Source organism: Quercus lobata, chromosome 5, assembly GCF_001633185.2.
Source record: "Quercus lobata isolate SW786 chromosome 5, ValleyOak3.0 Primary Assembly, whole genome shotgun sequence".
NCBI classification, from domain to species: Eukaryota; Viridiplantae; Streptophyta; class Magnoliopsida; order Fagales; family Fagaceae; genus Quercus; species Quercus lobata.
The window spans coordinates 82527564-82588511 of NC_044908.1; the positions used below are offsets into that span (position 1 = coordinate 82527564).

The 60948-nt window shown below is 32.4% G+C and overlaps 1 protein-coding gene and 1 pseudogene across 2 annotated transcripts; one reads left to right on the forward strand and one right to left on the reverse strand.

Moving 5' to 3' along the window:
• The window catches only part of LOC115989264, a 3538-nt pseudogene extending 2832 nt beyond the window's left edge, over nt 1-706 (reverse strand).
• A 32456-nt stretch (nt 707-33162) lies between these two features.
• Nucleotides 33163-60084, forward strand: LOC115991777 (calcium-transporting ATPase 9, plasma membrane-type-like). 2 transcript variants are annotated; one of them, XM_031115686.1, is made up of 34 exons: nt 33163-33368; nt 33727-34006; nt 39857-39973; nt 40058-40097; nt 40875-40990; nt 41080-41211; nt 41311-41400; nt 42278-42347; nt 42851-42921; nt 43003-43086; nt 43169-43246; nt 43328-43399; nt 43687-43770; nt 43894-43976; nt 44063-44171; nt 44259-44314; nt 44439-44481; nt 44618-44701; nt 45720-45857; nt 46017-46082; nt 46202-46300; nt 47373-47483; nt 48161-48328; nt 50132-50191; nt 51611-51775; nt 51940-52056; nt 52269-52367; nt 54448-54585; nt 55399-55499; nt 57726-57771; nt 57878-58012; nt 58794-58901; nt 58995-59086; nt 59639-60084. In XM_031115686.1, exons 2-34 carry the CDS (start codon nt 33782-33784, stop codon nt 59754-59756), a joined length of 3315 nt encoding a protein of 1104 aa, XP_030971546.1. In that variant the 5' UTR covers nt 33163-33368; nt 33727-33781; the 3' UTR covers nt 59757-60084. The 2 variants fall into 2 exon arrangements, with proteins under 2 accessions (XP_030971546.1, XP_030971545.1); XM_031115685.1 differs by having other exon boundaries at nt 33163-34006.
• The last annotated feature ends 864 nt before the right edge of the window (nt 60085-60948 follow it).

The window sequence follows — 60948 nt, forward strand, 5'->3', positions numbered from 1 at the left end:
GCTTAAAAACAAGAGTACTGCTAGTCTATATACAAATACACAGTACAACAAGCATATAGTCTGAGCCTGCCTAACCCTTTCAAAAGGATGTATTTACCTTCATGACCAAGACAAAAATAAAAACCATAATAACCAGATACCGTTATATAATACCATAAGGGATGAGTTTCATGTAATACCTGTCTCAAACGCAAAAGCTGCATGATCTTTCTTGTCTTTGGGTGCATGGCATTGATATTGTAAGTTCCAAATTCCAAAATATAAGAACCTGGTGATCTACCATAAAGATTCACGTAACGGAGTAATCAAACATGGAAACTTACCCACGAATGCGAATGATAAACAAAAGTTTGGCCTCCGGGAAAACATACAATTAAAGCCTCCTTTCATCTTTGCCTCACGCTTCAGCCTAATCAGCTCCTTCTCCTGAATAGCCCAAATAATAAATAATAATTAAGGAATCATCAAAACATAATCCTCCAGTATTCACTAAATATAATTACAGATGACTAATAATACATACCGCTGTTCATACTCCTTTTGAGTACTGCTTGGCCCTATTGAAATCCAACTTCCGGTTTTCTGCATTAATCTTCTTTTTTGTAGCCTCAAGATCTTGCATTTTTGCCAATGCCCATTCTTCCTCCCTCTTCCTCTTCTTCAACACTGACTCTAGAATCACTGTCTTGACTGCCTCTTCACCCATCTCTGCAGAAACAAGATTAATCAAGAAATAAACATCGTAAGTTCTAAGCAAAAATCAATGATTATATCGGCACATTCGATTTTGAACATCAATCATAAGTCTACTACATGATATATGATCATTATCACTTCCAAGCATATATTAAATGAGATATCCTGTGTCATTGCTTCCAAAATCAGACTGTAAACAATTTCAGACAAATAAAAATTCAAACCATTAATCCTTTTCGCTGCACTAAGCGCTATTCTTCTCAACGGGTAGTATAGGAATAGGCTTAATAGGAATTAGAGAGTCCTATTTGATAGAAGTTGTGTATTTGGGAACTGTACATCATAGAGATAATTGACACAGTCGAACTGATAATTATTTCCATTTTTTGATACCAAAAAACACAATAAAAATGTGAAATTATATCATTATCTCCTTTGAATAATCAAAAATTAAATGATAAATAGAATAAACAACAATTAGACTCATTCTTCATTCACCATGGGCAAGAAATTACAAGAAAAAGAATACTGAATAACCATATTAAAATTTTCATTAGAAAAATGACAGTAAAAATGACTAAACGAAAATTAAACAAACAAATTGAACCCAATACAAACTATAATAAGCATTCACAGAGAAATAATAGACCAAAAAATGAACTTATTTAAACCAGCTTCATACTAATAACTTGCCATGAACAAATAAATATCTGGAAAGAAATAATACTATCAATTCACAATTCTTGGATTTTACGAGCAACAAAGCAAGGTTCAAATTATAATTTTGCTAGGTTTAGGTCTAATCCTAGCACATTTAATTAACTTAATCAAAAATTATTTTTGTTGCCAATGATATAAAACCCTCACTAAATATAATGCTTACAAAGGATAAAGTTATTCAAAATTCCGGTTTCACTTAGTCCTCCTCACAAGAAAACGAGGAAACACTCATCAAAACATCAACTCTATAATAGGTTTATAGGAATGTATTATTCCCAACAAAGAATTATATATGCCAAATAATATAAAGAACATAAACAAGTACAACACTATAGTTTAATCAATGTGATATTCAAACAAACTACACAAAATTTTCAATTTCCATGCTTTACCATTATTTTCCCACCTCCCAAACATAAAACAAAACAAAAAAAAAAATATCCAAGATCCAATAAGCATACAACAAAAATGAATACTGAGAAAGCTTGATACAGCTACAAACTCCACAAAATCTTAAATTTCCACACTATTCCACAATTTTCCAAACACCCAAACATAAAAGAAAAAAAAAAAAAAATCAAAACCCCAGTAGCATACAACAAAATGTGAACACCCACAAAGCTTTAAAAGTTTTGAATAGGGGCGCCACACACTCCTTAGGGGGTTCAAATGCCTTTATTATTTTTAACATATATTTATATATATAATTTTTTTACTAGCTCAACTTACCCTTAAAAATAATTTGGTCATATTCGATCCATTCGGTCCTTTTCGATCCACTCAGTCCACTTTGGTTCTATTCGGTTCATTCATTCGTATTCGATTCACTTTGGTCCCATTCAATCCATACGGTACACTTTGCCCCCATTTGGTCCATATTGGTCCTATTCGGTCAACTTTGGTTCAATTTGGTCCTATTTGGTCCTATTCAGTCCTATGCAATCCACATTGGTTTATTTGGTCAAATTAAGTCCATTCTATCCACTTTGGTTCTATTCGGTCTATGTTGGTCTTATGAGGTCCATTCGGGCTACATTGGTCTTCTTCAGTCCAATTTGGTCCATTCTCTGCACTTCGGTCCTATTCAGTCCAATTTGGTGATATTAGGTCCTTTTCGGTCCACTTTGGTTCTATTTAGTCCAATTTGATCCAATTCGATCCATTCTGTAAACTTTAGTCTACTTCAGTCTAATTTGGTCCTAATCAATTCAAATTGGTTCTATTCAGTCCACATTGGCATTATTTGGGCCAATTTGGTCCATTTTGACCACTTAAGTACTATTCGGTCCAATTTGGTTATATTTGGTCCTCTTCAGTTCAATGGTTTGATTAAAATAGAAAAAAGAATAATTCATCCTTTAGGCCCCCAGAGGAAAACAAATAAAATTTTTAAAGCTAATGGATTTGTGGACTTAAAATAATAATAATAATGCTCAGATTAAAATCAAAATAATATTAGCAATAATAAACTTGACCTTTAGCTATAGTCGATCTCATAAAGTTAGAGATATGCATTGAACCCATCAACCCATGATCCAATTTGACTTGATGTCTTAGGTTGGTGGGTTATGTTGGTTTCTAGATTTTTTTTTTTTTTTTTTTTTTTTTAAATCTTGGATTAGGTCAAGTTTGTGTTGATAAAATTTTCAAACAAAGTATCCCGACCTAACTCACACTATTAATATTTTAAAATATATATGTATTTTAAATTTGTTAGTTTGGATTTTGGGGTTTGGTTTAAATTTACCAATTTGATTTTTCTTTTTGTTGGTATTTTGAGGCTTAATTTTGATGAAATTGAAATATTATACCAATCATGTAATTTGCAATAAATTGTCTAATAATGAACTTAAATAGTTGAATGAAACCCATTTTTTTAACGATTTTAGGAACATAAAAAAATTTCACAACTTCTGAGATGGTAGGTTGTGATTGGTACAACAACTTTCACATTAGCCCATTAGTGACACTGCTTTTATTAAACACCAGTCACATGAAAATATGAAATCTCAACAGTTCTAAAATCTTTCATGTCACTAGACTTATTGCTATTTTTTTTTTGATAGGTCTAACAAAATAATCTCAACCAAATCCCAACATGTTGGGTTGGGTTGGGTTGAGTTGATACATAGAGCTATCATAGTTTAAGGTTTTAACTTAAAGAATTTTGATTCCAACCAAATTGATCCATGACTTTTGTCCAATGCTCTAATGTACTAAACGAGACACGAGAATGACACCTAATAAGTTTTAGACACATATCTATATTGTGTCCAATGTGCTAAAATACTGGATACAAGCCAAACTACCCCAAATAGATGTATATAAATATTTATATTTCCAAAAACGTTCATTTACCAATCCTTTTCATTGCAATGATAAAGCCCAACTCATCTGCCCATTTAGGTAAAAAATAATAATAAGGCCAAACTTTGTCGTAACTTATCCACGTGGCGCCAGTTGCGTCGAATATTGTGGTCCTAGCTAGTATTTTTGTTTGAGTAAATAATGGTCCAACTTTACCCGGATAAAGGGAGCCTATTGATTTTAACCGTTGCGGTGCAATGAAGCAAGCGCGTTGGGACCGTTGGGCTGCTTTGCGTTCTTAATCGGCAACCGCGTTAGGAATAAAGGCTTGTGTCGTGGTACCCGCTGGATGGCGGGGTTAAAGTAAAGCTTTGCGGTTCTAAAGAGGGAAGCGCGTAAGAATAAAGGGTGGAAGACTTTATTTTATTTTATTTTAGACTTCATGTACAAGAGAATATGATCACTACTTTCTTTGCAGGTTTTCTTTTTTTATTTTATTTTATTAAATTAAAGTTTGTTCGCTTTAAAAATGTTGTTGTCAATTGGGTGTTTAAAATAAACATAAATGGAAAGAAAAGTTTAGATATTTATTATGTAAATAATTGTATATGAGAGCTTTATATAGTCTAAAGGCCAATGTTTTAAAAATCGGATGGTTAGAAGAATTGGGAAAAAAAAAATGAGAGGTTAAAAGGTTTTAACTTTTAAGATCGGATCAAAGTTCAATTAGAAGTTGAACCATGACACCTTAATAATTAATAATATGATCGAATAAAATAAATATATATAAATTTATCATTTTTACTAAAAAAATGTTTTAAGAGGTTCGAGCATATGAAGGTTAAGGATAAGATGAGATATTGTGAAGATGTTATGCAATGTATGTGTTGAGTTCCACATAAGGTGTTTACTAGGTTCCACGTAAGATGAAATCTTGTGACGATATTGTAATACCTTGAATTTTTTGGATTTTGGTGTGGATTTGGATTGTGAAGATGTTATGTAAGGTATGTGTTGAGTTTTCAATTGGGTATTTACTAGGATAATCTGGGATATATAAGATTTTATTAGGAGCCCTATTTGCAACTTGACAAGACATTTTGGGATAATATAGACTCTTATAACGTAGGTGTGATTAGCGTATCCATGATTCTTTAGAAATGATATTAGAGTCAATCTAGTAAGTAGTAATGTCATGTGGCTCAGAGCCACTATAACAAGATGTGAATCCTATGAAGACATTTGGGATTTAAGTGGGGGATGGTCCAAACAGAGGACAATTAATTCTCCTTGTTTGAAATTACAATGCATTCATTGTAATTTCAAACAAGGATAATTAATGGTCATATGTTCCGAAGAGGGAAATTTATTAGACTTAAGAGTCACACTCTAAAATAGGGGTCGGCGCAACCCAGCCAATGGTGCAAAAAAGTTGATAACAAGTAGTATGGCCAGTGAGGATGTTTGATATATGTCGACACGAGTAATGTTATAACCACAAACTTTTTTACAAACTATTGAGGTGACAAATTTTTTCTAATTTTTACATGAGCTCATTACTTATATCATTTTTTTACTTACCAATAACTGCTCACCACATCGGTAGATTTTTAAAAAATTATAAAAAAAAGTTTTTAACTTTAGCATTTTTTATGTTGACACCCCGTTATGCCCCCTGATAGCTATTTTTGAACGGTACACGAATAACTTTAAAAATATCGTTTTATCTTTATTAGTGCTTAGTCTTCTGGGGAAAAATAAGTATACCAAGTTCATATATGTCAATCGGATGTAAAATCACAAATTTTAAGAAAATATTGAAAAATAATACCGTTCAATCTAAGTAAATGCTTCTCCATCATGAAGAGTGAAATTTCCTTCAATTTTCTTCTTCGTTTATTTCTCCTCCTCCAATACCTATTTTAATAGATTCTTAAATGAGGAGCTTACACTTTTCACATTAATTAGTAATAACTTAAAGAGATACCAAACCGGTATTAATTAATATTTGTTTAAAAAGCAATAATGTAACAAAATATATTCAAGCATATATTTTGTTACATTATTGATATTTAAACAATATATTATTGATCTCTAAATTCCTATAAATGATTCTAATTTATAAGCTTCATTTGGTTGGGAGAGTAAAAAAGTAGAGGGATAGAAATTAGGGAGAGATGGAAAAGTGAAATGATAGAAGATATTTTAGTTTTCCTTCATGGTATTTGGTTGGTGGTGAAAAGTGGAGGGATGAAAAACTCTTTTATTTGATTGAGAAGATGGCAAAACAAAGTTTATATAAATTTACCCTCATGCCCCTATTAGATTTAAAAAAAAAAAAAAAACACATTATTTTTTTATTAAAAAATTGTGTATGGATGAACATTTCATTAAAAAAAAAAAAAAATCAAACAAAGGAAAAAACTAAAAGAGAAGTAATAGAAGAAGAAAAAACAACAAAAGAAACTACAAAAGCCAAAAAAAAAAAAATTGCTTAGGGGGAAAATTTTGTCCAAAATGGTTGGACTTATTGTCCCTCGTTTTCTCCCCAATTTTCTCCCCATTTTGGAGAGATTGCATTTTGGTGGGTCTAGAGAGAAAGTATTCAAACCCCGCCAATTTTCTCTCACATTTTCTCCTCAAACCAAACACTTCAAAATATGATTTTCTTTCCACGTTTCTCTCCTCCTTTTCCATCCCTCCCAAAACCACCCTAACCAAACGGGGCCTTAATGTTTAAAGTGATTGATTTTAGTTCTTTAGATAAACTGAACAATTTTAAAAGTGACATGTCATCACCTCATAGAAACTAAAAACAATCACTTTAAGTTTAGAGTAATGTTATGTCGACAATATTTTTACAACAAATATTTACTAATAAGTTGTTACTACAGCTTCTAATTTAAGTCTATCACTGAAATTATTTTTTTGCCCATCAATAACAAATATTAATAACTTACCTCCTAATATTAATTGTGAAATTGTTGTGGATATATCATTTCTCTTAAGTTTCATAGGGACATTTATTATTATTATTATTGATTAATTAAAAACGGTCACTTTAAGTTTGTTAGGGACTAAATTAAAATCAATCACTTTAAAAGTTAGGAACTAAAATTACTCATGAGCTAAACTTCAGGAACCAACGATATGTTTTAGCCTAAAATATAAAACTTTAATTTAATAATAAAATCAATAAGATTTTAAGGATTTTGCTGAGAGTCAATGGAGACATGTAGGGTTCAAATCTCCAACCTCATTGTAACTATCGAATAATTTAAATAAAAAAGATTTAAAGAATTTTATGATGATGTTATTTCAATCCTTTCATGATGGGCTCCATAAGGATATATTGTTTCAAAAGAAGCTACAAAAGTTTAAATCAATTGGTTTTCACTCGTATCATTTGACTATGTTAATCAAATTATTGCATTATATTCCATAAAAAATGTATATGGACTTCCTTTTAATGTTCTAGAAAAGACTTTTTGAAAATGTGTGAAGCATATTTGAAGAGATTAATTATACATGTGATAATATTGTGTGGTCAGAGGAAGATTACATGTATTCAATATATAAGATAATTATCATTCTATTAAAGGGGTCCTATTTTTCAAATGAGAAGAAAGCAAATCTGAATAGGTGGACGATTGTCATCATTTCAATGTTGTTCTCAAAAAGACCTTTCAAAAGTATGTGAAGTGTATATGAGGAGACGAATAATATTTGATATAACTGCATGGTGAGAGAGAAAAGACATACATCCAATACATAAGATAAATTATAATTAGAGGGATCATATTTTTCAAATGTGAAGAAAGAAAATTTGAAGAGGTTGACGATTTCTATCCTTTCAATGTTGTTCTATAAAAGACTTTTTTAAAAACGTGTGAAGTGTATATGAAGAGACTAATAATATTTGATATATTCGTATGGTGATAGAGAAAAGATATGCATATCCAATACATAAGACAATTATTATTCTACTATTATTAGAAATTTCATATCATATATAGTTATCAATGACAAGAAAGCAAATTTGAAGTGTTGGATTGAGATTGCAGTGGTGGGGAGGAGAGATGGAAATATTGATGGCACGATTGGTGGCAACGAGTGGCCACGCTGCTAGTGCTGATAGTGTGTCTCAGTAGTGGGCTGGTGGCATCACATGATATGGCCACGGTGATGGGATGAATTTTCAAAGTGATAGTGGAAATTGAAATGAATCATAAACAACTACTTCCATATTGCTGTTGACAATGTGAGTGAAATGAAATCTATATGTAATATTTTTTCACTGATTTATTGAGTTTCCGTTAGCTCAACTGAATTTTTTTTTTTTTTTTTTTTTCGAATAAGAGATTTAGAGTCTAAACCTCAGTCTAATGATAAAGAATAATTATCAAAAATGAACACATTCGATCATATCTATAAAATAAACAAATAAATCAGTAACATAATCTTATAAAATCTTTATAAAATAATTTTATGGTGCTCCACTTCATTCGTGCCACTTTTTTTTTTGTTAGTGCTGCTGTTTCCTCCTCTATAGCAAGTTCTGCGCAATTTCTTCAAACGGGATATATTCATGTTCATCCTCCTTTTCTGACACATTCAACTGGTTTACATTATCTTTGTGGAATCTGAATAAAGTTTATATTCTAGATCCGGGAATGTTTTTACTTCTACGTACGTGTTCATATTTTCCACACTGTATTCAGCTTTTCCTTGGTCAATTACTTTTGAAGTGGATTTGAGGTGTATCCTTGTAAGCTTTATCAAGCACCAACACACACTCAAAATAAAATTTCAACCTATAGTATCCTTTCCATGATAACATGATGATCTGTTGCTAATTGCTCTTTATCATTAGAGCAAAAACACTAATTAGTTTTTGGTGTAAAAATAATTTGAACGAGATTTAGATCTTCTATTCAGCAACAAAAGGATTTTTCAATTGAACTAACTAGAACCTACTCTTTCATTTATTTTCTGATCAAACAATTTAATCAAGAAAAGGAAAAAATACAAAGGAAAAAATGGGCCACATCACACGTTCTTGACAACCAATAAAAGTTGTAAAAAGCTTTATAATTCTATTGACATTTCCTAACGTTTCCAACAAAAACATTCAATGTTCAATTACGTTTCCCCTCTCCTATATTGTATTTATCGAATTAAAAAAAAGGAGAAAAAAAAAAGCATTAATAGTCTATTAGATATTGCAATAGAAAAAAATTTAACTTTAGTTGTAGAACTTTAACATAAAGCTCTTTTTGGTGGATTATCAACACTAGCATTTATTCTTAAAAGAGCTTTTTAGCTCTAAAAGCTCTTTAGTTATAGAACTTTTGCATAAAGCTCTTTTTAGCTCTTGGTCTGAAAAGCTTTGCTCAATTGATACACATAAATTTATATTTTATAAATTATTATTAATTATAGGGTATACAACCTAATTAATTTTATTAAATTAATATTTTATAAATTTCTTGGATTACCTATTTTGTATGTTTTAACATACACCAAACTTCTTGTCAATTGGGTTTTATTTACTTTCTAAAACATAAGTCATATTTTTGAATATATAATTTTAAAGCTCAAAAAACTCAAAACTTAAACATTTTATAATTATAATAACACATTTATTAATATCGGATTGTCTTAATATTTTGCATGCATCTAAAGTATAAGATGATTATATAATTTAATGGTGGATTTCTTAAAAAATCAAAATCCTATAGAAAGTTGTTAAATGTTGTAATATTGATAAAAGTGACTTGAAGCTAATATTATTAATGTGTGTGTATATATATATAATACTTTAATTAATGGTGTTTTGAGAAATTTTATTAATATTCACTATCAGAATTAAAAATTACTAATATTTTCTGCATGTTAAAGAATATTTTTACACTTTTAGTCTAGCATCTAGCATTAGGAGTGACAAAAATAAGAATATGTTTTTTTTAGTCTTACCCTAACATGTATTCAACAATAGTCCTACCAAAAATAAAAAATGAGGACAAATAATAAAAATAAAAGTAAGGATAATGAAGTTTATAAAAACACAGGCAATTATGATTTCATAAAATGAAGCCACACCTTATTTCCCTTAAAATCAGTATATTATCTCTCTAGAGTGTAATTGATTGGAGTTACAGACAGTTTTATTTTCGGAATGATTTGATTTTTTCTTATGTTTGAATATTTATATACTTTTTGTTTTGTAATATTTAATCTAAATTATCAAATGTTTTTTTTTTAAAAAATCTAAATTATCAAATGGATTTATTTTAAATGAAAAGGATTCTAATACCACAAAAGAAATCCTAATCACTCACTTTTGTGGAATCTGAATAAATTATATTCTAGATCCGGGAATGTTTTTACTTCTACGTACGTGTTCATATTTTCAAAATTGTATTCAGCTTTTCCTTGGTCAATTACTTTCGAAGTGGATTTGAGGTGTATCCTTGTAAGCTTTATCAAGCACCAACACACCTTCAAAATAAAATTTCAACCTATAGTATCATTTTCATGATGATACGATGATTTACTAATTGCTCTTGATTTACTGATTGCTCTTTATCATTAGAGTAAAGACATTAATTAGTTTTTGGTATAAAAGTAGTTCGAACGAACTTTAGATTTTTTATTCAACAACAAAAGACTTTTCTAATTGAACTAACTAGAACCTACTCTTTCATTTAGTTTCTGAATAAACAATTTAGTCAAGAAAAGGAAAAAATGGGCCACATTACACTTTTTCTATTTAGTTGAGGAGTGGAAAAGTAGGAAGATAGAAAATGGTGGGAGGGTGGAAAAGGGAGAGAATATAAAAGATTTTAATTTCTCTCATTTTTGTTTAGTTGAGAGTCAAAAAAGTGGAAGGATAGAAAAAGTGTGTTTGTATAAATTTACTCATATACCATTGTTAAAAATGATGCCCAATTAAAACAAACAAAAAAGCAATCACCCAAATTTATTAAAAAATAAAAATCATGTCTAGAAAAAAAAAAATCACCTCTAAACAAAAACAAAAACAAAAAAGCACCCAAAAAAAAAAAAAAAAAAAAACTAGACAAGCCCATGTGCAAGTGCACATGGGCATTTTCGTCATTTACCTATCAAACTCTCCCACTCAGTTTTCTCCCCATTTTGGAGAGAACTTTTTGGTGGTCCCAGGGAGAAAATACCTAAGCCCCACTATCATTTTCCTTTCTCATCCTCCCAACCAAACACTTTCCAAAGATTTTTCTCTCCTCCCTAAAATCCACTCTACCAAACAAACCCTTAGAAGTGGTAAAAAGCTTTATTATTCTATTGACATCTCCTAACATTTCCAATAAAAACATTCAATGTTCAATTAAGTTTCCCCTCTCCTCCATTGTATTTATCAAATTAAATAAATAAATAAATAAGCATTAATGTGTCTATTAGATATTGCAACAGAAAAAAGTTTAACTTTAGTTGTAGAACTTTTGCATAAAGCTCTTTTCTGTGGATTATCAACACTGCCATTTATTCTTAAAAGAGCTTTTTAGCTCTTAAAGCTCTTTAGTTATAGAGCTTTTGCATAAAGCTCTTTTTAGCTCTTGGTCAAAAACTTTGCTCAATTGATACACATAAATTTATATTTTATAAATTATTATTTATTATAGGGTATACAACCTAATAATTTTTATTAAATTAATATTTTATAAATTTCATCGTTGAATTACTTGTTTGTATGTTTTTAACATATACCAAACTTCATGTCAATTGAGTTTTACTTACTTTCAGAACCATAAGTCATATTTTTGAATATATAATTTTAAAGCTCAAAAAACTTAAAACTTAAACATTTTATAATTACAGTAACATATTTATTAATATCAGATTATCTTATTATTTTGCATGCATCTAAAGTATAAGATGACTATATAACCTAACAGTAGATTTGTTAAGAAACAAAATCCCATAGAAAGTTGTTGAATGGTGTAATATTGATAAAAGGGACTTGAAGCTAATATTATTAGTGTGTGTGTATAAAATACTTTAATTAATGGTGTTTAGAGAAATTTTATTAATATTCACTATAAGAATTAAAAATTACTAATTTTTTCTGCATCTTAAAGAATTTTTTTACACTTTTACGTTAGCATTTAGCATTAAGAGTGACAAAAATAAGAATATGTTTTTTTTTTAGTCTTACCCTAACATGTATTCAACAATAGTCCTATCAAAAATAAAAAATGGGGACAAATAATAAAAATAAAAGTAAGGATAATAAAGTTTAAAACAACACAGGCAAGTATGATTTCATAAAATGAAGCCACACCTTATTTCCCTTAAAATCAGTATATTATCTCTCTAGAGTGTAATTGGTTGGAGTTACAGAAATTTTTTTTTTCCTAGTCTGATTTAATTTTTTCTTATGTTTGAATTATTATATTCTTTTTGATTTGTAATATTGAATATAAATCATCAAAAATGGATCTATTTTGAATGAAAGGATTCTAATACCACAAAAGAAATCCTAGTCACTCACTTTTCTCACTCATCCTTAACCTCTCTTTTGTTCTAGGGTCCCATCACTAAGAAACCCTGGTATTGGTATTTGTATTTGATTTAATTTCTGGACTACTAGGCTCTCATAACACGAAGTTTTTACGTGCAACCAAATCCCCAAGAGTTCAAATTGGATCAACACCTTAATTAACACAGGAATATACAGTACCCTAAGCTAGCGAAAACTAAGAAATACAATAAATAAATAGTAATAATAATCAGCCAGAGTATATGTTCTTTGCTTAGAAAGTGAGTTTCTATTTATATTGAAAAGTTGATACGGTTTTTGACTGTTATTATGTTATTCTCTATTAACACCTTTAATAAGATTGCCACTTCATCATCATGTGTTAATCATGTGCTATTTTGTCATCTTTATAGTCTTTCGTTGCACTTGTTGCATCCACAGGTGCCATTTGTCAGTAGTTTTTATTTTATTTTTAATTATAGAACTAACAAAATGATACTATGCCATACTGGTCTCCATGTTTATCGATTCGATCCACCAAAGAAGACAAGAAAATGACAGAGCAGGGCTAATTATTATAATAATGGTGTTCTCTCATCTATCTTATCTAGAGCTTTACTTATTATGAGTATGGCCCTATCTCAAACTTTATAAAACTCATCGTCCCCTACACGCATTTGCTTCTTCTTCTCGCTAAAGAACATGCTACCCATAAAGTCTCTTTACTACCAACTCGTAGCTTCTTTATATCTTTGTTTAACTTTAGGCTTCGATGGCAGTTGGCAAACTATACGTCGCCCATCACTAACATTGAGTAGGCTTAGGGGAGGAATAAAAAGAGAAAGGTGAAAATTCATTTAATGCGATCAATTTACTCTAACCTAATTTAGTAATTACTAATCAAATAAAAGGAAAAATAATTAATAATTAATAAAAGGAAAAACGTAGAAAGATCCCTTGATGTTTTAGGTCAACAATTGTGGATGGAAAGTTGTCTTATACACTGATTTTCCTCAAAATGCATTGAAGAATAAGAATTGACTAGACATTTAAGGATAAAATATTATTTAGGTGCATGCACTTGGAGAAGTACAAATTCTAACATGACCTCATCAAAATAACAAGGGTTAGTGAGGGTTAGTGAGATGATGAATGATAAGTATCATCATTGAAGGGAAGCAACCTGAATTGCCATGGTAAGTCTCCTTATGATGTAGAACAAACCGCTATGACCTTCATGGAACATAAACGGTGCCTAAAATCGTGCAAGGTAAAAAAAATACTAGTAGAAATTATTTGAGCGACAGAGTTAGAATTGCATGAAATTTGGTAGGTTGAAGGGAAATGGTCTTCTGATCAATAGTCGTTCCTCTGTCACTATGTGCACCCTGATTTGGGCGAATTTCTTCATTTAGGCTTTGAAAACAGTAATTTTGCATTTTTTAGTAATTTTTGTTTTCTTAATAATTTTTTGCTCAAAAGTTAGAATAAATGCCCACTTGTTTTGAGATAACCCTTAAGATCAATAATTTATGATTTTATGAATTAGGATTTCAGACGGTTCCCTAATTGTCCAAGAGTTTTACTTCTTTAAGTATTTATATATTTTGTAGCCTTCAAAGACAAACAAATTATTATTAATAAAAATTCAAACATTTGTTTATTGTTTTCTCAAGTAGATTCCAGACCTATTGCATTTTGTATTAAAGGAACCCCTCATGGATTTGATATTTATAACCAGAACAAACAGTTTAATTTCTATTCCATCAAATAGGGCATCACTTGTGCTTTCTTCAAGCTTTCGCAATAGCACCTTATTTGATTGCTTAGCGATAAAGAGGATAGGACTGTCGAGATAGCTATTAGGTTTATCATTGTCTTTTTGTCCATGAAGTAAACAGATTCATTTGACATATCATTGTCTTCTTTGCTGCAATAGTACTTGTCAAATGTGGAAAATTTGGGATGACAATGAGACAAGGTAGGGTTTGTGCACTAATTTTCCTCTAAATGCACTGAGGTATAACAATTGACTAGAAATTTGAGGACAAAATATTATTTATTTAGTGCACGCAATCAGAGGTTCAAAATTGAGGCAAATCTTGAATCCTAGATATTTAAAATAATAAGAATTAAGATGGGCCAATGAGATGGTAAAAGATAAGCTTTCATCATTGAACGACAAGCAACCTGGATCACCAGGGTAAGGTCCCATAGGATTCATCATTGAACGACAAGCAACCTGGATCACCAGGGTAAGGTCCCATAAGATTCATCATTTAATGGGAAGCAACCATACTTGATCGCTTATTGATAAATGTGGTAAAGGTGTCGAAATAGCTAGAAGGTTTATTATTATCTTAATTGTCCTATTGAGAGCAATCGTATTAGTACTTGTATATAATAGAAAAATAATCAAATTTTAGCCAATCAAGTACAAACTTTACGCACATCAGGCCATGCAAAATTGTGTGAAAAAAGATAAACAATTTTAAAAATTAAGAAAAATTGATAATTTAATTAAATATAATGTAAAAATAAATAATCTAAAATGTGAATATATATATATATAAATAGAAAAATTAGGTTTTTAATTATGCTAAAATAGACAGAAAGTTTTGCACAGTTGATGCGAAAGAGATTAATTTAATATATCGCTGTCTTTTTTGTTGTAGTACTTGTCAGATGTGGAAATTTGTGTCTACATATTGATAAAACTTAAATTCATTCATAACTTTTGTAAAAGATTTTATTTTGGGTCTTTGTGTTCTTTTTTTCTTCTTCAAATAATTAAAACTAAAAACTAAAATCTAAATAATCATTTCAAAATATATAGTTACCTCCACCACATTAACCAATAAAGGAATTTGCAAAGTAAGGGAGAAAGTGAAAAGAGAGTCCATTGTACATCTTAAACAATATAGTTGACTTTGTTAAAGGAAGAAGAGGGAGCAATGCTCTCAGAGAATGTAATAAATTTCCTTTATGGAATGCATGAAGCCACTCACTCATGACAAAATATATTAAAGCTGTGGATTCCATTTATGTAAAAGTCAAAAGGAGGGAGCAATGCTCCTGGAGAATGTAATAATTTTCCTTCATGGAATGCATGAAGCCACTCACTCATGACATAATATATTGAAGTCGTGGATTCCATATATGTAAAAGTGGTTTCATAATATAATCTTTTTCACTAATTCAAAGAAAGTTAACTTGTATATTCCAATCATGAGAGAAAGTATAATCCATATATATAAAAGTGGTTCCATAACATAATCTTTTTCACTAATTCAATGAAAGTTAACTTGTATATTCTAATCACAAGAGAAAGTATCTTATAAACCAAATATGAAACAACTGTTTCATAATATATAAGGTTTACATTTATGCAATAATGTAAGTCTCACATTATTTTTTTGTTGGTGTATATCATTGTTGGCATCAATTTGTTAAATTACTCATGCACCCATGCTAGCATTTGCATGCACCCATGCAGCAGCAGGGCAACTTCTTAGAAATTTCCTGTACCTAATTTCTTGTTTTTCGCAGTTGAAAGCCTAACTTCTTGTCTTCGCACTGTAAAACTCTGTTTGCAAATCAGGGCTTCTTTTTCCCTTATCTTTGCATATTCTTCCTAGCTTTTCTGTCTTTTGACTCTTTTCTTCTCTCTCTCTATCAGATTCGGTAAATGATATTACAAAACTGCTTTCACTTTTGACTCAGGAGCTTAGTTTGGTTCATTTCCATGGTCATAGAATTATAATCCTTCTCCTTCTGCTTCACAAGATGCAAACCCCACAAAAGCTTTTCCTTTTCCTTTTTTCTTTCTTGCTCTGTGCTCTCTAGTCCCACCTATCTTCAAAAACAGAAGCAACCCATTATTTTCATAGCCAGAAGAAAACGAAACGCACCGACACTTGTTTTATTTTCTTAAAGCAACATTTGTGTTTTTCTCGTTATTGTACTTTCCGTCTCTGTCGACTACTGCTTCCGTTGTTTTCAAAGAGAGAGGTGGATCCACCAATCAACCTTATATGACTTTTTTTTTTTTTTTTTTTTAACCCTAAATTTTGTACTTTCCTTCTTTTTTCACATGATCACGTGTTTATTTTTCTTTAGATAATAAGAGGCTATTTGGTTAGTTGAAAAAAGTGCAATATTTTGTATTCAGTTTTTTGTGGGATCCAGTATTAAAAGACTGGTTTGGTTTTAATATTTGTACTTAGTTTTCATTTTTAGTATCTTAAAAGTTGGATTTGAATGCAAAAAATGAAAACAACTTTTCAGCGTTTTCGTTTTCTATGAATACTAATATAGTGGCATATTTGTAAATATTGTAAAAACACAAATATACTTTTTTGTGAGTAATGTGAGTGTGTATAAGTGAGGAAAATTATTATTATTTTAAATAGAAAACAATGACCAAACCCGAGTATAATGTATTTTATACTCAAATTATGTATTCAAAACTACTTACCAAACACTATTAAATATGAAAATAAGTTTTTTTTTTTCTATATTTAGATTTAAGATTTGAATATAAAATATTGGAAATGAAAAGTGGATACACACTTTTTGAAACCAAAAAGGCGAAACATTTCAAAAGTTTTGTTTTGATTTTTGTTTTTAATTTGGATGAAATATAAAAACTACTCTCTAGAGGTTTGAGCAATTAGGTTGTACCTAGACTTTCCAAAAATATCTAACTTTGCTCTCTAAGCACAAATTAATACCATTTGAAAATTTAGTTGTTCCTCCGAATTCCTTCTCCATTTCTAGCTGTTACTTATTTACAATTGGCTACCAAACCTTTCTTCATGCGTATAATTGCCATAATATAATCAAGACAAGTTATTGGAAAGAAGTAGAAAATTTAGAGGAACAAGGAACTTTCAAATTGTATTGAGTGATATTCGTGCCTAGGGAGAAAATTTAATATTTTTGAAAATTCTTGGTATAACTTAAACCTTATGAGTGATTTTTGTATTTTACTTATTTATTTTTATTATTCAATAATTATAATAGGGAATGATGATTTGAGCTCAAGACATATTCGTTGAAGATATAAAAAAAATGTTAATTCGACTACAAAACTCTTGCATCAATTAAAGTTAAATATGATGATAATTAGGAGAGTTTTAATAGCAAAAATATTTTCATTAATTACATACAAAAAAAGAAGCAGATTAGATTGTACTTTTGACTCCTAAAGTTTGATGTTATTTTTAATTTAATTCATCAAAATTGATTTTGTTTCCAAAGTAATTATTCCATTCATCTCTACGATTGATCTGACCATTAAGTACCAACAAAACAACCTTACTTATTTATTTATTTTTGTTTTCTATAAAATTCATCTTGACAAGGTTGAAAGGATCATCTTGAAAAAATAAATCAAACCTAGTGAATCAAAACGAAAAATACCAATTTCAAGGTTCAAACTAAAAACACTCCAAAAACTTTAATGATTAAACAACTACAACAATCATTAATAACAAATTTTTGGGGTCAACTATGGGTACATTTTGATACTGCTTATTTTGTTGAAAACTTAAAACTGAAAATAATAAAAAGGTTACTATTTACGCGTGGGTTACTATTCATATATCTTAATGCATTGTTCATGTCTCATGAACAAAATACCAAGTACTGGTCAATTAAAAAAAAAGGGGGGGGGGGTTGAAATGCAAAACGTCCAAACGTGGACGTGATCCAAACACTCACTATGAATGATCGATAAATTAGTTGAAGTCTGTCACAGGTATTCTTTACCTCGTTTATATTTTACTTGAAGTCGCATTCTCTTTACTCTCTTTAGTCATTTGAGTCTTTTTTTACCTTTCTTTATTCTTTCAACTAGTATCACCTCACCTATTCTGACTCATACTTCAATAGTTCTTCTTTAAATATGATTAAACAATCTGGAATAACTCACCATCATCTCTTAATCAACAGTAATTACCTCAATCTTTAAGCATATTTAATTCAATAAAATAAAGCATATAAACAAACTTTCTAGAAATGAATATGAAAAGAACATAGTGGTTCCCTATCAGAAGGGAAGCTTCTGCGAAATTTCACTAGGGCATATACTTAAAAATGCACTTTCATTTTCAATAATAATATCACTAATAATTCACTCTTGGAGTACGATAAATGCGTACTCCCTCCTCTCACATGAATGATGGATCCCACTAATTAAATTCATGGTGGAACCCACCATTTATGTGAGATAAGGGAGTACGCATTTATGGTACTCCGAGAGTACCTAATAATTTTCCACTTTAAAAAACAATCACCATGATCGGCAGTACAACTCTTGGCAAATCGTTTGCTTCATTTCTATACACATAGATTCTCATTCTCTCCTTCTGCTTCGCAATATCCACACCGGCCCCCACAAAACCACTGGTTCTCTTTTCTCCTTTCGTTCTTTTCTCTGTGTTCTCCTCCTTAACCCATTGCTTTCACAGCCAAATGGAAACGAAACGCACCGCTATCCAGTTGTTTTGTTTTCTCCTCTCGTTCTTTCTCTGTGTTTTTTGTTTTGTTTTGTTGTAGCGTTCCGTTTTCGTTTTTCTCTCTTATGTTGACTGTAGTGCTTCCGCTGTTTTTCTGATAGATTGGTGTAAGGTTGAATTTAATCAACCATTTTGTTAGCTTTATTCCGTATCAAATTTGCTTGTATTTCAGCATTTAGTAACCCTGTATTTAGATGGGTTTGTTGTAAGGGTAGTGAGTAAGATAGAGTATTGAATGCTCAAAAGTGTGCAAGAAAACAGAGATTCACAGCTGGATCTCGCGGGTGACTCGGTCATTCGGTTATCTCGTGACTGGATCTTACGACTCAGTCAAATCACGAGGCCAAGTCATGAGCCAATCCTGTTTTGAAAAACCTGACGTTTCACATTCCTCTCTCATCCTAGTATATATACCCCTTATATCTACAAAAGAAAGAGAGCTTCCAGAGAGAATTTTGAGAGAAAAACTCTAGAGTAAAACAAGATTGATTCATTTACAATCTTTACATAAGAGTCTCTTCATATTCCTCAACTCTCTTCCTCTCCATTGTCAAATCCTTGAGAGGCATTTTACCAAAACCTTGTTCTCACCATATTCATTACTGTGAGAGGGCTGTTTGGTGTTCTGGGAAGCAGTTAGGAAGGAACCAATCTACATTGGTTGATACTATGGTCAAGTAACGGAATCCGGAAACTAGAAAAGAAAAAGGTTCGGCGCAACCTCGTTGGAGCAAGAAGTTTGGAGGGCTTAGGTACACTAGGTAGATTAGGCTTGAAGGGTCTATTACTGTCCATGTATCCCAACTACATTTTCTAATAGATTTTTTACCACTTGGAGGGCGGCAAAGAGGTTTTACGCTGAGGGCTTTGGTTTCCTCTTCGATAATACATCGCGTGTTGTCCTTGTGTTTGCATCTTTCTTCCCTTTTATCTTTACTTTTTATTATCTGCTGTGGGTTGTGATTTTAATTTGGCTTAGATAGTTTTCCAATTCTGTTTTATAGTTTTTGTTCATTTTCCGCACACTAGTTGTTTGACATAAATCTTGAATTGGTTAATTTGTAAATTGGGGGTCTAAACGTTCAAGGGTGTTTTTACACTATTTGAACTTTCAATTGGTTCCAACAAGGCACCAACTATTTTTGTTTTTGGAGAATACCAAGCCACCAACAATGAGTTTTCTTAATGTTATTTTATTATTTTATTATTTTTTAATTTTATTTTTAGGGTGGTATTTCTATATTTCTTTCCAACCGACGGTGTAAAAGATTTTTTCCCCAAAATTTTAAATTTACTTTTTTCACTTTATCACGTGTTTATTTTTCTTTACCTAATAAGCATGTTATTTTTTTTTTAATTTTTTTTAAAAGGTTAATGTTAGTTGCATACATCTTATTACACACATTCATACATTAATACAACCTTGAAAATCACGTGTTTAGGACACTATTTATGTTATAATTTTGAAAAAAAGGGAAATCGTGTCTCGAAAACACAATTTTATAATTTAACTAAAAACCATGTCTTGAACACACGATTTCAATTAACATGGGGAAATTAGCCCACATCACAACACTTGTGCATAATTTAACTTTACAATTTATATAATTCGATAGTTACGATAAGAGAAAAGAACATGAACATTTTATGTCTTGTTGAAAACATAAAGAAGTGTTCGTTTTATTACAAGACTCCCACATTAAATCAAAGTTAAATATATCAAGAATCAGAAAATTTTAACAATATAAATTAAGCCATTAATTATATATATATATATATATATTAAAAAAACAAAAGATTAGATAGTACTCTTGATCTAAAGTTTGGGATCATTTTCATTTTAATCTATCAAGTTTAATTCTATTATCGGAGTGATCCCTAAAACAACCCTATAATTGTTTTTTTTTTTTTTTAATACAAGATAGAAATTCTAATCTAGAATAATTTAAATGTATAATTGTGTGAAGCTTATTTCTAAAAACTTGAACTTAGGCCTTTATCCCCCACACCCTATACTCCACAAGCACTTATACTTGTAAAACGACTATCGTACTAAGAGTGTGCAATAGTTAATTGTTCTCTATTAAACTAATACAATATACTTTTCTAAAATAAAACAAATAAGAATAAAAATTTTAATAAAATAAAGCTTGTAACAACTTACTAAAAATGAAAATGAAAAGAAAAGAATATATGTGGTCCTCATAAAAGATACATTAGGCGGGAGGAAGTTTCTGCGAAATTTCGCAGAAAAGACTTTATTGTTGAGAGGAGACTTCGTCTTAATTTCCCACACCACTTCTTGTCCTCTTATCCTCTCCCTCTACAAATAATCTCCATGATCGTACTGTTCGGCTTTTTTAGCAAATCGTTCTCTCCATCTCTAATGTCCCTTATCTTTTTCCCTTATCTTTGCATATTCTTCCTAGCTTTTTCTGTCTTTTGACTCTTTTCTTCTCTTTCTCTATCAGATTCGGTAAATGATATTACAAAACTGCTTTCACTTTTGACTCAGGAGCTTAGTTTGGTTCATTTCCATGGTCATAGAATTATAATCCTTCTCCTTCTGCTTCACAAGATGCAAACCCCACAAAAGCTTTTCCTTTTCCTTTTTTCTTTCTTTCTCTGTGCTCTCTAGTCCCACCTATCTTCAAAAACAGAAGCAACCCATTATTTTCATAGACAGATGAAAACGAAACGCACCGACACTTGTTTTATTTTCTTAAAGCAACATTTGTGTTTTTCTCGTTGTTGTACTTTCCGTCTCTGCCGACTACTGCTTCTGCTGTTTTCGAATTTATTGGTGGATCCACCGACCAACCATGTATGACTTTTGTGTGTGTGTGTGTGTGTGGATCCACCGACCAACCATGTGTTGTTGTTGTTGTTTTTTTTTTTTTTTTAAACCCCTAAATTTTGTACTTTCCTTCCAAGGCCAGCTCAAGGTATTGAGGGCCTAAAGCAACTACTTTTAAGTCAGTTTTATTCTTATACTTTAAATATTAATAATATTTATTTAGCTTTTAGTTTTTTTTTTTTTCCATTTAAAATCTATCTTTTTTAGAAAAAAAATTACAAATAAAAATGAACTCATCGCATTACTCAATGACTATACAACTAAAATAAACACTTGTCACGTCTCGAACCCAACTATATAGATAGGCATATGACAATTGCTGCATGCTTATAAAGTAAGCACCCTACAAGTATGCAAGACCTTCTTAGCAACTAAAATTTATCCTAAAAAACTAAATCAATTAAATCCAAAATACCTCAACAATTTATTTATGAATAGATCTCTAATAATTTAATAGAAATAAAATCCAAACCTTACGTACGTAATGCCAATTAGCCAATAAATATAAAACTATTAGAAGACCATCCAATTCCAAAATCACTAAACTTCTTTTCCCGCTCACAACACAATCATCAAAACTCCCAACTTGTTATTCTTCATAATCTGAAATTGGAGGGGAAAAAGGGGGGTGAGCTGACAACTCAATAAGTAACCAAAATTTTAATAAGTTCTATCAAGTAATAGATTTGTAAAGTAATAAGATGTAATATGAGCCTTCAAAAGTTATAATATGCTATGGGTTTTCAAAAATAACTAAATAAATTTCATAATCTTAAAATAATAAGTTGCAAATAGATCACATATTTTAACCTTATAAATATATCATAGATGGTTTAGAAAGTAGTCAATTTTTTCAAATATCAAAAACTATAACTTACAATAGGTTCTAAAAATACATAAGCAGTTTTAATGACTCAAAATAGTTCAAATACTCAAACATTTTCAAAATCACATATGTAGTTTTAAGGACTCAAAATAGTTCAAATGTTCAAACAAAATTCATATTCTTAACAATCTTATGACTATGGTCATGCTATATTTGAATAACTCCTATTGACTGGATATTAGAGTACCAATGAATAACACCCAATTGGCTGGGTATCAGAGTACCAATAAATAATCCCCATTGGTTTGGATATCAGAATACCAATGAATAACCCCCATTGGTTTGGGTATCAAAATCAATTCATAGTCAGGTTGTCCATAATCATATATATGAAATCATAGTTTCTAACAAAAATATATCTTATTCAAATACATATATATATATATATAATTAGATATTCAATATTCAAATATATTTGCGACATTTCTATATTCTTTACTTTAAATCAATATAGCTAAAAAAAAAAAAACAATTAACTAAAATAAATCTTATATTCAATGCTCATATATACTTGTGAAAATTCTTTATTCTATACTTTGAATCAATATAGCTAAAAACAATTAAATAAAATACATCATATATTCAAAAATCAGATATATCTGTGATAATTCTTTACTTGAAATCAATAATACAATAGAAATAAAATTGTAACAACTGTGAACAATTTTCAATAATTAAAATTACGCAAAATAAAACCAATTAGGATAAGGTTACTTACCTCAATCCAAAACCTATTCAAAAATCCTTGTAGTTTCCCAAGACCAATCCAATGTAAACCTTTTAGCAAACTAAATAAAGAATTTACTTCAAACAAGTTTGTCACTTAGATCCTTGGACCTAAAATCTCAATGCCACCTAACACCACAGAGACAACAAGGCAAATATGCTTTACACATGAAAAGACTAAATCCTTGGAAACCTTCAAATAATTGGTATTAGCTTCATCTTTTATCTATTAATAAGGAACCTTAATGACAAGTCAGTATTGCCCATAGTGGCCAACACACATCTAGTTACATTACCCTCAATAAGAATCATGGAATAAAAGTGACGTGCTTTTAGTGGTGAAATTTTGCTTAACTGGACATATGCTGGTTGGCTTCTTAGATAGGAGAAAAGATAAGGAGGGGGGGGGGGACGGCAACTCCTCTTAGAAAATCTTTAGGCGTAAAAAGAAAAATCCTTAGGGTGGCTAGGGTTTACATGATACAATTAGGGTATAAATATTGCTAACTTCAATATTTGAAATTACTAAATTACCCCTAAAAATAAATCTCCTTTTTATTTATTTATTTATTTTTTGGAACCGGGTATTATGATCTCCCCCACTTATAAGAATTCAGTCCTCTGAATTCATCACAAACTGAACCAATTTATCACGCTTCTACTGTGCTACTCTAAAGCCACAATTGTATCGATCTATACAAATTTATCACTCATCACCATAGTTCAAAATTATTTCACAACATATGCGTAGACTTTTCCTTACCAAGAATTGTAAAATAAAAAAAGAAAAAAAGAAAAAAAAATTCAAAGCAAATGGAGCCATGATGCTTCCACTGCATAATACAATACCACTATAAAATCTCTTACTCAATTACCCATAGTTTAAGAACAACCATATTACGAACAATATAAGATTCTTTGAAAATATACATATCTCTAGTCTAAATAGCTCTCTAAGTTCCTTTCAATATGAATAAAAGTTCCAAGGCCCATTCGTTTAGATTAACCCGAATAACTGATTTTCCATCAATTATTAATTTCAACAAAATTCCAAGGCCTAATTAGTCTCCAAAAATTACAACAAGGGAAATCCACAATTTTGAGATTCACCATAGACCATTGAATGCTAGCATCCATTTAATTCTATACCTCAAAATTAAGTAGTGCATCCAAAGTTGCAATCCTTCCTAAGTTCAAAACTAATTTACAACAAATGCGTATATCACTACATCTTTTCTTCCTCAAGTTTTGTACGAATAAGAAATTTTAAAATCTCCATAAATAATCAATTGAGCATTGATATAAGGTCTTTCATAGAACCTCTATCTTAACCATAATTTATCTTCTCAAATAAGCAACATTTATTCACCTTTAATCTCCAAATGATACTTGGGCTGGAACTCATTGAAGAGCTGGGTTTCTTATAATTACATTGCCTATTATGATAACAAATCTATAGGTAAAAATCAGCTAGAAGGGCATAGTCCATGAAGTATCTCAACCCTTCTTCTTTTTTTTTTTTTTTTTTTTTTTTTTTTTTTTTTTTTTTTTAACCTTGCAAATAATAGTCCTAGCAGTCTAAAACTTAAGAGTACACTGCAATTTATAATCACTAACCATTTGCCAATATAAAACAAAAGGTACAACAATTGACTATAATTCAAATTGTAATAGTCTTTCAAAACAAACTCTCTTGCCATCCCAACTCCTTCAATATCGAACCAAAAATATGGTTCGCTAGTCCAATTCAGTACTACCATCTACTTGTGTTCTATCCACTTCATTTTCTATTGAGCCAATCCATTAACTCTTATCAGTTAAGTTCAAAGAATTACATTTCTGGCATCAAAACTTATTTCCCCAGGATATTAAACAATCCTCTAAGTCCATAAAAAGAAATTGAGGACCTCAAACTTCTAAGTAACAAAACATGTCTCAAAAACATTTAGGGACTACCTCACACATAAATTAGGCTACGGTAATCTAGGTAGGTCAACCCTAACAAGAACAATGATCCAAAAGAAGGTCGATCCTTAACAATAGAATTCAAGGAAGTCCACCGATATATTACTGAATTCTTAAAACACCCTCAGAATTTATGTAATAACATATAATATAATGTGAACTACAATAACCACAAATTAATTTTTCCTTCACATTATGAACTTTCTGTTAATTTCCTTACTCCATATAAACTAAAATCAAGGAATCATAGCTCTAACATCAAACCTTAACCCCTAAATAAAGTTCTGCAATTTCCAATTTGCTAAAAAGCACTCCAAATTTTGAATAGGGCATATAGTAAACTATCATTCAATAATTAAACCTACGAGAATCTCCTACAGATCAAACTAACCTTAGGTAGGTCGACTATATAGGCAAAACTATCAAATGAGTTTTCAAAAGATCAGTCACAAAACAATAGGAAGATTTCCTTTGCTTGTTCTTTTCTCACTCTCTTCTCCTTTTAATAATAATAAGAAGAAGTTTTAATAACCAATTTGATCAATTACAAAATTTTCAAGAATAAAATACACTTGCTTAATACTAGTATAAGATCATAGTAGTATATCAATTAAAATCCTCTCTTTCGTGTTTATAAGTCACGTATGCATAACTACATATACATAAATATCAAATCCTTCAAATATGACCTAACAAATCATCATATGATGGAACCACATTTACACTTCTCATCAAGTCATCAAAAGAACACTATCTATGACCTAATAACCCTCATAAACAATAACTAGAATTGTAGTGCCTAGGGCGCAGATTTCATTCTAAATCAAAACCTAGCATAAAGTCTACAAGATCATAACCTAAGCTCTGATACCATTAAATTGTCACGCCCCGAACCCAACTATAAAGATAGGCATGTGACAATTGCCGCACGCTTATAAAGTAAGCACCCTACAAGTGTGCAAGGCCTTCTTAACAACTAAAATTTATCCTAAAAAACTAAATCAATTAAATCCAAAATACCTCAACAATTTCTTTATGAATAGATCTTCAATAATTTAATAAGAATAAAATCCAAACCTTACGTACATAATGCCAATTGGCCAATAAATATAAAACTATTAGAAGACCATCCAATTCCAAAATCACTAAACTTCTTTCCCTGCTCACAACACAATCATCAAAACTCCCAACTTGTTATTCTTCATAATCTGAAATTGGAGGGGAAAAAGGGGGGTGAGCTGACAACTCAGTAAGTAACCAAAATCCTAATAAGTTCTACCAAGCAATAGATCTGTAAAGTAATAAGATGTAATATGAGCCTTCAAAAGTTATAATATGCTATGGGTTTTCAAAATAACTAAATAAATTTCATAATCTTAAAATAATAAGTTGCAAATAGATCACATACTTTAATCTTATAAATATATCATAGATGGTTTAGAAAGTAGTCAGTTTTTTCAAATATCAAAAACAATAACTTACAATAGGTTCTAAAAATACATAAGCAGTTTTAATGACTCAAAATTGTTTAAATACTCAAACATTTTCAAAATCACATATGTAGTTTTAAGGACTCAAAATAGTTCAAATGTTCAAACAAAATTCACATTCTTAACAATTTTATGACTATGGTCACGCTATATCCCCGTGACTGGGTATCAGAATACCAACGAATAACCCCCATTGGTTTGGGTATCAGAGTACCAATGAAAAACCCCCATTGGCTAGGTATCAGAGTACCAATGAATAACCCCCATTGGTTGGTTATCAGAGTACCAATGAATAATCCCCATTGATTTGGGTATCAGAATACCAATGAATAACCCCCATTGGTTTGGGTATCACAATCATATATATGAAATCATAGTTTCTAACAAAAATATATCTTATTCAAATACACACACACATATATATATACAATCATATATTCAATATTCAAATATATTTGCGATATTTCTATATTCTTTACTTTAAATCAATATAGCTAAAAAAGAAAAAACAGTTAACTAAAATAAATCTTATATTCAATGCTCATATATATATTTGTGAAAATTCTTGATTCTTTACTTTGAATTAGTATAACTAAAAACAATTAAATAAAATACATCATATATTCAGAAATCAGATATATTTGTGATAATTCTTTACTTGAAATTAATAATACAATAGAAATAAAATTGTAACTACTGTAAACAATTTTCAGTAGTTAAAATTACGCAAAATAAAACCAATTAAGATAAGGTTACTTACCTCAATCCAAAACCTATTCAAAAATCCTTGTAGTTTCCCAAGACCAATCCAATGTAAACCTTTTAGCAAACTAAATAAAGAATTTACTCCAAACAAGTTTGTCACTTAGATCCTTGGGCCTCAAATCTCAATGCCACCCAACACTACAGAGACAACAAGGCAAAGATGCTTTACACATGAAAAGACTAAATCCTTGGAAACTTTCAAATAATTGGTATTAGCTTCATCTTTTATCTATCAATAAGGAACCTTAATGACAAGTTAGTATTGCCCATAGTGGCCAACACACATCTAGTTACATTACCCTCAATAAGAATCATGGAATAAAAGCGACGTGCTTTTAGTGGTGAAATTTTGCTTAACTAGACATATACTGGTTGGCTTCTTAGATAGGAGAAAAGATGGGGGGGGGGGGGGGTGGATGGCAACTCCTCTTAGAAAATCTTTAGGCGTAAAAAGAAAAATCCTTAGAGTGGCTAGGGTTTACATGATACAATTAGGGTATAAATATTGCTAACTTCAATATTGGAAATTACTAAATTACCCCTAAAAATAAATCTCCTTTTTATTTATTTATTTATTTTTTTGGAACTGGGTATTGCAACACTATTTATTGAATGAAGTAACCAAATACTAAAAAATTATGATTGAAAATTTTAATAAAATTATATATTTGATATGTCTAAATAAAATTTGAGTATAAATTTATTTACTAGTGTAAGATTGATGAGTTCTTTTAACATTTATGTGTGAGAGATTAAATAATTGACTCATCCAATGAAAACATTTTTTTTAAACTGGTTTTTCTTTGATAAAAAAACAACAACTTTTTATTTATTGATGAATATTTAGGGCTTAATTAATACTTCTATCAGTACAAGAATACCTCTATTGGTAAAAATTTAAGGGCCTTTTTGGCTCATCCATTGAGCCGGCTCTGTTTCCTTCTTTTTTCACATGATCACGTGTTTATTTTTCTTTAGATAATAAGAGGCTATTTGCTTAGTCGAAAAAAGTGCAATATTTTGTATTCATTTTCAGTTTTCTGTGGGATCCAGTATTAAAAGATTGGTTTGGTCTTAATATTTGTATTCGGTTTTTATTTTCAGTATCCTAAAAGTTAGATTTGAATACAAAAAATGAAAACAACTTTTCAATATTTTCGTTTTCTATGAATACGACTATAGTGGCATATTTATAAATATTGTGAAAGCACAAATCTACCTTTTCTGAGTGATGTGAGTGTGTGTAAGTGAGGAAAATTATTATTATTTTAAATAGAAAACAATTACCAAATTCGGGTATGATGTATTCTATATTCAAATTATGTATTCAAACTACTTATCAAACACTATCAAATATGAAAAATAAGTTTTTTTTTCTTTCTATATTTAGATTTAAGATTTGAATATAAAATACTGGAAATGAAAAGTGGATACACCACTTTTTGAAACCAAACTAGCGAAGCATTTCAAAAGTTTTGTTTCGATTTTTGTTTTTAATTTGGATAAAATATAAAAACTACTCTCCAGAGGTTTGAGCAATTAGGTCGTATCAAAACTTTTCAAAAATATCTAATTTTGCTCTTTAAGCACAAATTAATACCATTTGAAAATTCACTTGTTCCTTTGAATTCCTTCTCCATTTCTAGTTGTTACTTATTTACAATAGGCTACCAAACCTTTCTTCATGCATATAATTGCCATAATATAATCAAGACAAGTTATTGGAAAGAAGTAGAAAATTTAGAGGAACAAGGAACTTTCAAATTGTATTAAGTGATATTCGCGCCTAGGGAGAAAATTTAATATTTTTGAAATTTCTTGTTATTAACTTAAACCTTATGAGTGATTTTTGTATTTTACTTATTTATTTTTATAATTCAATAATTATAATAGGGAATGATGATTTGAGCTCAAGACATATTTGTTGAAAATATAAAAAAAATGTTAATTCAATTACAAAACTCTTGCATCAATTAAAGTTAAATATGATGATAATTAGGAGAGTTTTAATAGAAAAAATATTTTCATTAATTACATACAAAAAATGAAGCAGATTGGATTGTACTTTTGACTCCTAAAATTTGGGATTATTTTTATTTTAATTCATCAAGATTGATTCTATTTCCAAAGTAATCATTCCATTCATCTCTGTGATTGATCTGACCGTTTAGTACCAACAAAACAACCTTATTTAATTATTTTTGTTTTCTATAAAATTCATCCTGAAAACAAAATCAAACCTAGTGAATCAAAACGAAAAACACCAATTTCAAGGTTCAAAATAAAAACACTCCAAAAACTTTAATGATTAAATTTTTGAGGTCAACTATAAATGATCGATAAATTAGTTAAAGTCCGTCATAAGTATTCTTTACCCCTTTATATTTTACTTGAAGTCACATTCTCTTTACTCTCTTTAGTCATTTGAGTCTTTTTTTTTCTTTTTTTTTTACCTTTTTTTATTCTTTCAACTTGGATCACCTCTCCTATTCTGACTCGTACGTCAATAGTTATTCTTTAAATATGATTGAACAATCTGGAATAACTCACCATCATCTCTCAATCAACAGTAGTTACCTCAATCACTAAGCATATTTAATTCAATAAAATAAAGCATATAAACAAACTTTCTAATAATGAATATGAAAAGAACATAATATCTATCCTGTTAACCAAAAAAAAAAAAAAAAAAAAGAATATCAAAAGAACACCTCTTAGAAGGGAAGCTTCAGCGAAATTTCACTAGGGCATATACCAAAAAATGCTCTTCATTTTCAATAATAATATCACTAATAATTCTTGTTGTCTTATCTTCCTCTCACTTTACAAAACAATCGCCATGATCGGCAGTACAACTCTTGCCAAATCGTTGGCTTCATCATTTCTATACACATAGATTCTCATTCTCTCCTTCTGCTTCGCAATATCCACACCGGCCCCACCAAGCCACTGGTTGTCTTTTCTCCTTTCGTTCTTTTCTGTGTTCTCCTCCTTAAGGACCTTAACCCATTGTTTTCACAGCCAAATGGAAACGAAACGCACCGCTATCCTGTTGTTTTGTTTTCTCCTCTCGTTCTTTCTGTGTCTTTCTTTGTTTTGTTGTAGGTTCCGTTTCCGTTTCTCTTTTACGTTGACTGTAGTGCTTCCGCTGTTTTTCTGATAGATTGGTTCCACCAAGGCACCAACTATGAGTTTTCTTAGGGTTATTTTATTTTTATTGTTCATTATTTTAATTTTTAGGGTGGTATATCTTTCCAACCGACGGTGGGAAAGAGTTTTTTCCCAACATTTTAAATTTACTTTTTTCACTTTATCACGTGTTTGTTTTTCTTTAACTAATAAGCATGTTAAATTAATTTGTTTTTTTCTTTTTGTTTTAATTTGTAAAAGGTTAATATTTGTTGTACACATCTTATTACACACATTCGTACATTGATACAACCTTAAAAATCATGTGTTCAAGATGCAATTGCAGTTATAATTTTGAGAAAAAGTAAAATTGTGTCTTCAAAACACAATTTTATAATTTAACTGAAAATCATGTAATTTCAATTGATATGGCACAAATCGACAGTACAACACTTGTGTATAATTTAACATCACAATTTATATAATTTAATAGTTACAATAAAAGAGAAGGACGTGAACATTTTATATCTCATTGAAAATATCAAAAAATGTTCGTTTAATTACAAGACTCTTGGGTTATATCAAAGTTAAATATATCAAGAATCAGACAATTATAACAATATAAATACAGCCATATTATATATATATATATATATATATATATATAAACAAAAGATTAGATAGTACTCCTGATCTCTAAAGTTGGGATCGTTTTCATTTTAATCCGTCAAATTTAATTATATTATTGGAGTGATCTTTCCATCCATTTTCCGTGATAGATCAAACCCTTAAGTACCAACAAAACAATCTATAATTGTTTTCTATTAAATTAATATAATAATTAAAAAAATAAATTTTTTTAATAAAATAAAGCTTATATCAACTTACTACTAAAAATGAATGTGAAAAGAAAACAGTATGTGGTCCCCATATAGGATACAATGTGCGTAATAAGGCGGGAAGAGGAAGTTTCTGCGAAATTTCGCGGGGTAAGGCTGTAATGACTTTATTGTTGAGAGGAAACTTCCTCTTAATTTCCCATACCACTAACTTCTTGTCCTCTTATCCTCTCCCTCTCTCTACAAATAATCTCCATGATCCTACTGTTCAAGTTTTTTAGCAAATCGTTCTCTCCACCTTTAATGTCCACAGAATCAATTTTTTTCTCCATCGGGCTGATTAGTTAGTCAACTAAGCCATCTTTTTTTTGTTTTTTTTTTTTTTTTTTGTCAACCAAGTATCTAATGGTAACCAAAGGCAGAGCAACGCTTTCATTTCGCCAAAATAACAGCTGTGTATTTTTCATCGTCGTTATTGTTTCCGTTTTCCGTTCTTATTTTGGATCCCTCAGCTTCCGCTGCATTCAAATCTCTCAACTGAATACCTTTCTCTTCGGCCGGGGCAGTGGGGCCCCGTTTCCAAAGACCTCTTTTCTCTTTTTTTTTTTTTTTTTTTTTTTTTTTTCATTTTTTTCTCGGGGATTCTCATTCTCTCCTTCTGCTTCGCAATATCCATACCGGCCCCCACTGGTTCTCTTTTCTCTGTGTTCTCCTCTTTAACCCATTGCTTTCATAGCCAAATGGAAACGAAACGCACCGCTATCCTGTTGTTTTGTTTTCTCCTCCCGTTCTTTCTCTGTGTTTTTCTTTGTTTTGTTGTAGGTTCCGTTTCCGTTTCTCTCTCTTATGTTGACTGTAGTGCTTCCGCTGTTTTTCTGATAGATTGGTTCCACCAAGGCACCAACTATGAGTTTTCTTAATGTTATTTTATTATTATTTACTATTTATTTTTTAATTTTATTTTTAGGGTGGTATTTCTATATTTCATTCCAACCGACGGTGTAAAAGATTTTTTCCCCAAAATTTTAAATTTACTTTTTTCAATTTATCACGTCTTTATTTTTCTTTACCTAACAAGCATGTTAATTTTTTTTTTTTTGTTTTAATTTTTAAAAGGCTAATGTTTGTTGCACACATTCGTACATTAATACAACCTTAAAAGTCATGTGTTCAGGACACTATTTATGTTATAATTTTGAAAAAAAATGAAATCGTGTATTGAAAACACAATTTTATAATTTAACTAAAAACCATGTTTTGAATACACAATCGATATGGGGAAATTAACCCACATAACAACACTTTTGCATAATTTAACATTACAATTTATATAATTCGATAGTTACCCTAAGAGAGAAGAATGTGAACATTTTATATTATGTTAAAAATATTAAAAGAAAAATTAGATAGTACTCATGATATAAAAATTCTACTCTAAAATAATTTAAATGTATATGTATATGAAATTTATTTCTAAAAACTTGAATTTAAACCCTTATCCCTCACACCCCATATTTTATGAGCACTTATAAAATGATCATCGCATTAGAGATGTGTGGTGGTTAATTATTCTCTATTAAACTAAAACAATAGACTTTTCTAAAATAAAACAAATAAGAATAAAATTTTTAATAAAATAAAGCTTATAACACTTACAAAAAATGAAAATGAAAAGAAAAGAATATATGTGGTCCCCATAAAAGATATGCGCATAATAAGGCGGGAAGGAAGCTTCTGCGAAATTTCGCAAAAGAGACTATAATCTTATGTTGAGAGGAAACTTCGTCTTAATTTCCCACACCACTTCTTTGTCCTCTTATCCTCTCCCTCTCTCTACAAATAATCTCCATGATTGTACTGTTTGGCTTTTTTAGCAAATCGTTCTCTCCATCTCTAATGTCCACAGAATCAATTTTTTCTCCCGTCGGTTTCGGCTGATTAGTTAGTTAGTAAGCCTCTTTCTTTTTTTTTGTTTTTTTTTTTTGGTTTTTTTTGTTTTTTTGTTTTTTTGTTTTTTTGTTTTTGTCTAATTTTATCAACCTGGTATCTAATGGTAACCAAATGCACAGCAACGCTCTCATTTCGCCAAAATAACAGCTTTGTATTTTTCATCGTCGTTATTGTTTCCGTTTTCCGTTCTTATTTTGGATCTCTCAGCTTCCGCTGCATTCAAATCTCTCAACAGAATACCTTTCTCTTCGGTCGGGGCAGTGGGGCCCCGTTTCCAAGAACCTATTAATTTATCTTTTCTCTTTTTTTTCATTTTTTTTCTCGTGGATCTCGCTGCTACGAGAAAATTTTCCGTAGCGGTGTGCCATCTCTCTTGCGACAGGAAAAAAAAAAACACTTTTTATTTACCATTATGGCCTCAAGTGATTCAAATGGCATGTTTCAACATCAACAACCATCGGGAAATACCAACAATCATTCTCCCAACAACCACCGCCACCACCACCACCACTATCACGATGAGGAGGCCGGCGGCGGCCCTGGCTCCGCCAAGTTTGGGGACTATGAATCGTCAGGCGATCCCTTTGACATTCCGCAAACCAAGAATGCCTCTCTCCAGACTCTCAAGCGATGGAGGGTAATTACATTACAATGCCATTGTTGCCTTTTTATGGTTTTTATATTTATTTATTTATTTATCTATCTATCTATATATGCACTTAGCAATGTAACATTCTTTTAGTGTGAGACTTTTAGGGATTTATTAATGCACTTGATTAAAACCGCGTTCCCACGGTCTTTTTGACCTGATGATTAAAGAGAAACCATAGGTTACCTCGACTTTTTTCTATGTATGTTTTGACTTGATGATAAAGAGTAATTATTTGGGAGTGAAGCTATAGGTTCAAATCTTACCTTTTATCCATCAAAAAAGGGAATGTGGAAATTGAGTTGGGATTCGTGTATCTTAAATCATAGGTCAATTGTGGGCTCGACTTCTGTCTACGCTTGTTTTGATTTGATGATAAAGAGGAATTATCAGGGAGTGAAGTTATGGGTTCAAATACCTACTGTATCTATCAAAAAAAGGGAATGTGGAAATTGAGTTGGTAGATTGCATGGGCTTCGAATCAAATGAAATTTGTGCATTTGGATTAGATTTTTTTGATGAAAGTTAGGCATGAGTATGGTTGTACTTAGAAAAATTAAGGCGTTAAAAAGCAGTATGTAAGGTCTTATCCATATTTTTTCAATTGGAAATGATGGAGAATAAGGTTGTGAGTTCGAAATCCACTTGTGTGTATGTAACTTATGAATAATAAAAATGACCGCTTGCATTTAATAAATCAAACAAGTACTTGGTGAGAGATATGCAAGCAATGAGAGTAAGGATTATAAATGTCACATACATTTCATCATTAAATTGTTGATATGTATGCATGTAATATTTTTTTTTTGATAAGTAATAAGATATATTGATAAAAAGGAACACCCAAGTGCACCGGAAGTGAACAAGGGAAAGGAAATCAAATACAAAAATTGCAAGAGTCTAGGAAAACAATAAAAGAAGGGAAAGGTTTATTTTGCAAAGCAAACAACCAATCCCTTAAAGTTCTAAAAAAGAGAAGCTTGAGGTCCGGAATAGATCTCTCAGAATCTTCAAAACATCTACTAGTCCTCTCCCTCCAAAGGCACCACAATAAGCAATGAGGAATGATAGACCAAATGAAACCATTTCGATGACGACCAAAGCTGCCTTGCCAATATCGCAGCAGCCCCAAAACAGAGTGTGGCATAATCCAAGAAACTCCAAAAAGACCCAAAACCATTGACCATAGATCCGAAGCAAAAGGACAATGAAGGAATAGATGGTCAATCGATTCACCATTTCTCTTACACATGTAGCACCAATCCAAAATCCATACCTTCCTTTTACATGTATGCATGTAATATTTTATGTTAATATGCAAGTATGCATGCATTTTTATATTAATCACTTAAAGATGAACTTGGTTTTCTTCAAATTTAATGTGCAAGGTCTCTGAATTTGTGATTTGTACTTGTGGCTAAAAAATTTGGCTTGCTGCCTGTACTTGGGTTCATTGACAAAAATATTCATGTAGCGCTGGTGTACCTTGAGGTGTTGCTAAGGATTGCCTTTATGGAGTTGTAAAAAGGATTACCTGTATTGACAGAGCCACATTTTTTTATTTTCTCTTACATTCACAGAGCCACATGTGTTATTTTTATATATATTCTTCAAGTGTTTGAGTTGCGAAGATTTTTTTTTTCATGTTGATAACAGTTGTCAATAGTCATCTTTATGGAGACTAAGTTTGCTCAGTAAATATGTGGGAGTTAGTACCTCTAAATGACAAGCATCATAGCGGTTTTCATATGAAGATCATAGGTGATTTTTTGAGGTTGATGAAAACTTTCATTGGTGATTTTCTAAGCCCTTTTTTAAAGATAGACAAGTGGAAATATAAGGACAAATAAATACAAAATGAAAAAATTTGTTTAAACATAGGGTTGGAGCACTGGTGAGAGACTGATTTGATTCAAGTCTAGGGAATGAGTGAAAGAGGTAGAGGAAGACTTAAAACAACACTAGTTGGATTATTAAATAAGGACATGTAAATTAAGTAATATAGAGTATAATTTTGGATAGGATATAAATAGCTGAGAAGAATACATGTGGCTGATTTAGATTAGTTTGTTGGAGATCCATAGCAAATCCCAAAGTTTTGGGACTAAGGTGCACATTTGCTTGTCAATTGGTCTTCTATCTTGGTTCTTCACATAAAGTAGATTTTCCTTTGGATGTCAGCCTATAGCTTAAACTCCTTGGAAAATGACTAATATTTGTATTGAGTTGTAAATTAAAGGGTTTCTGTGAAGTTTGATGTGATAATGGCATAAGGAGGCGCAGATATTTCTAGGTGATGATGGGTTAAACAATATCATAATGATGAAGTAAATGTTACGCTAAGATGTCTTTGAACCTATGTCTAGATTAAGACAAATTAAAAAGTAATAGAATTTAACTTGAGGGAGAATCTATTAGAATTATGGTTAAGTATTAAATTCACCTTTTCCTAATAGGTTAAGCTTTTGGGACAAATGGTAATTTAACATGGTATTAGAGTAGGAGATTCTAAGTTTGATCCCTGGCTTTACCCTTACCTTCCACTTAAAATATTAAGAATCTCACATGTTGGGCCCTACTTATTAAAGGGGGAGTTTGGGTTCACACGTGAGGGAGCGTACTAGAATTAAGGTCAAGTGAGTATTAGAATTATGGCTAAGGGATTAAATTCACATTTCTTAATAATTTAAACTTTTGGGACAATTAGTAATTTCACAGCATGATGGACAACATTTTTGATGTTCCTCTCTCTCTCACACATCTATATATATATATATATATATCAACTTACATGCTCACGGAAATAAAAGGGTGTTTGATAGAGAGCATTATAACATGTCTTTTATGTTGAAGAAAGATTTGTCCCTCTAGACTAGTCTTTCTTAGATAAGAGTATTGTGTTACTCCTATCAAGGTGTTTCCATCTATTTTCCAGCTATAGAAATATTTCTTGACTCTTAGATCAGTGATGTATGATCCTTGAGCCTTGATTGAAATGTTTGAGTGCTGCCCATATCCTGCGGAGTATTTTAATCTCTGCCTAACCTGGGCTAGGCTAGCATCCACATTTAATTCTTGATTTTATGGGATGGGAATAACAAGGCTTTAAAGGAGGCTGAGGAGTGGGGTTGAATGAGGTTCCCTTTGATTTCATACTTTATATTTGTGACAGAGCTATTTGCATGGGCATTCTGGAAGAGAGATGATTAAATTTCTCAAATTGTGTTGGTTGAGGCTACCTACCAATCATTTCTCCCAAACTCTGTAGAAGTGGGAGTTTTGTGCATTGGGAACAACCTTGATGTATAAATTAAAATATCAGAAAAAGTGGTAGATTTGAAATATGGAAGTGGCTGGTGTGGTTGGTGCTTAGATGTTGGGAGGGTCTCTAATGGTGTGAGCCTGTTGAAGCATATTTGGCATGGGGACTACCTTATATTCTGATTCGAGGTGGGGGATGGCATAAGGGTCTATTTTTGGCATGATTGTTATTGTGGGGATGATACTTTTAAGAGCAGATACTTGGAGCTCTTCATGATCACTGGAAATAAAGATGCTACAGTTGTGGATTACATAGATGTTTCAAATGGCACTGTGTATTGGGTTCTATTTTTTCCTACACGCAGTTCATTACTTGGAATCAGAATCTGTTAATCTTTTCTTTGAACGTATTTTTTCAATGAAGGTTTACCAGGGTTTTGCAGACAAGGAAATTTAGGCATTTTCTAAAAATCGTGGATTTAAAGTCAAATTTTATTATAAGATTTTAAGAAGAGGGGATGAAACATATTTTCCCTGGAAATCAGTTTGGCATGTTCACTGTGCTCCTCATGTTTCATTCTTTGCTTGGTCAGCAGAAAATGGTGAAAACCTAACAACTGGTAACTTGAGGAAATGAAGTATCATTATTATAGATTGGTATTGTATATGTAAATATGATGGGAGTCGGTTATCCTCTAGAAAGCACGGACGCGGCTGGGAGGGTGCCGCACCCGAGTCCAACACGGCCCGACGCGGTTGCCAGCGCATCGGTGCTGCATTTGAGCTTTTTTTTTTTTTTTTTTTTTTTCTCGGATTTGTGCCGACTCGGCTTTGATTCGCGCCGAACCGGACTGATTCGGCCAGAATCGGGCCGTATCGGGTCATATCGGCTGGCGACCGAAACGGCCGAAACAGGCCGAAATCGATCTTGAATCTAGCCGGAAAAGCCGAGATTCCCACCTCAGAGGCATAGTAATGTGTTTCTTGCCTTCTTCTTTCTTTGTTTTGTGAATCAAGGCATGGTAATATGTTTTTTAAGAATATTTTAATAGTAAAAATATATAGAAAATATAAATAAAAATATTTTTAATAATTTTTTAATTACCGAATCCCGCCGCACTCGCACCTGCACCTGCACCCGCACCCGCACCCACACCCGAGTCCCAAAACGCACCCGTGCTTCATAGGTTATTCTCTTCATTGGGAAATTGCAAGAGAATTTTGTTGTCTTATGTTGTGCTTGTTCGGGGTGTGTTGGGTAACGCTGATGACTGTTCTTGAAGTTATGGCTTGCTGGAAAGGTGTGTTTGCCTGTTTGGTAAAAAAGAAAGATTTGAGGGATCATTCTGCAGGTGAAGGTTTACAAAGAATTAATGCCTTTTTACTGGAATATTTGCTCCACCCTGACATCATGTCTTAGAATTTTATTTCTGCACTATCTTGTTTTCCAATACGTTCATATATTGCACAAACACTGACGTTTGTTTTGTATTCTAGTTCTCATTATCTTTGGGCATTGGTGTAGCTTGTGGTACTTGGTCTTTTTTTTTTTTGGGATAGGTAATAAGACTTTTACTGAGAAAAAATTGAACATCATGTTCACGATGGTGAACACTTTGAACAAAAAAACAAATACAAAAAGATCAAGAGCTAAAGGAAATAGAAACTAAAAAATCAGATGCAGCAGTACAGTTCATACACCCCCAAACACTAGCCCAAAGAAACAGAGTACGAAAAAGGAGACATTTTAGATGTTCTAATGTTCTCGCCTTGTCTTCAAAAATGCGGGTATTACATTCCTGCCAAACTAACCACATTAAACATGCCGGGACCATATTCCAAATGGTTGAAAGATGCTTTCCAAATTAGTTTCTCCAAATAAAGAAAAAAGAGCTTACTAACCTTGGCATTACCCACTGGATCTCAAACACTGCAAAAACTTCACACCATAAGGCGTGAGTGAACTTACAATGAAGAAGAAGGTGGTCCACTGATTCTCCATCGCAGCAACATAAGCAACACCTATTAGCCATAGACTGACCTTTCTTAATAAGATTATCAATGATGAGTATCCCATCATTAGTTGTTGTGCATAAGAAGAAAGACACCCATTTAGGCAACTTAGTATGCCAAATACACTTCCAAGGAAAGGTATCAGTGTTAGGACTAGATAATAGCTTATAAAAAGAGCGCGCATCAAAAACACCAGACTTAGTCAATCTCTAGATCAGCTGATCATCCCTCTCACCCCTCAGCATAGAGGAATAAATAAATTCAAAAAAGGAATAGATAGTGGCTGCCTGCCAATCCTGAGGACCATGATGGAATAGCAAATTCCAGCTCCTACCTCCTTTTGAAGTAGATGCAACCAAGTCAGAGACCCATGCTTCTTTAGATAAAGAGCAAGCATACATAGTAGGAAAGAGTTCCTTCAAAGGAGTAGGCCCACACCATTAGTCTTATTCCAACTGCATATGCGAAATATAGTGGTTTGTTTAATTGTAGCTTTTAGGTTATAGAAACATTACGTTATTTTCTGCTTGGAATTTGGACTAAGAGTGTTTTGGTCCTTTACAGCAAGCGGCATTGGTGCTAAATGCTTCCCGCCGATTTCGTTACACTTTGGACTTGAAAAAGGAAGAAGAGAAAGAACAAAGAAGAAGAATGATTAGATCCCATGCACAAGTCATAAGAGTAATGTTTTTAGTGCTAACAAACATTTTAATTTATTGTTTTGGACTCTTATTATTTCTAATCAATGAATACTTCTTGTTTTAGGCAGCAGTACTTTTCAAACTAGCTGGAGAAAATCAAATTGGTATATCACTATCTGGAAGTTCTTCAGCAAACTTCAATTTTTTTTTTCTTATTTGGCTAATATGTTCTTGATGGTAGTTGTTAATTTATATGCTTCTAGTTGGAGAAATGATTTGTGGTTTGCCTTTCTTGTTCTTTTCTCCTTTCATTTCTTATTGATGTACAGTATATTATAACTTATGGCATTTACTAGAACTGTGGAACAGAAATCCTTTGCATTTATGCATGGAGCAGACAGAGATAGAACTAGGGTTTGATGAAATATATGGGGCAGATGCAAGAAGAATTAATTACTTGCTGCTTCTTGTGCTGCATACCTTTATCAATCCTTTTTATTGATAGTGCTATCTACAAAATTGTCAATCATACTTGAACATCCTGTGTGTAATCTGTGTGACTATTTTAATGTCTTCACATTTGATACACCGATACATTATTTATGGTAGCTTTTAAATGAGAATGCCGATGTTAGAACCTTTATCTGTAAAGACCACTTACCACAAACAAGCTATTGCTAATTTATGTAAATGATGTATTTCTGAAATTATCCAGACTCTATTCTACCTTCACTTTATTGTACTACTATTGGAATTAAGATCAATAATCAAGTGGCAATTTCTTCTTTGTGCTTAGGTGGTTTTACAAATTAACCTGTGTGCTATTATGTAATACAGTTGACCTAAGATTGTTATAACCCTGGATTTATATTTGATTTTCTTTTTATTCATATGATTCAAGTTTCTTATTCTAATTCTGAACTTGTGTTTGAATCATTTAGTAATAGGTCCCTCGGCTACACCCTCAACTTCAAGTGGTGATTACGGAATTGGTCTTGAGCAACTTGTTTCAATTACCAGGGATCACAATATATCTGCTCTACAGGACTATGGAGGGGTAATTTGTTTATGAATTGATTTTGCTTTGTCTATATGATTCACTCTTGTAATAAGCTTACATCAAGCAACGGTCACATCCTTCATCAGGTTAAAGGTGTATCACAATTGCTAAAAACAAATCTAGAGAAAGGGATTACTGAGGATGAAACTGACTTGATAAAGCGGAAGAACTCTTTTGGATCAAATACTTATCCTCGGAAAAAGGGGCGGAGTTTCTTGGTATATTATATTACCAGAGTTTGCTTCTCTTATTTATTGGCTAGATTTTCCAGTTAGTAATATGTAGCTATTCCTTTAATCCTGTGCTTTTTCCTGCAGAGGTTCCTTTGGGAAGCTTGGCAAGATTTAACCCTTATCATCTTGATTGTAGCTGCTGTGGTGTCATTGGCACTTGGAATTAAAACAGAGGTGTGTTTGGTGTTTATATATATATATATATATATATATATTATAGATCATTTTCATTGTAAGGAGTGTCAATTCATGGCATTTGTTTTTTGAAGCATCCTTATATAGGTTCTAGGCTGTTGTGATTTATATTTCATATCATGTGGAGTATGACTGTGTCTCTAGATGCAAGCAAGGTCTTAAACTTTTGGGGGAATCTATCTGGATCTGTGTGATTTGGAATTGATGATACTCTTTGGTATGCTATGATACTGTATGAAGCCACTAAGGTGAAACACAAATTTACCACATCAATACACAGTTTGACTTCATGTGATCATTAATCTGAAAGGCACTAAAGATGCAACTGCATATTTACCTTGTTAATGCCCCAAAGTTAGTTTTGTTCATCTTACCCTAGAACTACATATGCTTCTTTATGAAAAATTTTGGAGGTCTCTGAAGAGTTTGTTGTGCAAACAAAACTTGGGGTTATAAAAAATGTTCAAGGTTAGCATCTAATGGGTTGTTCAGATAAGCACCCAGCATTTTATATTTCCAGTTAAATCTTCAATTTGAGGAATGTATAAATTTCAAGATGCAGCATTTCTATGCAAATAAGGTGATACCTAAAAGCCAACTTGCACAATAGGAAAAACTTTTTGGACCTCTTCCACTGGAAAAGAATGCTTATTTTATAATATGATTTTATATTTTGTCATAATCAAACTCTACTAGTTTGTTCTTCCCCCTCTCCTACCTCTATTCACTGGTCTTAATGGTGCTTGTTCATCTGGTTATCTTGCTATATTTTTATCTCCATTTTTTTTTTCCGTTTGCTTTATTACTATTTCTTAACTGAGGTATTCTCTATCTTGTATTTTAAAATTCCTCACAGGGTGTGAAAGAAGGATGGTATGATGGGGGAAGCATTGCCTTCGCTGTATTTCTTGTTATAATAGTCACAGGTATGGAATTTGATCTTATCATTGTTTCCCTACTTGAATTTGTCCATTGATTGCCTCCTGGATGGAAGGTTACGGATTTTGTGGAACTTACTGTTATATGAGTTCTAAAATGGTTCCTGAAATTGTATACTTTGTTTTCTTTCATCCTTTGACATCCAAAAACTCAAACTCAGATTGAGCTTTAATCTCACCTAAATTTGAGAATTTCTTGACATCCAAATTGAGTTTGTATGATGTTTTGTTCTTGTTTTGGAGGGAGGAGGAGGAGGAGAGGGGGGGGGGGGGGGGAGGCATATGCATATAATATTTTCAGATTGACTTGACTGGTAGGTACTTTTTGTGTCGGTTACAGTACACAAATTTGTAATAAGAGTTGCAGGCTTGCCTGAACCTGTCAGTGTAGTTTGGAGCTCTTCCTATTTTAAAAATGAAGAAATTTTGGGTTTTCCTTTATATCATTTTGTTACCAGGCTACTGATCCTTTTTCCTCTTTTGGTAGCCAGCTGTTAGTGATTATCGACAATCGCTTCAGTTTCAGAATCTAAATGATGAAAAGCGAAATATACAAGTGGAGGTGTGTACTGTTATAGTTTGAGATCATTGATATCCTTTTTCAGATGCTTAATTAATTATATATATTCGAAACTATGTGTAGGTTATTAGAGGTGGTAGAACAGTAAAGATCTCGATATTTGATATTGTTGTTGGTGATGTTGTCCCTCTAAAAATAGGCGATCAGGTGAGTCACTTAATGATTTAGTTATTCTTCCGGAACATCAAATTGTCTCTATTACTCAAATTACTTGTTTGGGTTTACATAGGTCGCTGCTGATGGCATTGTAATTACTGGTCATTCTTTGGCCATCGATGAATCTAGCATGACAGGCGAAAGCAAGATTGTGAGTGATTTTTAAATTCTTGTGGTTCATTTATTTAATTTCTCATCCTTAATATTCTCTCAAGTACAACTTCTCTTTCAGGTTCATAAGGATCATAAAGCACCCTTTTTGATGGCGGGTTGCAAAGTAGCAGATGGTTATGGTACCATGCTGGTAAAATATGTTGTGTTAATTCATTTTGACTAATGTCCTCACAATTTGATGATTTTCATATGGTTTTAATTAAAGCATCTCACATGTATGAATAATATCATGCAATTGATTTTATCCTATGTACTAAATATTTTATATTGTTGTGTACTTGTATATTACAAATCAATTCCTTATTTTACTAACAAAAAGAATATCTTGCACCTCATGTCTTAAGAATTGACAAATGTAGTTTCAATAACAAATTTCACCTTTACAGATGAAGCTTCACCTTTTTAAAACTATTGTAGGTAACTGGTGTTGGAATCAATACAGAATGGGGATTGTTGATGGCAAGTATCTCAGAGGATACTGGTGAAGAGACGCCCTTACAGGTGTCCACCTCAACCCCCCCTTTCCCTCCTTTCCTGAAGCCCCTAAAAGATACTACTTTGTCAATACCTTACAGAAATTGGTGTTTTACAGCCTAACAATATCTTAAGGTGACCTGTATATAGGTGCGCTTGAATGGAGTTGCAACTTTTATAGGCATAGTTGGGCTTTCTGTAGCTGTTTTTGTGCTTATTATCCTTTTGGTGAGGTAAAATTGTTTTCATTAAATAGTTCATATCCTGTTATTAGAATTGAATGCCATCTCACCAGCTACAATATGATCTGGAATTTCAGATACTTTACTGGACATTCAAAAAATCCAGATGGAAGTACCCAATATGTCCGTGGTGTGACTAGTGCTAGTAAAGTAGTAGATGGAGTCATTAAAATTTTTACTGTTGCAGTAAGTTCAGTTTCTGGATATTTGTTGTGGTATTTCATTTTGTTTTTGTTTTTGGTTGTCTTTTGTTACTAATTATGGAATCATTAGGTCACCATTGTGGTTGTTGCTGTGCCTGAAGGGCTTCCTTTGGCTGTTACCTTGACGTAAGAACAAGCTACCATTCTGTTTCGTACTGTAACCATAATGGAGATGAGGCTAATTTGTTAGTATTCTTATTCTCTTTGATTCTCTTTGTAATATTGTTTCTGTACTTCAATTCTATGACAGCCTAGCATACTCAATGCGGAAAATGATGGCAGATAAGGCCTTGGTAAGTAGCTCTTTAAAAATTGTATTTATGTAACTAATTAAAAAAATGTATTTATGTAACTATTTCTTTTATTCTTTATTGTTTAAATCAAATTTTACAATTGTAGTGCCTTTTATTTACACCTTTAGATATGCAGGTGCGTAGGCTTTCAGCCTGTGAAACTATGGGCTCTGCAACAACAATTTGCAGTGATAAGACAGGAACATTGACACTTAATCAGGTGTGCTCTCACTCGCAAGCATTAATACCCCATAGGAATGGTGACCATATTTGACATGTCTCCTTTGGATATAGCTTGGTTGAGTATAGCTTTCAATAACCCCCAGAAAGATATTTCAAACCTGTCTTGGCTATGCGAGGATATGCTGCTTTTACATTAGTGATTTGGAAAAATGGATTTCTAAAATCTAAATCTTGGTTAGATGTAAGAAAGAATCAGGTTCATTTGGTAAATAAATTACAAAAAATATAATGTAAAAGGGGATGGGGCATAAAATTAGATAACAAAAATGAAAAGATAGAAGTGTTTCTTTGAAACTTTCACATTGTCATAGCAAATTCTGGACGGTGTTGAGAGAGAGAGAGAGAGAGAGAGAGGATACTGTCTAGGGGCAGTGCCATATTAGGAGTTGGACCATTTATGAACCCAGACTATTCAGAAAAATTTAGCAGCATTAAGGATATATTCCCAAATTTCCTGGATTAATGAAGAAGAATGATTTCTGTCTTTGACTATATTTGAACAGTCAATACCACCATGTTGATGAGCAAAATTCCAGGGCTTTTGATAAAAGGATTCATACTTTTCACTTGGTCATCACTCCTAAGAGAGATCTCCATTATAAGAAATGACTTAAATTGTTGCCGAGGTCCACTTTTTTACCTTAAAATATTGTCATTTGTTCTATCTGTGCTAGTCTGCTAGATAAACTCTACATTTTCTGTTTTTCTCTACAACTTCATTTTTAGGGCTTTTTTCTATTTTTATTATTATTATTATTTATAATTATTATATTGAAGCAATTTTTTACATCAGTTAGTCTTCTTGTACTATTTCTCATAGCTTTACTGGGGAGGTCATATGTTTATTTCAGAAACTTATTATGCACAGCTATTAATATATTTTCCTCCTGTTTTTGTGCAGTTTGCATTGCAAACTCATTAAGTTAATTTATAGAAGACCTGCAGTTATCGAGATCTGTCTAATTGCTCTTTTAATTTTGTCTTTTGCATTACAGATGACTGTAGTTGAGGCTTATGTTGGGAAAAAGAACATAAATCCACCTGATGAATCTTCACAATTGCATCCTATGGTATCCTCTTTGCTGATTGAGGGCATTGCGCAAAATACCACAGGCAGTGTTTTTCTGTCTAAGGTTAGTGTGCCCTTTTATGTCATGACAGTAAATTTCTTACAATAACTTAATTTTTTCCTCATACTTTATCTGGGACTCTTTGATAATGAATTTGTTGATTCTTAACGTGGTTACCCATATAGCATCAAATTATGCCATTGACTTCCTTTTCTTGAGCAGGATGGTGTAGGTGTAGAGGTTTCTGGTTCTCCTACTGAAAAGGCCATCCTTTATTGGGCAGTCAAGGTATCAATGTTTAGTGTATCTAGAATCTTCTTCTTCTTCTTTTTTTAATTAATTTATTATTATTATTTTTAAGTAGTTTTACATTTGAAGTTCATTTTTGTATTCAATTGGTACTGCAGTTGGGAATGAATTTTGATCTTGCGAGATCAGATTCGATGATTCTGCAGGTCTTCCCTTTCAACTCAGAGAAAAAGCGTGGTGGTGTTGCAGTAAAGCTGGTAAGTGGTTTATCCTGAGGCACATTTTTTGGATTAGTTGATTGCAAGTTTTAAACTTTGCTGTATTTGTGTGATGAGGAAATATAATAATAGTTTATCAAAATACAATTCTGTATGTCACTTAAAATGGAGAAACCCAAAGCAACCCTGTGATATGATATTTTGTGACAGAGCTGGACTTTCTTGATCATTTCACTATGGTTGGCTATCTCAACCCAAATGTCAGCCCAGCAAGTCTTGTCTGCTCTTAGATGGTTTTGGGTGTAAAAAGAAAGCGGAATGTTCAAAGTTTTGAAGGGTTGTCAATGGACTATTATAAACTTAAAATTAGTGTTCCTTCAATCTTTGTATGAGTGGATGCAAGCATTAGGCTCTGTTTCTTTTTCATCTCTTCTAGACTTGATTGTTTTTTGTACTTTGAGGCCTTGGTTTTGCTGTACTCATAGTATCCTTCCTGTGTACTTGCGTTATCCAATTTCGATCTTAATCAAATCTGTTATTTATCACATAAAAAGAAAGAAAAAAATTTACTTAACATGGGTCTTTTGTATGCTTGAATATATGCATGTGGAGATATGTAGAGATGCATATCCCTAGAGCCATACAAGGCTTCAAGAAGATATCATTTGCTTTCAGGCCTTCTCATTTTTAGTAGAGACTACTTCATAAAACATCTGATAATAATTGTGATGGAATTAATTTAAATCACTACTCAAGCCTCCAAATGTGAAAATAATCTTTTCAAAAGTTCACACTTGAAAATTTTCATAGGTCTCCAGTATGAGGTGAATAGAGATTCCCACTTAAGCCAACTGGTATCTTTGATTCTACATTTAATTTAGGCTGAAACTTGGATAACTCCAGAAGTGGGGTAAACTTCAGAAGTTCATGGAAGATTGGAGAAGATTTCAAGTCATATTTTTAACTAGGATCATTGCATGTTGAACTTGTGTTAATGGTTATTTGTAAGCATGCCATAGACTGCCTTCACCTTATATAGACTCAGCATCTCTCTCCTTTTGCATAAATCACCTATTACTAATGAGATTCCACTACTTATATTTTACGGCAGAATGACTCTGAAGTTCATATACATTGGAAGGGAGCAGCTGAGATAGTTTTATCTGCATGTACGGGGTATCTTGACTCAAATGGTTGCTTACAGTCCATTGAAGAAGAGAAGGTAAGGACCAATGGTTTGTTGCTGACAATAATACTTCTTTAGGAAGCTTTTGAGAGGATAAAAATAAGGGGACTCTATGTTATAAGTGATATAAATCTAAGTAAATTTAATTTATATGTACATGAACTATGGTTTTTCATGTTGGTGTCAGTCAAAGTATTGATGGACCTCTATAATCTGGGCACAACCTGGTCTTAATAGGCAGGTGTGATTTTCATAAACTGTATAGGTCATAAGATAATATAAGATATTGCTACAGAATATTGTCATGGTAATGTGAAATAATATTAAAATTTTGACTTATATTCTAAATAAATCTTTTAATATCTTGTTGGGTAGAAATGCTTAAGGGTTTTGGTATGAATTGGTTTATTATGCCCATGCATTAGGTATGTGACAATTGGTACACATGCTGGTCTCCATGGGATGCTATAAAGTGTTTTCTGATCATTGAGATAGCTCATGTGGGACATTACCTTTATATCATGTGCCTCTTGGACCATAAATCTGAGTGAGATTGTTGAATATGATGTGTTGCATGAAATGACTACTATTAGCCAATGTGTTGAACCATGATTTGAAAGATATCATTCTCGTTGAAGGTGAATATTGTTTAACATTGTGTACACGATTGTAAGTAAAAATTTGGTATTATGCCTTCAATTTCTTTTTTGTAGGAATTTTTCAAGGAAGCTATTAATGACATGTCTGTGAGAAGCTTGCGATGTGTTGCCATTGCATACCGATCATATGAATTAGACAAAGTTCCTACAGATGAGGAGAATTTAGCTCAATGGGCTTTACCTGAAGATGACCTTGTTTTGCTTGCTATTGTTGGTATAAAGGTAAACATTAAGAAACAAGATTCTCAAGATGCCTTGCATTATTGTCCTTGATGTTTCTTTCATGAGAATGAATGACTCTATTGCTATTAGACTGGCAAAACTTTAGAGAGATTTCGTGTGTGGGAGGACTTCAGAAGAGGGTACTTGGATGGGATCATTTACTAGATCAATAGTCTTCCAATGGGGGATGGTACTTGGATTTGATTTTGGCTTGAAATATGGTTTGGGGACTCTTGTTTAAAAGATGCTTTTTCTAAACTGTTTTGATTGGTAGTAGACAAGAATGTTTCTATAGGCTCTTACTTGAGTAGTGTTAACAGCTGGAATCTTCAGTTTAGCTGGCCACCTCATGATTGGGAGTTGGGGTTTGTGGTTACTCCTTTGATCTGTTGTATTTTAGCGTACCTTCTGGACAAGGGGAGGATTGAATGTTATGGAAACCTTCAAAAGCAGAAAGGTTCTGTGCCTGTTCTTTGTATGGTGGTTGAGGGGTTCTTCAAGGGTTAATTTTCCTTGGAGAAGTATCTGGTGTGTTAAGGTGCCTCACAAGGTCTTATTCTTTACTTCGGCACTGGCGTTGGATAAAATATTACAGTGGATTATCTTCAGAACCAGAATATATGATTGTAGGCTGGTGTTGTATGTGCAAGAATGGTGGAGAATATGTTAAGAGCATTGTAGCTCAATTGGCACCTCCTGGTGTTTCCAATGGATAAATCCAGGGTTCAAATTCTCCCTTTCCCATTGTAACTATCAAATTAAAGAAGAAAAAAAAAAAAGAATAGTGGAGAATATGTTGATCATCTTTTGCATCGTTGAAAGATGGCAAGAGATATATGGTGGCTTTTATTTTCTTTGTTTGGAGTATGTTGGGTTATGCCAAAGACTGCATTTTGTGGCGATTTGGTGAGAGCGTAATGGTAGTACTTTTGATGGTTTTGAGTGTCCAATTCATGTTATCAAGCAATCCTTGTTAATATGTTTGTTTGAGTGGATGGTTGTCTTAGGCAACATCACTCCTGTTCTTTCCTAGAGTTCTTTGCTTGCAATTGACTGTGATTTCTGTTTATGGGAAAGTCTTGTATTGAGCATTGTTTTTTTGGAATGAAGATTCCCAAACATTTCTGATGTATAATGCTATTGCTCTTTGTAGTCATGATAGGAAAAAGTTATGACTGTAAGAATGTTTTTCAATCATATCCCCTGATCTTGAAAAATAATTCAAATATGTAGGCTGCAATTGTTAGTCTTTGAATACTTTGCATTTGCAGCAGAGAGATATGAAAACGATAAACTACCTTTTTAAAACTTTGCATATATCTCAATCAGTTCATTACACTTTTGGTAAAGAAGTCAAAAGTTAAACCCAGTTGTTGGTAGAGCTCACTATGCATGCCTGATGGAGCATTATGAAATTCATTTACCTCATTTTCCTTCCCCTTGTTCTGGCTTGCTAAAAGACACTAATTAAGAATCCAACTTTTTGGTATTAAGTATAAATTGTTGTTTTATTTGGAAGTAGGGTTCATCAATTATATTTTGTAGCTGAATAGTTTATTTGTATATACTTTTATATAACAGCACCTGATTTATGTGATCTAGATTCTGTTATTGCTATTGCAGTAAGGCATGGCCTGACTCTTCTATTATTATTGTTGGTGTTTTGGTCTGAACAATCAAATTGTTCTTTTTGACTGCATGTTGTAGTAATATCATATTCTTGGGGCTTTCTATTTTCATCCAATGGCAAACTCTGACCTTGTTATACTCTTCACTTTAATTAGTCCTTTTGACTACATGCAGGATCCCTGTCGGCCCAGTGTCAAAGACGCAGTGAATGTGTGTCAGAAAGCTGGTGTAAAGGTAGCATGTCACATTTTTGGTCTAATATGCAGTCATTATTACATCTTGATATATTTTTATGATGTAAGGGTAACTGGAATGTCTAGGTCATATTCTCAGGCAGATCATATGGTGTCTTAGTTTGTAGTAATGACAGATTTGAATCCATATGGGAAGCAAATTTTAGATCTAGTTTCTTACATATGACTGTTCAGCAGTCCAAAAGATCAAATGGCTAAAATTAAAATCAATGAAGTTGTTACAATTTGATATTTTGCTAGCAGAAAAGCAACAATTCCACATTTTGAAAACTACAAAAAAAAAAAAAAAAAGCCTCTATATAGCCTCAATAGATTGGAGTGACTTGTGGCGTTAGACCATTAGTCAATGCTATAGTTAGTGGGTTAAATAACTGACAAAAAATGGAGTGAAAGGGCAAGAGCTTGTTCAAATTAGACAAACCTTTAAATAGATAACGTAGTGTTTGGTTTGGAAATCAAATACATCCTTCGCATCTAGATTTTTGAGAATGCGATGCTTGGGGATCTAAATGCTTAGGAATGCAATTATGCCCATGTTTGGTTGAATTAGAAATTTGATTAGATTCTCAGGGTTGAGGGTTTCTTGAATCTTCCATCTCTGATTGTACAAGTCACAATTGTAGGGGGTTAATTTCACATGAAGTACAGTTGCTCTTCTCTTGATAATTGAAACAAAAAATCGTAGTTATTGTCCTTCATGTGAATTTACCCCCCTACAATTTTGACTTGTACAAAACAATATTTCAATGTAATCATAGGGAAAGAAAAAGTTAGACCATCATCTTCTTCATTCTTGGCTATGAGGAAATGCTGGTGATAGTGTTCAATCCTCTAATTTAATCTTCCTGATTTTTTATTTATTTTTCATCTATCTGCCTCTCTCTTCTATAGATACTTTTTCTATCATAAGGATATGTTTTTCTGATTGGGGATTGGTTAATACTGGAGCAAGTTGTGTATCTCTGATGTTTGACCACATAACTGGTGCTATGCATTAATCACACCATTTCGGAAATTGTGGTGTAAATTAAAGCAATCTGTATTCGTTTGAACTATTGGACTTGGATGCATATTTTCCTGTAATAAGTAATAATCTCCGCCTTCCACAATCTAATGCTCTAAAAGATTAAAAAGTATATGCAAAGCTGTCAAATTAGATAAACGTTTGCATCATGCATTTATCCAACTTGAAATTAATTTTAACTCAACTTTGGTTCATCTATAAGGGGTCCATTGTTAGGGCCTGTGCAATTGTATTGTATGCTAAAAATATGCACTATGATGAGTATCTACCAATATTGTTTAATGATTATAGTTATGTATTTCCATGAGATAATTTCCATTATGAGGAAGGTATCCAAAAATGACCTGTGGGAACCATTTTTTTCTTAACATATAGGTAAGAATGGTCACTGGAGATAATCTTCAAACAGCAAAAGCAATAGCTCTGGAATGTGGAATACTTACTTCAACTGAAGATTCTACTGAGCATAATATCATTGAAGGAAGAGTGTTCCGTGAATTTACTGAAAAAGATAGAGAACAAATTGCCATGAAAGTCACGGTATGGCTTTAATAGAGTGATTTTTCTATGTTTATGTGCATTTACTATGGACCTTCACTAAGTATGACTTTGTCCCCTATGTTGATTACAAAGTCCTAGAAATGTTTCTTAAAGGTTTTGGTTGATAAAAATATATTAGTTGTTAATCTATAACTGATGTATAGGTAATGGGGAGGTCTTCTCCTAATGACAAGCTCTTGCTCGTGCAAGCACTTCGTAAGAGAGGAGAAGTTGTTGCTGTAACGGGAGATGGCACCAATGACGCTCCTGCACTTCATGAGGTTTGTCTTTATTTATATTTTGATTTTGGAAGCTTTGACCTTTCTATCGTTGCATTTTTCCTTTCATTTGAAAACACATGCGCCAAAGTGGTTTGGGTAGTTAATGCAACTTTGACATGTATTTGTTACAATGTATATTTCAAAGTGTACATTATAATGTGACAATGATTTCCTAGTCATTGTTGACCACATTTTTACCATTTGTACTTTAGGCAGATATTGGTCTTTCTATGGGCATTCAAGGAACTGAAGTTGCAAAAGAAAGCTCAGATATCATTATCTTGGATGATAACTTTGCTTCAGTTGTAAAGGTTAGTAAGCAAATTTTTTGATTTAAATGAGCATGTTGTAAAATATGTTGTATGTATTTGTATGTGTGTTTGTATTATAGAGGGCTTTTTTTGGGGTGGGGTTGGAGGGATTGAATTATACATGTTATTTCAATCCGAACCACTCTATGCTTCTGTTTTCTGTTAAATGTATTTGGTGTTGCTTCTATTGCATTTGGCTATTTGGAGATTAGGTTAATATGAAATAAACTGTATAGCACCAAAAAGTTCTACACTTCCTAGAGTGAATGTTTTCTACAGGGCATATATCCTAGAGTGACTGCCTCATGTATTGAGGCATGCCCTACAAGGCAGCCTAATGCCTTAGATGTGTGCTTTATGTGCACACTAAGCTTAGTACACTTTTGTAATCAATATTTGACATGTGTTTTTCTTTGATAAATAAAGTACTTATATTAAACAGAATGCAGAGTACAAAAGCTTTGTAAGAATTACAATTTTAAATTTTGATTATTTACAAATTCCAAATCAGAACAAGATGCTATCTTTGCCAAATCTCAAGTTTCTCTTTCTGAATACTCTTTGAATGGGCATCGTGCATCCTAGTGATATACTCTTTTTATGTTTTCTATGATGGAGTTCCTAGATTCTTTACGCTCCTGCCATTGATACAACAGCTTTGATCTTTTTACTTCTATCATAGTATTTCCTAATGCTATCATCCAATCTTACATATCTTGTAACAAAGATTGTTTGATCTTATGGAATGAACATTCAATCCATAAAAAATTCTCCTTATTCACACATGCCAAAGAGTCCACAAGATGCACGAAGGAGTTGCATTTTAAGCTTTAGAATTTTGGTGATTCTAAAGCTTCTGTGCCTCCTGGCTAATTTAAACTACCGGAAATTTTTTGATCATATAAAAAGTGGGCTTTTATTTCATGAATCAGACTTGATAAAGGGTTAGCAAGTTTTGAAACATTGATTACTAAGGAAGACAAGGTTTTTATTCTAATAATGAGATCCCCAAGTGGGTTCTTGCACCTATTCACTGCAACTTCCATTGCGTACCTTGCATTACTGGTCTGAGGACTTCCTGTAGAGTCATGACTGTTATATGGAAATTGCATGAGTGATAAGATTGTTCCATGTTTTTTAAACAAATATGCAGGACATGGAACCCAGCAAATGAGAACTTGCATGTGAAATTTCTTATTACATTTTCTACAATGTGCCTGACATGGAATTAATAATGAAAACTTCTGCTGACATTAATTTGTAACCCTAATATATCAATGGGCTGTAGTGTGAAGGCTATAGCTTCAAAGCATGGTTGTTAAACCCAGACAAGTCATCAATATGATTGAGGGTTCAGGAACTGTTGGGTCATGGTTGAATGGAAAATTTTCTACGTTTTACATTTTATTTTTAAGTATAAACTAGAACTAATAAGAAATTAGTGACTGCTTATATTTAAAATATTTTTTAAATAGGAAACAGCATTGAAAATTAATCTAATAAAATAAATATTCAAAATATAGTTCCATTTTGGGATGTCCCAAAATATAGTCCTATTTGAAAAGTCAATGAACACAATGACAATATTGATAATTTTTTAACTTATTATTTACTTTATTTAAAAAGTCAACATCCCTCTCACCGGACTTACATCCTTCTAGGTCGATAACTATCCTTGGAAGCTGTCTACTTTCATGGAATCTGGCTTTCCACAGAATCCAATATGAATTTATGGGATTGAGTACGGAATTTCAGATGGTTTTACATTGACCATTAACCATTGCAACCCTTTTCTGGTCTTGGGTCTGATTGTGCTAAAATGTGAGAGACTAAGCACTTGGATTAAGGCTTAGTTGAGTAACCCATGGTTATTGTAATTTATACTGCTTTTCTAGAACAACTTGAGAAGTAATTTGTCAAGGAATAATAGGAAACTCTGACATGAGGATTTGCACTTTGTTTAATGATATGTACTTCTCTTTTTTGTAGTTGGTATGGGCAAGAGTCTTATATTGAAATCTTCCCCAGAATTCATATTTGTAATTTGTGTCTGATAATTTCCTTTGTTCATTCCATGTAGGTTGTCCGCTGGGGGCGTTCTGTCTATGCAAATATTCAAAAATTCATCCAGTTCCAGCTTACGGTTAATGTTGCAGCTCTTACAATTAATGTTGTAGCAGCAGTGTCCTCTGGTGAAGTTCCTTTAAATGCAGTGCAGGTTTCGCTTCTCTCTCTCTCTCTCTCCAGAAGATGGTGAATTTAAAATAATTTGTTATGACCTTGTTTTGTAGTAGACCTTATGTCACGTATGTTGGAACTTTCTCAAATTTGATACATGTGGGTAGGACTAAGAATCATGCAATAGAAGGTCCAAAATATCCACAATTGTCAATACTTGGGTGTGGGCCTTTAAGAAAATGTTTCTCATGAATTGTTTTCTATAAACTGACAAAACATTCATGGGTTTTCTACTACTGCATTATTGATACATAACCATGGGGCTTTAACACTCAATTGGTCCCTTCATTATGAAAAATTATCTTATGTGATGGTCCTATAAGACATCCCTCTCACAACATGTGTGGGTCAGAGAGATGTCTTATGAGACCATCTCATGAGATACCTTTTCCTTCATTAGTACATTTTCTCAACTATAAGATGATTTCTTAATCTTACTGCATTGATGTAACAGGGATGGAACAGTTGACATTTTAAATTTATTTTAAATTTGTTTATGTTACCCAAACCCTTCCTAGATGAAGGAAAATGTTTCTGGATCTTTCTAGGTGAAAATGATAAAGCTTTGGGAAAATTATTTGAGCATCAAGAATTCTTCTCTTCTCTGGGAGAAGTTTTGAACCATCACTCAAATATTTGAAAAGATCAGGACTCAGTATTTTTTGGGTTGTCCATGCCATCAAGGCATTGGATTAATTATTTGGTAGCAGTTGGGAAATTTTAGGAATGTAGCATTTAACTGTCGCTTATTGTTACCAAATGTGAAGTTGATGTGTATGTCTTCTTGGTACAGCTTCTATGGGTTAACCTTATCATGGACACTCTTGGAGCACTTGCTTTGGCTACAGAACCACCAACAGACCACCTTATGCATAGAACACCGGTTGGCCGAAGGTTTGCACCACTGATCCCTATTGATTGTGCAGTATCATATTTGCATTCAGTGCTCTTCAAGTTTTGTAGTATGCTTTCACTCAATGGTACACATTATGGCCATTAGCTTTATTTTTTATAGATGTAAGTTGTTCTTATACCCGTTAGGGTGAGACTAGTGGTTGGAGGCTTGGGATGAGCTATAAACCCAGACATCTTGGGTTCAATCCCCACTAGGATTTCTCCCGGATTACCTGATACACGGTTCTAACGGGTGGGGTCATGTATCCATGGTTTACTCTCCAAGGGTGGATCCAAAGGGTTTTGCCTTGGTGAGGTTCCATGTCATCAAAAAAGAAAAAGAAAAATGTAGGTTGCTCTTATTGCGTCTTGTTTGTTGTTGCTTATACTTTGTTAAATACTATGGATTGATACTTTTCTGGGCTCAACTCACCTCCCATTCTCTCCATTTTGTGGTCCAAAATCTGCACATTATCATAACTTGGTAAATAGAGAAGCACATCTTTCTTGGCCAAACATGGTAGGCTCCAGTTCTTTCAAATTTCCCCATGAAAATATTGTACCCATTGATCCTCTACAAACTTTTTGAACCTAAACCACTCTCATATTGACCAAAATGTTTCTTCCCTTTGCAGAAATGTCATTTTCTTCTTCAAAATTTTCTTTGTCAAACTCTTGTTCTGTTGGGTCTGAAAGAGCAATATGTTCTATAATCTCTATTACTCTTTACAATTCCTTCCATTTTGGGTTATTAGAAGCCATTATTAGACTTTGTCTATGTTGAATCTCTCTTCCTCCTGGTTGCAGAAATAATGCTTGACTAACTTTTGGGAAACTGAAAATTGGTTATTCTGGGTGCAATTTACAAACCAATGAACCACAGCATGCTTTAGTTTTTTTTTTGGGGGGGGGGGGGGGGGTGTGACGGACAGTGGAGGTCATGTGAAGGGCATGAGGGGCGGACAATGTGGAGGGGCATGAGAAAGAGAGGGTTATGCAGAGTAGTCAGCATGCTGTTCTTGTGGCAGCAGAGATGGTGATTGGGTTGGAGGAGGTGGGAGAGAACGAGTTTAAGGAGAAAGGGAAGCTCAAAATTTATTTTCATCTTCTAATTTTGAACAGCTGTTATTTTGTACTACTGATGGGAGAGAATGAGTATAAAGAGAAAAAGAGTGAGCCAAGCTCTACATTTCCTACAAATATTTTCAATTGTTGTGATTTCTTTTGCCATCTTGGTTTATATTATTTTGTTTTGAACTATGTGATAATCGAAGGTCATACTCAGTGCACAAACCTCTCATTTTGCGGGGTCTAAAAGCGGTCATGATAAGTAGCCTTACCCCCAATTTATTAGAGAGGTTAATTCCTGGACTCAAACCTGCGACTTGTCACATTTGGTGGCAAGCACTTGTCGTCACACCAAGTCTAGACCTCTAAATTAAAATTCTGTTGGTACCTGGAGGAAAATGGAAGTTATAGGTTGATTTTTCTTTAGGAATGTATTATGACCTAGGTGTTGGATAAATTATTTGAATTTAGTTTAGTGATAGAATAAGGCTTCCTAGATAGATTAGTATTGTTATTTATTTGTATTCAAATTAATTCCTATGTTTTAGGATAGTTCCTATATTTGAGGATTAGTTTCTATGTTTTAGGATTTGTTGATGAGGTTATTTCATCTTGGCTATTTATGTACGTTAAATGCATTAATGAGAATTAAGCAGAAAATTAACCCAAAAAGTCTATTCTCTCTCTCAAGTTCAAGAGATTGGTCATCTCAAATTGACTATCTATTAGATTCAGTAAACTATCCCGGTTCACAACAGAAAGACATTGTTGTCGAATCTTCCTGCAAAATGTTTGACTTTACAAATAGCCATGAAGGGTTCCTCTCCAACTAGAGGGGTGACGAGTAGTTATCTATATAAAAGCTTTGAAAGCCTCATTCATTTTTTTTTTTTTTTACACTTTGCTTTTTCGAAAAACCATTTTAAGCAATGCTTATTTTTCATCATTCTCTGCTTTGAAAGACGGGAAAAAAAGTCCCTTCTTCCCCCTTACTTCTAATGTTCTTCCCTTTTATTTTTGTCCATTTTTTAGCTTCACATTTCAATAATATATTCAATTTTAGGGGTTTGTGTGTGTGTGTGTGTGTGTGTTTGATTGAATCACTTTTTGATGGATATGATATGATGTGGATTAATGATCCCATGTCTGTTTTCTTAGGGAGCCTCTTATAACAAATATAATGTGGAGGAACTTACTCATACAGGTACCTGTTCTGTTCGAAGTAGTTTTTGTTGGAATGTATAATTAAAGTAAATGGGTATTTAGCTTTATGGATTGTTGCCATATTATTCATAAACTTGTTTTTGCAGGCTTTTTATCAAGTGGCCGTCCTCCTTGTCCTCAACTTCGCGGGCTTGAGCATTCTTCGGTTGAATTCTCTAGATAGGGAACATGCAGTTGATGTGAAGAATAGTTTGATATTCAATGCATTTGTCCTCTGCCAAGTAAGTAGGCGATTTAATGAAAATAGTATATACCAACTTTATGAGTCTGCTTTCAAGTAAAACCATCAGCTTCAATATTGAGAGATTATACATACCAAAAAAAAAAAATTTCATGAGAGATTATACGATAAAATAGGATATGTATCATATTGATTATGGTTTAGTGTGTGAGAAATGCCAGTTGAAACTTGAAACACCCATTACCATTGAATAGAAAATCTTCAAATAATTTTAAGCTGATTTTTCAATGTCTCTTTTTTTAAAAACGTTTTTAGGAGTTGATGTTTCATTTATTTCAATTGCTACAGAACATTAGATTTGTTTGAACATGGCCAATGAACTTCAGCTAAAATGGTACTTCCTCTTTCCATATTAATAGGATGGAGGGTGAGGTGGGTTCAAGATCCATGGGTGCACGTGTAACTTACCAATAATAAAAAAAAAAAAAAAGGAATTTATAGACCAAGAATTGAGTTCTGGAATCACATAGAATTCATACTACAATTGAATGGCAGATCTTTATATTCAGAATTTTTAAAGAATAATTTTGAAATTGAAAATTGAGCCAAAAATTAGGGCAGGAAAATAGAAATTTGTCAGCCTGTCTAATGGTTGAGTAAACAAAGAAAAAAGTTCATCACAAAATTAGTGTCGAGTTATATCTGAAATATTATGGTGCTATTAATTGTTAAATATGGGTTTCAATGATGTGAAGAAAACTAAACTTTGCCTATGCCAAAGTGTGCAGTTTCAGTGAGTTTGCTAATTGTTCAAATTACAGATTTTCAATGAGTTCAATGCTCGTAAACCAGATGAAATAAATGTCTTCAGTGGAGTTACCAAAAACCGCCTTTTCATGTCAATAGTTGGAATTACCTTTGTACTTCAGGTGATTAGCCATTATGATTGTTTAACATGCTTTTATTTTTTGTACATGCATGTTTACTTGGTATTAATAATGCTAGTCCTTACTATTTTGTAGATACTCATCATTGAATTCCTTGGAAAATTTACATCAACAGTGAAACTCAATTGGAAGCAATGGCTTATATCCATTGTTATCGCTATAATCGGGTTAGTTCAGTCATTCAAAGTGGTCATTCATGATATCTTACAAGTTTCTTTTTAAAGCCATGGGAGTATCTTGTTTCAAGGATCTGATTTTGAATCTCTCCATGGATCCTATACTGCATGTTTAGCAATAAAAACATTTGATAATGGTTCTAACTTCTAACTGTAGGAAATCTGTTTATGGTGGAACAAAATAATTTTCAATGTCAGCAAGATTTGTGATGTTTTCTGAAGATTTGCAAAACTGGGCTCTTTTAACCTTTTTTTTGGCTAATTAGAGAATTCTGATTAATTGACACCAGAAATGAATACAAAGAACACACTAACTATACATCAAAAAGCATACAACAAAAGAAGTATGCAGTTCTATCCCCAATGCACTAACCAAACCAGGTGGAAAAAACACAAGGGAGCATAAAATGATTTTACATTTGTTCAAACTAGGGAGCAATTTCATTTTTTCTTGAGCAATTGTGCTTGTGGTTAGAAGTTCACATGCAAGGTACTAAATGATTTTACTTTTATTCCTAAACTTTTGCCTTTTACTTCTGACAGCTGGCCTCTTGCTGTGCTCGGGAAGCTTATTCCAGTTCCTGCCACTCCAGTCTCCAACTACTTCACTCGGCCAATCCAACGATGGAGAGCGGCTCGTAATGCTCGTAATGACATGTGAACAATAGTGATGAAGTATCTGTTCATTCTGTGGCCAAAAAAATTATAATAAGTCTATTTTGCGAAAATCTAACTTTACTTGTAAACATCTGACATATGACAAATTATTGTTATTATTATTTTTTTTTTTTGAGAATGTGACAAGTATATTTAGAAATCATTTGTAAAAGAGTTGTATTTATTACCCATTTTAATCTAGGCAAAACTGTGGATGCGTAAAACTGTGGATTAGCGTGTGGTAGTATTTATCCGTTGTAAAATTGGCATTCTTTTGTTGTATGTGGAGTGTTAAGTGTAAATGAAAAGATTTGTATAATGGATTGAAATTATTTGAACTGTCTTTAACCTTTGGTATTATTTTGCGAGATTGAGCCATTGATATACTCAGAAAAGCATTGCAAAACCAGCACTTAATTTGACTTAAAATAAAACAAATTAGGTGAAAATGTACTTTTGATTTCTACATTTTGAGTCAATTTTTATTTTGGTCCCTACTCATCTATTTTATCGCTTTTAGAGTAATTACATCAGCTTGTGCATAAATTTTTCCATTTTACACATTTAAAACTTACTTTTTCTATTTTACACACTTATTTTTACAAAACGCCCATATCAGTTTGTCTATTATACACATTTATTCAAATAAAATATTAATTTCTTTACCCATATAGCCATTGACCCACACCCACAATCCACACCGGTATCACACAAGAATCCACACAACCCACCGGCAGAAAACCAGAAAAACAAACCCAGCAAAATGGATCAAAACCCACTTATCAAGATTGACGTCTCGCCTTGAGCAACAAGATTGACGCCTCTGGTGGCGATGGCGAGAATGAGAAACAAGATCGACGGTTTATATCGACACCTTTGGTGGCAATGGCGAGAACGAGAAACAAGATCGACACCTTCAAAGGCAAGCGGTGGCGATGGCGATGGCGATGGCGAGAGACATTCAACCCCAAACCCACTTATCAAGCCCATTCAACCTGAAAACAATGAGAAACAAAGGAAGAAAGAGCGATCGGCAGCGGCGGTGGCGATGGCGATTGACGAAAGCTAAACGAAGAAAGATTGATGAGAAGAAGAAAGATGGATGAGATGAGAGAAAGAGAGAGTTATGCGCCTAAGAGAGAGGGAGCTGAGAGTTAGGTACAGAGAGGAGAGAGAAAAAATTGTTAAAAAATTAT

Excerpts from the sequence above, each read along its gene's own strand:
- LOC115991777 (XM_031115685.1), top strand. The coding sequence starts at position 33,782 with ATGGCCTCAAGTGATTCAAATGGCATGTTTCAACATCAACAACCATCG. Across the intron at positions 42,922-43,002 it reads AGCGAAATATACAAGTGGAG|GTTATTAGAGGTGGTAGAAC; the intron begins GTGTGTACTGTT and ends AACTATGTGTAG. Across the intron at positions 44,315-44,438 it reads CCTTTGGCTGTTACCTTGAC|CCTAGCATACTCAATGCGGA; the intron begins GTAAGAACAAGC and ends ATTCTATGACAG.